This window comes from Hordeum vulgare, chromosome 4H (genome assembly GCF_904849725.1).
Source record: "Hordeum vulgare subsp. vulgare chromosome 4H, MorexV3_pseudomolecules_assembly, whole genome shotgun sequence".
NCBI classification, from domain to species: Eukaryota; Viridiplantae; Streptophyta; class Magnoliopsida; order Poales; family Poaceae; genus Hordeum; species Hordeum vulgare.
The window spans coordinates 593,043,306-593,115,394 of NC_058521.1; the positions used below are offsets into that span (position 1 = coordinate 593,043,306).

General features: G+C 45.3%; 3 protein-coding genes and 1 pseudogene across 3 annotated transcripts; 3 read left to right on the forward strand and 1 right to left on the reverse strand.

The window, feature by feature from the left end:
* The first annotated feature begins 15,974 nt into the window (after positions 1 to 15,974).
* Positions 15,975 to 42,595, forward strand: LOC123447386 (aspartic proteinase CDR1-like). The gene is made up of 6 exons (XM_045123984.1): positions 15,975 to 16,173; positions 21,650 to 21,739; positions 25,028 to 25,095; positions 25,190 to 25,344; positions 40,784 to 41,998; positions 42,356 to 42,595. The coding sequence occupies exons 1-5, from the start codon at positions 16,021 to 16,023 to the stop codon at positions 41,986 to 41,988; spliced, it is 1,671 nt and encodes a 556-aa protein (XP_044979919.1). The 5' UTR covers positions 15,975 to 16,020; the 3' UTR covers positions 41,989 to 41,998; positions 42,356 to 42,595.
* Positions 42,596 to 46,240: 3,645 nt separating this feature from the next.
* LOC123449856 lies at positions 46,241 to 48,408 on the forward strand. The gene is made up of 2 exons (XM_045127207.1): positions 46,241 to 47,863; positions 47,939 to 48,408. Exons 1-2 carry the CDS (start codon positions 47,225 to 47,227, stop codon positions 48,248 to 48,250), a joined length of 951 nt encoding a protein of 316 aa, XP_044983142.1. The 5' UTR covers positions 46,241 to 47,224; the 3' UTR covers positions 48,251 to 48,408.
* Positions 48,409 to 48,661: 253 nt separating this feature from the next.
* On the reverse strand, positions 48,662 to 51,027 carry LOC123449857 (54S ribosomal protein L19, mitochondrial-like). The gene is made up of 2 exons (XM_045127209.1): positions 50,879 to 51,027; positions 48,662 to 49,541 (listed from the first exon to the last, which is right to left on the reverse strand). Exon 2 carries the CDS (start codon positions 49,521 to 49,523, stop codon positions 49,059 to 49,061), a length of 465 nt encoding a protein of 154 aa, XP_044983144.1. The 5' UTR covers positions 49,524 to 49,541; positions 50,879 to 51,027; the 3' UTR covers positions 48,662 to 49,058.
* Positions 51,028 to 52,259: 1,232 nt separating this feature from the next.
* Positions 52,260 to 56,400, forward strand: LOC123450865 (annotated as a pseudogene).
* The last annotated feature ends 15,689 nt before the right edge of the window (positions 56,401 to 72,089 follow it).

Consider the following 72,089-nt stretch of genomic DNA (forward strand, 5'->3'; position numbering starts at 1 on the left):
CAACCCCGGAGTGACAATAACCGGAACCACTCCCGGTGATGACCATAGTTTGAGGAGTTCATGTGTTCACCAAGTGCTAATGCGTTGGTCTCGTTCTTTATTAAAAGGAAAACCTTAATATCCCGTACTTTCCTTTTGGACCCCGCTGCCACGGGAGGGATGGACAATAGATGTCATGCAAGTTATTTTCCCTAAGCACGTATGACGACACACGGAATGCATGCCTACATCACATTGACGAACGGGAGCTAGCCACTTATCTATTCGTGTTATAGATGTTGCATGATGAATATCATCCAAACAAATCACCGACCCATTGCCTACGAGTTTGTCCTATTGCTGCTGCTACCACTGTTGCTACTAATGTTGTTAGTTGTCTTGCTCTGCTGCTGCTACTACTGTTGCTACTGCTGTTACTTGTCTTGCTCTGCTGCTACTGTTGCTATTACTGTCGTTTTCTACTGTTGCTACTTGCTACTGTTGTGACTACTGTTGTTCCTTGCCACTGCTATTGCTCGTTACACTGCCATTGCTCGCTACTTTGCTGTTACTACTATGCTTGCAGATACTAATCTTTCAGGTGTGGTTGAATCTGACAAATTCAGCTGCTAATAATTGAGAGTATACTCTCACCTCCTGACTGGTAAACCAACAAATTGGGTCGAATACTCTACCCTCGAAAACTGCTGCGAACCCACGTGTTGGTGGGCCATCAACAACATTCTTCTAGTTCCGTTGCCGGGGAGTGCTAGCAACATTCTTCTGGTGCCGTTGCAAGGGAAGGATTGTTGTCATAAGCATTCGTCTAGCTAATGCCAGAGATTGCACGATCAATACCCCCCGATACTATCCATAGTTTCATCAAAATAAGCAACCAACTTAACAAAAACAGAATCTGTTAACAGCAGACCAGTCTGTAGCAATCTGTATACTTCGCATACTTATGGTACTTCCAAAATTCTGAACAATTACGACAGTCTGAATAATTTGTGTAGCAATCAGCAGCAAAAAGAATCAACTCAAATGCTCTTACAGAAGAAAAAAATGAAAATTCTTTTCGTGAGCAGAAAGTTTCTGTCTTTTCCAGCATGACCAAACGATCATCCCCCAAGACTAGTCATAACGGTTTTACTTGGTACAAACGCAAAAGAAACACAAAAACACAATCATAACAGAATTATGAAAGTGTGGAAAACACAAAACAGAAATAAAAAGGATAGATTCGTTGGGTTGCCTCCCAACAAGCGCTATTGTTTAACGCCCTTAGCTAGGCATTGATAAATCAATGATGCTCACACAAAAGACAAGAGTTGAAGCACAATGAGAGCATCATAAAGCATGTGAAAATCACATCTAAGTCTAACATACTTCCTATGCGTAGGAATTTTATAGGAAAATAGATTGTCAAGACAACCAATTGTTGCCATATGCAAGGAAGAAGAAAGAGACAATAGCAATCTCAACATAACGAGAAGTGATTTAGTGATATGAAAGTTTCTACCACCATATTTTCCTCTCTCATAATAATTACATGTGGGATCATATTCGAATTCAACAATGTAACTATCACATAGGATATTCTTTTCATGATCCACATGCATGCAAAGTTGACGCTCTTCAAAATTAGTGGGATTATCATCAACTAAAGTCATGACTTCTCCAAACCCACTTTCAATATTATTGCAAATATCATATTCATCATGAGGCTTAAACAAATTTTCAAGATCATAAGAAAAATCATCGCCTCACTCATGATCATTGCAACAAGTAGTGTACATAGCAAAACTATCATCCCCAAGCTTAGGATTTGCATATTTTTAGCATGATTGTCACTAATAGAATTTATAGTTAAACCATTGCAATCATGCTTTTCATCCAAGGAGCCCTCGTGAATCACTTCATAAATTTCTTCCTCACAATTTTCAGATTCACGCATCTCAAGCAAAACTCCATAAAGATAGTCAAGTGCACTCAACTCACTAGCAATTGGATCAACATAATTGGATCTCTTAAAGAGATTAGCAAGTGGATGAGGATCCATATCACTAGATTTTCAGCAAGCGAAGATGCAAGCATATTGAAGGCACATGGCACACAAGCGAACAGAAAGCAAGCGAGAGAAAGGGCGGACGAAAAAGGCAAACGAAAAAAAAGCAAATAGGTGAAGTGGGGGAGAGGAAAACGAGAGGCAACTGGCAAACAAAGTAAATGCAAGAGATGAGTTTGCGACACTTACTTAGATAGATCTTGACGTGATCTCTCCTTCCCTGGCAACGGCGCTAGAAATACTTCTGCTACTGCAACAAAAGACCTTCCAACGGCGCCATAAATAGGTGTGTTGACGGGAGACTATTCTTGTCTTGATACTCCTCAGCAACGGCGCCAGGAATCCTTCTGCGACGGCTACGCCTTTAGGGAATTCCTTGGCAAATATGCAAAGGATTCCCCGTGGCCTTGGAGCCTTGCGTTGGTGTTCCCTCGAAGTGGAAAGGGTGATGTAGCACAGTGGCAGTAAGTATTTCCCTCAGTTTTGAGAACCAAGGTATCGATCCAGAGGGAGGATCGCGTCAAGTCACAAGTACCTGCACAAACACAAAGAGCTTGCACCCAACGCTATAAAGGGGTTGTGAATCCCTTATAGATTGTTTGCAAAGTGAGAACTGAAAGCAAAAAGTAAACAAAGCAAAGTAAAAGTGAAAGTGAGACGATAGTTGTGAATAGACCCGGGGGGCGTAGTGTTCACTAGTGGCTTCTCTCATGAAAGCAAGTAGACGGTGGGTGAACGAATTACTGTCGAGCAATTGATAGAACCGCGCAAAGTCGTGACGTTATCTAAGGCAATGATTATATCTATAGGCATCACGTCCAAAACAAGTAGACCTATACTTTTTGCATCTACTACTATTACTCCACACTTCCACCGCTATCCAGCATGCATCTAGTGTATTAAGTTCATAAAAACAGAGTAAACCCTTAAGCAAGATGAGATGATGTAGATGGACAATCTCATATCTATGATAAAAGTCCATCTTGGTACCCTTGATGGCAACAACATGATGCATGCATTGCTGCCCCTTCTGTCACTGGGAAAGGTCACCACATGGTATGTATCCAAAACCAAGCACTTCTCCCATTGCAAGAATCATAGATCTAGTTGGCCAACACTACAACAAAAATGACATGTAGAGGCGCTAAATATAGATGCTAAAGGCGCATTATATCATCTCTAGCAGATTTTAGAGTCGCTCGTTAATGCGTCCTAGGAGCGTCTTCTCACGCACCGTCTCAAAGATCATTGAGACACTGAGGAAGCGTGTCTACATGAAAATGAGGCGTTTTACGAGCGTTCTTACAGAGCGTGTCTACATAGTTCTGAGGCGTTTGAAGAGCATCTTTATGCCAGTAGAGAAGCATTGATAAATTCATGCTAGATGCATCTGCATATATCCTCTTTTTATTGTATATTTTTAAAAATCAATTGGGCTTAATAGAAGTACCAGCTCATCGAATAATTTTAGATATATCAGAAAATATTTGAAAATTGTATGGCATCGCACGAAATTGTATTACTGAGAGTAGCAGTAGTTTACAAACTCAATTGTACACATCATCTATAAAAAAATTAAATATGTCACTAACTAGTTGAAACATGTCTATATGATTTGTAGTTTCTACATGTTGATAATGGGACAATGGCGCCTTGTTTTCTCTGCTTCTCTAGTTTATCCTTGTGGTGTTTGCCTCAAAATCTGCACATAGAAGTTCTTCTGCAAAGAAAGCCAAATGAGATACAAATAAATTCATTGGAACTTCTACCAGAATTTTTCCTTTGTTGAACATAGTCATCAGAAAAGAACTATTACGTACCACGATACCACACCAAGTAATTGTGCACTGCAGAATTTCATGTGACCATATGAAGCATAATTAAATACATACTGTAAAAAGAACATAAATCATTATGTCATGGATGGATTGGCTAAGGTGAGAATGATTTATGCGCATTTGTAAGAAAAATAGCAACAATTAACTAAGTAAGTATATACCATACAACCCCTAGAAAAGTATATACCATACAAAGTATATATATATATATATATATATATATATATATATATATATATATATATATATATATATATATATATATATATATATGTACAGAGATAACCACAGTTTAACATACAGGGGCAGAATTCTAATGACTGTTGACACTAATAATCACTAAGCCTTAATACTAGATCTACATAAGGGGACTGCTTACCATAAAAAGACTTTAAGTCTCATGATAGTTCATATAATAATCTTTAGTCTAACATAATATCTATGTAAGCAAGCATGACGCCATCTAGCAGCTCCAGACTGAATGCAACACATCTGACACAGATGTTTCGCATTTTCACATATGCTTATATCTTACCAAACATGATAATATATCGATCCACGGTGCTCTTTATCAGACAACATGAGAAAAGTATCTGCAGATGAAAACCTCCATGTATCTGTTGATCTCTCCCTTTATAGTAGAAGCCATGTTAATTCTAGGAAATATCAGAACGTGGGCGCAAAGCTCCTAATTCCAGTCATGGGAGGGAGGGGGTGAAAGTGATTTGATAGTTGATACACGAGCGTTACTAACTGTATGAAAAGAAAAATAGGTAACACTCACCATCTTATTCTATCAGGATTTTCTCAGAGACTTATATCAAGCAATTGCATACGTGAGTGCCAATAATATGGGAGCAGACAACGAAGAAAGCTATGTGTAAAATCGACTTTAAATTGAACTAGTAGTTTAAGTAGTTAAAAGACAAGAATTCAGAAAAGAAAAACAGACAAAGTAGCTAGTGTTGTCCTATCTTGATAATGGAGATTAACCTAATGTAGGAGTAAGTGCAATGTCAAGATTCTCCTCCACAATCATGTACGCATCAAGGGAGCGGATCCTTTTATTTTTACTTGGAATGAATTGTAGAACAACTGAAAAAAAAGTAGATCGACTTACATATAGATGAACTTGCCGCCTTTGCGCTCGTGCAAGATCTCTTATGGCCTCCAAATTACACGGCAGCTTGCTACTGGTTGATGGTGGCAAGCACGAGGTCATCCTACCTAATGGAAACAAGCTCCACATGGTGGAGGACGCTTGGAAGATTTTTGGTCGCGAGACGTCGGGTTCTCAGAGACACAGAAGACGGTCGTAGGACGTCGGGTTCGGCGGCCGAGCAAGTGCCGGTGGGAGTATTCACAGGGGCAGACATGTTTTCACCCAAGGATCACACAAAACTAATGGGAAACGTTTTTGGCCGTTGCGCCGGCCGAACCGTTCGGCCGGCCGCACGCGACCTACGCGCTGAGCGTTGACTGGGCATGCAACATTTTTCCGTTCAGAATGTTGCAACCAGCGTCATATTTGCTATAAGCGTTTTTATTTGCTACATTTGTTCAGTAAAAAAGTTGTATATACGTTTGGTTGCAACTTCTGTTCGTCAGATTTTTTGTTACAATCGATGTTTTTTTACTTTTGTTACAACCGTGTTAATTTTTGCTTCAACCGGCATCATTTTGTGCTTCAACCGTTCACTAAATAAGTTGCATACACGTTCACCTAGATATTTGTTACAACCGGCGTTTGACTTTTGCTACCACGCACCATCAGCTTTGTTTTTTTTGCTACGATCACGTAGATTTTTTTTGCTAAAATTTTGTTTTTTGTTGCAACCGTTGAAAAAATTGTTGCATCACGTCGAATTTTTGCTGCATCGGGGAAAAAATGTTGCATGGGGATCAAACAGTGCGGACGCGCGGGGGTTGATGGGGCCCGCGCGCGGCCGGCCGAAAGTTTCGTCCGACGCGCCGGCGCAAAGCACTGCCCAAAACTAATTAAGATGTCTCTGATAACAAGTATACAATGGGCGTGCAAATAAAGTAGCAACTTAGACAAACGTGATCTCAATCAAAGCCTGAACGACAAGGACAGCGAACACACTAACAAACAAGTGCCTAAAACATCAGTACCTTTCGCCCTACTCGTCGATCTTGTTCCTCTTCTACCATGTTTCCTATCGGGTCATATCTCGCTACGATCTGAGTAGGAGGAGGTGGCGATGTCCAGTTCCGTACCCACTTAACCCCTGTCATCTTCCCTTCCAGACGGAGTGCACCTTGTGCTAGAGCTGCAGGTCGAGGCGGTCGGGATGGGGCTGGGCTACCGCCTGGAGGCCGGCATCCCCGGGTCTGCTGCTGGCGGCCGTCGGGGGAGGGGGATGCATCTGCGACGGAGAGTTCGGGGTGGGGAGGAGTGGGATCTTGGCGCCGGCGTGGCATAGCGGTGCTAGGTTTAGAGGCGATAGTTTTTTTACGGTGGTTATTTTCTTTAGCCCACTCGCACGATCGATGGGATTAGGGTCGATGGTTGTTGAACAAGATATTCTGAAGCACCTGATTTTGTTATATGGGAATCAAGGGACGATGTCCTTTCTGTCTCAAAAAACGTCCCGATGTACAAATTGATTTTGAATAATGAGACGTAAATAAAAGTGTCAAAAGAAAAACGACCCTACATGCCTATTTGTTGTAGTGCAAACAAAACCCAAGACTCGGAGAGACTTACAAGGATATCAAATCATGCATATAAGAAATCAGCAAAACTCAAATATAATTCATAGATAATCTGATCACAAATCCACAATTCATCGGATCTCGACAAACACACCGCCAAAGAGGATTACATCGGATTCATGGAGAACTTTGTATTGAAGATCCAAGAGAGAAAAGAAGCCATCTAGCTACTAACTACGGACCCGTAGGTCTGAAGTGGACTACCCACGAGTCATTGGAGAGGCGATGATGTTGATGTAGAAGCCCTCCAACTCCAAAGTCCCCTCCGACAGGGCACCAGGAAGGGTCTCCAGATGAGATCTTGCGGAAACGGAAGCTTGCGGCGGCGGAAAAGTGTTTTCGTGGATGCCCTGATTTTTTTTTGGGATTTTAGGAAATTTATAGGCCAAAGAGCTAGGGCAGGGGAGCGCCAGGGAGGCCACAAGCCTGGTAGTCGCCGGCCCCCCTGGTGGCGGCTACAGGGCTTGTGGGCCCCCTGTGGCTCTCCTGCCTTGGCCCTCAAGTCCCCCGATCTTCTTTTGTTCTGGAAAAATTTATTTCGGGGATTTTATTTCGTTTGGACTCCGTTCCAAAATCATATCTGAAAAGAGTCAAAAACACAGAAAAAACAGGAGCTGGCACTTGGCACTGAGTTAATAAGTTAGTCCCAAAAAAGATATAAAAGGTATATAAAACATCCAAAGTTGACAAGATAATAGCATGAAACCATAAAAAATTATAGATACGTTTGAGACGTATCACGCCCGTCTCCTCCATCGTGAGCTCCCCGTCATCAGTTGAAGGGTGAGAGGGTGGACGAGCTGCTGGATCACAGCGGGCTAGATTTGTGGACTGGTCGCATCGCGGTGAGTGGGGGTTTGGCTGCCATTAATGGCGGATGTGGGAAGGATAAGGTTGCTTGTTGGTTGATCGAATCGCCCTTGCCCGCTCACGAAACGTGCCATCCTCCCCTTCACAAAAAGGGTGTCGGGGTTTTAATCTGCCCACGTGAGGGATCGAACTCGGCCTCCCCAGAGAGAGTGCATGGGCACACCGGCTGTGATATGGCACGGGATGTCCCAGAAGAGGGGCGCCACTCTATTTGACCTTCAAAAAGGTCGTGCCTTCCTTTGCCTAGCAGCACAGAGGCTAACGACGGAGCTGGTGAGGCCTCCCGCGACCATCGGGGCGCACGAGCGGCTGGGTGGATGCGAAACGCGGTGGGGAATCCATTTTTGGACCCGAGCCAGAGCGATGATGCACGGAGGAGGGGCATCCTGCGGCGGCGCTAGCAGGCATCACGGGAACGATGACCATCGTTGGAGCTATGTTCCGGGTTGCGCTCATCGCACAGGTACGGCCTAACGAGGGGGATGGGGACACGGCTTCTCACCTAGCTGTGACGGAGACGAGATGAGTAGGACGGTGGGTGCGGGTCGACGACGCGCTCGGGAACGACTAGGAAGAAGAGGCTTGATATGTCTCCTTCGGTCGCGCGATGTCGTCGACAACGTGGGGGACGACGAGGGCAACAAGGCCCTCGCACTAGGTGGCGAGGAGGCAGCGGTGGCGATGATCACGCCGGAGAGGAGTAAGCTCCTTCTCTATCCATGGCGGCGACGGCTGTGGTGCCTACCCTACGCGGCGGCAGCGGAGGAGGGGGGAGGGGAATGAGGGTGGAACCCTAGGTCTTACAGCGGTTAAATAGGCCGGAGGAGGCCTAGGACCTTGCCCCCGTTGCCATGGCACGGCCCGCGCTCTGCCTCCACTGTTCGAGGGAGGTGGAAAGGGGGTCGAGGACGACAAGCGGTTGTGAGGCTGCAAGTGGCTCGTGTAACGGTCCACGCTCGCGAGGGGCGCGGTATGCGCGTGCAGCTGGGCTGCAGCGACTGCAGGTTGGCTGGGTCAGCTGCGCTGCTGGGTATGGGTCGGCTTGTTTGCTACTCTGCTCGGCCATGATGTCTGCTAGAACTACATCGGTATTTCCCCAAAGAGGAAGGGATAATGCAGTATAGTGACGGTAGGTATTTCCGTCAGTGATGAGATCAAGGTTATCGAACCAGTAGGAGAACCTCCTCACATCACGTAAACATCACCTGCACACAAATAACAAATACTCGCAACCTGACGTGTTAAAAGGGGTTGTCAATCCCTCCCCGACAACGGCGCCAGAAATTGGCACGTTGGCGGGAGACTATCTTGACTTGATCTTCCCCGGCAACAACGCCAGAAATTCCTTTCAGGTACGGCGCCTCAAGATAGGCAAATAACGTGGGGTAAAAGTGGTAGATAGGATAAACAGATCGCGGAACAAATAAATTGCAGCAAGGTATTTTTGTATTTTTGATTTAATAGATCTGAAAATAAAAGCAAAGGAAAATAGATCGCAAAGGCAAATATGATGAAAAGAGACCCGGGGGCCGTAGGTTTCACTAGTGGCTTCTCTCGAGAAAAATAGCAAACGGTGGAAATACAATTATTGTTGGGCAATTGATAGAACTTCAAATAATCATGACGATATCCACGCAATGATCATTATTTAGGTATCACGTCCAAGATTAGTAGACCAACTCCTGGCTGCATCTACTACTATTACTCCACACACCGACCGCTATCCAGCATGCATCTAGTGTATTAAGTTCATGGAAAAATGGAGTAATGCAATAAGAACGATGACATGATGTAGACAAGATCTATTTATGTAGAAATAGACCCCATCTTGTTATCCTTAATAGCAACGATACATACGTGTCACTCGGATCAAGCACCGTAAGATCAAACCCATCACAAAGCACCTCTTACATTGCAAGATAAATAGATCAAGTTGGCCAAACAAAACCCAAATATCAGAGAAGAAATACGAGGCTATAATCAATCATGCATATAAGAGATCAAAGATGACTCAAATAAGTTTCATGGATAAAAACATATATCTGATCATAAACTCAAAGTTCATCGGATCCCAACAAACACACTGCAAAAAGACTTAAATCATATGGATCTCGAAGATACCATTGTATTGATAATCAAGAGAGAGAGAGGAAGCCATCTAGCTACTAACTACGGACCCGTAGGTCTACAAATAACTACTCCCGCATCATCGGAGAGGCACCAATGGACATGATGAACCCCTCCATGATGGTGTCTAGATTGGATCTGGTGTTTCTGGACTCTGCGACTGCTGGAATTGATTTTCGCCCCCCCCCCCTCCCTTTAGGGTTTCTGTAATACTGGGGTATTTATAGAGCAAAGAGGCGGTGCGGGAGGCTAACGAGGAGGGCACAACCCACCGGGGCGCGCCTGGGCCCCCAGGCGCGCCCTGGTGGGTTGTGCTCCCATCGGAGCTCCCCTCAGGTGTGTTCCCGGTCCACTGGATGTCTTCTGGCCCAAAACAAATCCACAAAAAGTTTCGTTGTGTTTGGACTCCGTTTGGTATTGATTTCCTGCGATGTAAAAAACATGCAGAAAACAACAACTCGCACTAGGCACTATGTCAATAGGTTAGTACCAAAAAATGATATAAAATGACTATAAAATAATTGTAGAACAACCTAGAATGATAATATAACAGCATGGAACAATCAAAAATTATATACGTTGGTGACGTATCAGCATCCCCAAGCTTAATTGTTGCTCGTCCTCGAGTAGGTAAATGATAAAAAACAGAATTTTTGATGTGGAATGCTGCCTAACATGTTCATCACATTTCTTTTCTTTATAGCATGGACATTTGGACTTTTATATGGTTCAAAGCAATAGTCTAGTTTTGAAATGAAGACTTTAGTACTCAAGCATACCAACAAGCAACCATGTCTTTCAAAATATCAACACTAAAGCAAGTTATGCCTAGCCCATTATGCTCAATCATTGATCCATTCATGAAACACACTCGAATATTAGCTACACCCAATGCTCAAATACGATCATAATGCCCCTTAGTTGGTGCTTTATGAGAGAAGGTGGAGACTCAAATTTAAAATAAAAATTGCATAAGTAAAAGAAAGGCCCTTCGCAGAGGGAAGTAGGGATTTGTAGAGGTGCCTGAGCTCAAAGCGAAAATTGAGAGATAAACACATTTTGGGACGCATACTTTTCCCACCAACAAAAACGACTTAGAGCTCCCAACACTTTCCATGCTACGAGTCCCACCAACAAAAAAATTTGTAGAGGCGCCTCCTCCCACTTCGAGTCCGATCCTAGTATGCTCACCTCCGTCCCCCCATCCTCCTCTCGACGTGTTGTCATTGTCGGTAATGGTTTCACTCTTCCGATCACCGGTTCCGGGCATGCACATCTTCCAATTTCCACTTCTTCTCGTCCTCTTTACCTTCGTAATGTCTTAGTGGCTCATAACATTGTTAAAAAACCTTTTGTTTGTTCGTCAATTCATCATTGATAATCGTGTCTCTGTCGTATTTGACACTCTTGGATTTTCTGTGACTGGTCTTCTAAGAAGGATCAAGATTCTCAAATGCAATAGCTTTGTAGCTCTCTACTCCATCCGTCCTTCATTCACCAGCCAGACATACACCTTCCTCGTCGTCGATCCCGCACTCTCGCACCGTCGGCTTGGACATCCGGGGCGGCCCGGCATGGAGTCATTAGCTCGTTCTTCGATCATTCCTAGGGAAAATAATAAAAGTACCTTGTGTCATGCTTGTCAGTTAGGTCGTCATGTTGGTCTTCCTTTTTCTGAAAAAAATCGTGTAACCACTACTCCGTTTCAAATAATTCACTATGATTTGTGGACATCTCCTGTCAAGAGTATTTCTGGCTTTAAGTATTATCTCATTTGTCTCGATGATTTTACTCAGTATGCATGGGTCTATCCTCTACGGTCTAAGTCAGAAGCTTTCTCACACTTGTCTTCCCTTCATGCTTTAGCACTCGCCCAATTTAGTACACACTTGCAGGCTATTCAGTGTGATAATGGTCGCGAGTTCGATAATTCCCTCCTCCATTTGTTTGCCCAGCATCATGGAATTGCACTCCACTTTTCATGTCCATATACTTCGCAACAGAATGGTAAAGTTGAATGCATTACTCGTACTCTTAATAAAATTACTCGCACACTTCGCATCCAGTCAAGCATGCCACCTCGTTTATGGGTTGAGGCTCTTCACACAGCCGATATGTTGCATAATCGGCTACCTTCCAAGGCAATCTCGGATCGCGTTCCCTTTCGTGCCCTACTTGGCGTAGATGTTGTGTATGCTGGTCTTAGGGTTTTTGGATGTCTATGCTACCCCAACACCACCGACGTTGCGTTGCACAAGCTTGCGCCATGCTCCGTGCCCTGTGTGTTCCTTGGGTATCCATCTCAGCATCATGGCTATCGTTGCCTTGATCGCTCCACCCAAAAGATCATCATCTCCCGATATGTCGTGTTCGATGAGTCCAGCTTTCCCTTTGCCTCCACTCCGTCTCCGCACCTCCTACTCCTTCCCTGCACACTTATGATTTCTTGTAGGATACTGAGCAGCCGATGTTGTTGATGCCGTTCACCATGCCAGACACGATACCATCGGCCACGGGCTCCATCGCCGCACCATCGACCCCGCCACGGTCGCGTCCACCAGCCTCGCCACGGTCGTTGTCGCCACCTGCCATGATGCCACTGTCGCCTAGCGAAGCAGCCCCTGCTGCACGCCCTGACAGGGGCCCTTCTCCTACTGCTCTGACTGCGTCTCCGGCCACACCTCCGCTAATGGCTGCTGAGGGCCCTGACGGGGGCCTTTCTCCTGCTGCCGCAACAACTACTTCGGCCACACCGCCGCTAGCAGCTGCTGTAGTGGTCCCGTCACCGACCTATCCGCGAAACCCGCTATCGCCACCATCTCATGCCATGACCACTCGTGCTAAACGGGGAATTGTGAAGCCCAACACGATTTTCGATCTTCATGTTGAAGATTTATCTCCAATACCGAAGACTTATCGTGGTGCTCTCAAGGATCCGAACTCACATCCGCCATGGTTGAGCAGTATGGTGCTCTTCTCTCCAACAACACTTGGGACCTCGTTGATCCACCTCGCATTGTTAACATTGTTACTGGCAAGTGGATCATCCGTCACAAGATGAAGTCTGATGGTTCTTTGGAACGATACAAAGCTGGTTGGGTACTCTGTGGATTTACTCAGCGCGAAGGTATTGATTTTGATGAAACCTTCAGCCTTGTCGTCAAGCCAACCTCTATTCGCACAGTGCTCTCTCTCGCGTTCTCTAGTGATTGGCCGATTCATTATCTTGACATCAAGAAAGCATTCATCAACTGCACTCTCACAAAGACTGTTTATGCTCGTCAGCCTTCTGGGTTTACTGATCCTAACTTCCCTGATAAGGTATGTCATCTCAACAAATCACTCTATGGTTTGAAGCAGGAGCCTCGAGCATGGTTTCAGCGGTTTGCCTCGTTCATTGCATCGGTTGGTTTCATTGGCTCCAAGTCCGACAGGTCGTTGTTCCTCTATCGGCGTGGCGCTGACATGGCCTATCTCCTGCTCTATGTGGATGACATCATCCTGATTGCATCCTCCTCGACATTGTTGCATAGTTTGATTGCCTCTCTTCGTACTGAATTCAGTATGACAGATATGGGCGATCTTCATTACTTTTTGTGCATCTCCGTCACACGCAACAAGGACAGATTGTTCCTCTCACAGGAGAAGTATAAATTTGGACCTTCTAGACAGAGCTGGTATGTTGCAGTGCAATCCATCTCTACTCCAGTTGATACTGCCTCCAAACTTTCAGCTATGTCCAGTGATCCTGTTAAAGATCCCACCGAATAATGTAGTATTGCAGGAGGTCTTCAGTACCTTATGTTCACTCGGCCAGACATCTCCTATGCTTTGCACCAGATTTGTCTTCATATGCATGATCCTTGAGCTAATCATTTGCTCCTTGTGAAGCGTGTTACATCCGCGACACCAGCAACTATGGCCTCACCTTGTTCCGACGCAGCTCTAACAAGTTAACGACCTATTGTGACGCTGATTGGGCAGGTTACCCAGACACTCGCCGGTCTATCTCTGGCTATTGTGTCTTCCTCGGTGCAAACTTGGTGTCATGGTATGCTAAGCGGAAACACACGGTCTCTCTCTCCATCGCCGAGGCTGAATACAGGGCGGTTGCAAATGTGGTGGCTGAAACATGTTGGTTACGGCACCTTCTTCAGGAACTTCATCGACCGGTGACTGGTGCCACTATGGTTTTCTGTGACAATGTGAGCTCTATTTACAGGACACTGAATCTTGTTCACCATGAGGGCACCAAGCATCTGGAAATTGATCTACACTTCGTACGAGACCGTGTCACCACAAGCGAGGTCCGGGTTCTACAAGTTCCGAGTTCTTCCCAATTTGCCGACATTTTCACCAAAGGATTGCCATCCCCTCTCTTCTTGAATTTTTGGGACAGTCTTTTTTTTTAGAAAAGGAGGATATACGCCCGACCTCTGCATCTGGATGATGCATACAACCATTTTATTAATTATTCATAGAGACCATACAAAGTAATACATCAATCAGCCTGAAGCCACCGTCTAGGCAACACCTGTTGCTACTCCTATCCCTTGATGAAGGTGTGCTGGATATCCGGGCCAAATATCAAACAAATATCACACCAAATCCTAAAATCTATAGCCCGATGCCCCAGCCCAGCCACCATTGGGACTGGATCCCATACCGGTCCGGCGCACTCTCAGAGGGTGCCTCCACCATCTTCCACCATTCCATCTCCAGAGCTAGAACATACGCATCTTCCTTGCTAGGTGTGCCGTCGACCCCACCACAGCGCCACACAGCGCCACCATCCTGCACGTATCCGTCTACATGTGTCTGTCGCTGAACCACCGCAGCGCCATGCCGCCGGGATCCACTGCAGGGATCGCGGTAAAACAAACACCGCTCCTCCTCTTGTCCCGTCCAACCAGCACGTACTCCAAAACGATGCCCTCAGGAGAGAAATGACATCGTAAATGCCATCATCGTCCGACCGGTAGATCCAGATCTAGAGTTTTCTCCGGAGCATCACGAGTGTGGTTCCACGACCTGCAACAACGATGCCTCAAGATGGTAACGACGTCCTAGACGCCGCCATCGTCCGCCATGACCGAGGTCGGCGCGGTTTTCATCGGAAGTCGCGTCTCCTGATCTCGTGGCTGGATGGAACCGAGGAAGGCTCGTCGTGTAGACGAGGCCGCTGTCGGCATGCCGGCAGGGGCCTCCAGCCGCCCCTCACCGATCCTCCTTGCGCCACCGCCCGATCAAGATCAAGCTGTGATGGATCTGGGCAGGACACGCCAGATCCGCAACCCTTGATGTAGCCCTAGCACACAGCCGCCGCCCTTGCTGGATGGAGACGCTGCACCGCCACCATCCAACCTCCGACCACGGCAGGCCATGAGGGCCACGAACGCTGCCGCGCAGTGTATAACATTCGTCCACTCCCGTTTACGACCGAGGGAGGGTGTTAGAATATATAACCGTATAGTATTTGTATAGATATACGGTTGTATATGTGTACTCCTTATATAGGTGTCCGTATATTGTACGGTACGAACTCTGCCTTGTAACCTCTATATAATGATCAATACAAGGCACCATAACGTGTGATTTCCCCAATCTTCCAGATATATTATAAAGGATGGCAAGGAATACACTTAGGCTGTTTTAACGCTAATAGGGGTAACGTGTATATCTTATTTTGGTCGCTTTGGCTATGTAGAAATGATTTGGTTTCTAATGATAAAATTGCTTTCCTTATACAGGTTATTTTTCGTTGTACGCACTCGTTTCGTATGTGGCCTACACTACAACGACCAGAGCACCGACTGTTGTTCAAGGCGATGTGTACGCGGTTGGAACAGGTGTGCGGATGTTTTTTTTTCAATATGGGTGGCAGCAAAACCTTTGAATCGATCCACCGCCACTTTTGACATAGTCATAGTATCGGTCTATAGGAGCCTACTGTTGCAGATTTGTCGTTTTTCTTCATTTTTTTTGTTCAACTTTTGGTGTTTGGTTGTTTGCGTTTCTTAGTTACGTAGAGGCTGGGTGATATTCGTAATGTTTTATATCTGTTTGATGCTATATTTTAAAAAAATAAAAACGTCCTTTATCAAGGAAGGACATGGTTTGGAAAAATACCGATTTGGTTTTAAAAAAAATCAGAAAACCAATTGGGAAATAAAGTCATGGGAAGGAAGACAAACAGAAAGAATGTGCAGCAAACCTATCAACTCCTCTTAATATAGAGATGCAGGAGAGTCACGATCTTTTTCCTGCGCAGCGAGGAGCAAGGCCGACGCCTGCTTCACGCTCTTTTTCCTGCACAGTGAGGAGCAAGGTTTGGAGTTTTTCCCTTTCCTGCGTACACCGTCGTCACTTTGGAGTTTGGCTTCCACTGCCCCTCTTCACAAGATGACGCAATGTAGGAGAGAATGGCTGCTCGCGTCGTGCATCATCTCCGTGCTGCTCTTCGCACCAATCGTCTGCGAAGCATTGTCCGTTGGCGCAAGTGACGTCTCGCCGCCTGCGCTGACGCCACACTTCATCAAGCAAGCAGACGAACGGGTGAGTATATCTTTCCACTTAGTACTTCACTGCACCCGGCAATAACATCTACTCAAGTTACTGTAAATTTGAGTCATTTTTTAGTCAATTATTTTGTACGGCAATGTACTATAATGAAATGGTTGACATTGCATGGTTCGTAACCGGCAGCGAAGTAGTTTCAACGGGACATGGAACTGAAGGACCCTCGTCATCCAGATCCTAGAATTTCCGTCTTTTAACTCAGGATGGGAACGGGTCGACCCGGCCCTGACCTTGGAGCCCTCGATCATGGCCTCAAGGCAATTTATGGGGCCACGGGTTGATCCATTTTTTAAATGTCCATGGTCTTGTTGGTCCGATGGGTATTTCGGGTCGGTCCAAACTCTAGTTGTTATCTACTATTGCACGTAGTTATACATGTTACAGCTACGAAAAAAATGTTTTTTCAGCTGTGTGTCTGAACGAGGAACTATAAAATTAACAAGCTGGATAAAAAACATCTAAACAAGATCACCGGTAGAAAATTCCTTCATGCTAGCAACATTCAGAAGCAAACTTTACACCTAATAGCAAAGATCAGGATTGTCTTTCTTCGTCATGTGCTCAAGACTACTGGCTATTACTCCCAGTGTAAACAACGTCATCTGTATTTATCCGGCAATGTGAGTTAAAAATTGTGTTTCTAGAAAAGTCAAAACATTGATGTCATGGCATAAATTTGGTGCATACATGATGGATGTAGGTATACTTGGTAATTCATAATGAAAACTGTTATCACGAGAAGTTCAGTTACGTCAACAGTAGCAGAACAACTAGATTATCACACGTCAATAACAAAAGAAGTACAGATATGCCAACTGCGGCCGTGCGACGAGCGGCAGATGCGCCAGGAACGGGACCAAGCGGGAGGCACGCCGCCGGCGGCAGGGATGAACGGGGCGACGATAAGGGAAGAACCATCCGCGGAGGTGGGTCGACCCTGCTGACCCATTGGGTCGGTCGGTGCCGGCTCCACTCACCCCAACGATGGTTCGAGGCCGACCCACACAGCACATTGGCCTCGATTTTTTGGGCCCAGTGACTCGGCGGGCCGACCCGGCCAATTCCGATTCGTGGCGGGTGTAAATAACTAACCTTCCCATTAAGACTCATTTGATTCAAAAGAGTTTCATGTTTTCTTAGAGGACTTTAATCATTAGGAATTTTCCTACAGCGGTCGTCTGATATGAGAATCCTTATATATGTTTTCATATGATTCATTTTTATTCTATTTAAAGAGAAAATTCATGGGCTCAAACCTTGTGATAGAATTCTTTTGTTTTTCTTACGTTATCACATCCTGTCTAAATTATTATAGTTTTGTCATCAATGCATGATAAGTTTTTCTTATTCATGCATTTTGAGAATCATATGAATAGATGTCTCTATTAATAAAAAATCAATAAAATTGATCAAGCTAGGAGACCCCGTAATATTAGGGCAACTCTAGCCGAACCCTCAAAAGGGTATAACTCCTCAAAAATTCCAAAGTTTTAAATACCCAGCTATAGCGACGCTATAGCTGTTTGAGCATATGTTGTTATGTGGCATAGCCCGCTAAACTTACGAAATAGTCCACTATAACGGGCTATAGCCTGGTTATAGCTGATTTGAAGGGCCGCCGCTATTTGCCTTAGTCTGCTATTTTAAACATTGAAAAAATTTCTTTTAAGTTAAACCGTACCTAGCAGCACCATCAACTAGTTTAACTCCTTAAAAAAAATTGCAGTGTGTCGGCGCCTCTAATATGAGGGTTCGCAACCATTTCTCAGCAAAAATATTTCCTCCCCCACTCCTCCGCTGCTCGTCCCCGCTTGCGCCCATTCACGTCGACATCGCCCGTTGCAACTCCTCAGCCCCTGTCGGCATCCCCGTTGGCATCCCAGCCCCCGCCTTCCTCATACCCACTTCGAATCGGTTGCCGCCTCACGCCATTGCCCGAATTGACGAGTCTAGATGCCACTTAATCCGCAATGAGAGACACTGTCGGACCCGTGTTGTGTCTGGAATGGGAGTGTGCAACCGCCCCGAGCACTCGCTGCCACCGCCTGCTCGAGATTTATGTCTCATCTGCCGTCGTAGTAATCGTAGAAGAAGTGCCACGGCATGCGGCAGCGGCCGTGGGGCACTTGGGGTGGAAATCCACAATTCGAACATGTGGGAGAGGTGTTGGATCGGCACTTTCTAGTCCCTCGAGCAAGTGGCTTGCGCCTACGATGTGACCGTGATCCACTTGTTCGGCGCTCGGGCAATGGTTAATTCCCCCTTGGCAGCCGGAGCATCTCAGACTTCCTCGAGCCTCGAGCGGTCTCCAAATGAGAGGAAAGGAGAATCCAGAGGCCTTCGAGCAGATCGAGGTCGAACGCATTGACGTGTCCTATATGGTTGACCTCAAAGGGAAGCATAAGGAGCTCGTCATCGATGAACATGCCTACAAGAATGATAGAAACAATGACGATGAGGTCGGACCCTCCTCCATTGCAGGTGTGATCGACATTCCCTCCGGCTCCTCTGACTCGGACGACTCTGAGGTGCATTGGGACGAACTCATGGAGGAATCGGAGTAGTTTCAATTATAGTATGTAGTTTAAATAGTTTTATGTTCTATGAACCATCTAATTATGATATGTACGATGTGTTATCTTTGTTTAGTTATGTAAGTGGATAGTTTCAATTTGTGTTTCAAAAGAAATTGCGTGCAGAAAAAATATAGGCAGTTAAGTTTAGGTCTGGCTAGGAACCACTTTCTCTAACTCGCAAAATCGAGGAGTTAAGATTTCAAAAGGCTTCTTAAGGAGCTAAATTTGGAGCGTTTGGCTATGCCCTTACACACAAATCCTATATGACGTTTTTTGTGTCGCTTTGTCGAGCAAACACACAGACTGAGACGAGTGACTAGTTGGCGCCGCCCATTTAGCATTCCACGTATCCTAGTTTTGGGAACCTTCTTGGTTCAAGACCGGTATTTTTCTCCTTTTTCTCTTCTTCCTTTACCGGTTTTGTTTTTCTAATATTTCTTTTCCTAGAAACAAATCCTGCATTTTTAAATGATCATGTTTTAAAAAAAATGTGCCGGATTTCCATAAAAAAATGTATTTTAAAATATTATTCACAATTTCAGAAATGATCATTTATTAAAAATGTTCATATTTTCAAAACTTGTTCATAATATAAAAAATTGTTCTTTAATTCATAAAATCATTCTCATTTAAAAAAAATTTAAAACAAATGTTTAGAATCTTCAAAAATATTAGAAATTTTGAAAATTCTTTTGTGTGTAAAAATGTTCAAAATAAACAACTGAGTAAATACTGGTTGCTGTAATGACCAAGGTCGCTACACTATACGTGCGCTACAGGGGTCGATACACCTTATCAGTCCGCTACAATGTAGGTGCAGTCATGGCTCCCAGTGCGGTGAGGTCCCTATTGAGCGCAACGAGAGTCACATAGGACCTCTCGCTCAATATCCTTGGGCAACTGCTCTGGATGACTTTTTATTAATTGGGCCACAAAGATGGCAACTAGGCGTCCAATTATTGGCCTGATTTTATCTCTTGCTTGCTTAAAGCTATGAATATAGACAAATAAATTGTGTTATGCACTAAACATACCCTAAAAAACAACCTTAGCTAGAAACATACACGTGTAAGTTCTAGTTATTTTTGCTTCAACACAAAATTAGACAACAAGTAGTATAACTTCTCGTCATGTTGAACAATAACTACTCAATATAGTTGACACATGTGAGTTGAACTATACATGATGTTTTAATCATATACTCCATTCTTATTGTATATGTACTTTCATACAAGATTAGGGCACTCCGTCAAATATGGATTGATGCGAGAATGCACGTCTGTATGATCTAGTTAGCGCATCTCCAGTGTGGAACCTCCAAGGCGGTACCCCATCGGTCTGCAGACCGGTCCAGTCATTCTTTTTCCCTCAGACCGGAAGCAAGTCAAGGGGGCTTTGCGGGAGTCCGCACCTCCACCGTGTAGGACTCCGATACCCACAGTTCTCTTCGCTTCAAACGTTGGTGCTCTCCACCCCAATTCTCACCCTTTTAGCTTCCACCGCCGCATCGACACGCTCGACAAGCTTCAAGAGCAGGCGGGGGTGGAGGATCCTCGGGAGGTGGAGGCTTGGAGGATCAACTTGGCGACGCGAACAGAAGGAAAAGGAAAAATGTGTCGGTGAAAATAAGGGCATGTAGGGCGGGGGTCGGGGGTGCATGGGCCGTGCGGGGCTAGGGATGCGAACGCATTGTGTGGATCAACTTGTTGTACACACTCTATTCACCGGTATGTCTCAACTGAGTGAGCATGCAGTCGTATGACGACACAGATGGACGGATGATCGATGGAGATCATTCACGGCATCGGGGAGGCAGAGACTACTACGAGAAGGGACAAGTGGATGGCTGGGAGCAGAATGGGCACACCCAGCTATGCACGGACACGTACACCCAGCCACACACCTAGTCTGGCATGTATAGCCCGCGGTTCGACTCGTACACCGAGCAGCCACAACAGGACGGTGACGAGACATTAATTTAAAGGATGGGTAGGTTGATCCAAAGAAGAGGGACAATGGAGAAAGTTTCAACACGAGGGAGAACGAATTGTTTTGCGACACCTTGTTGGCAACTAGCATTGATCTGATCTACTCAAGGCAGCAAAAGGGCGCAATATTTTAGGCCAACATCCATGCTTGGTTTCATGAGCACAAGAACTTGAACCTCTACCGCAACAAACTCATCTGAAATCAAGGGATCAAGTCGCTCAACCATCGATAGTACATCATCCAAGAAGTTGTGAAAAACCGATAAGGGATCAAGTTGTGGAAGGGGAAGAAGGAGAATCAATAAGGGGCGACAACCAGGATGACGGAGAGGTTCAAGAAAACCTTGCCAAAGAGGAAGGAGGCATGTGTCAAGCATTCCAAAATAAAGAATGCGAAAAGGAAGAGAGTTTTAGCATCTTGATAGCGGCTGTCGATAAGAAGGTTGAAGAGACAAAAGTTGAGCTCGTGGCCGCTTCATAGGAGACACAAATGTTAACCAAACGAGTTGGATCTCAACGCGGTGATTATCGTGAGTGTCGTCCCTATCAAGATGTTAAAGTGCTTGACCTGGCAGACCGAAAATATTGGTTTTTTGCACGAATTACCGGACTGGATCTTTTGTGATCGGGCGCATGTCAAAATTATGAACATCTATCTCTTTTTTGTTGTGACCGGCTGCTATGAACATTGCACTTTACTTTGATGCATATTATATGCATTTGAAATGAAAATTGACGCCGGTATTGATCAGACATTTAGGCGGTTGGATGGCCGGCTCTCGCATCATTGTTTGCGAACTTCTCCGGACCGGTCTACAGACAAATAGTGTATCCGTTTTAAGGATCAGTCTTGAAAATGAGCATCTGTAAATTCGACTACTCATGCAGGGAATACCGCATGTTCTTGGGGTCGTTCTGCCGGTCGTCTTCCTGGCTTGCGTCCTCGCATCAATGACCCTCGTTTTGCTTATCACCAAGGTATGTTGCATATTTAAAGTATACTCAAAATTGATTATTATTATTATTACTATTATATATATATATATATATATATATATATATATATATATATATATATATATATATATATATATATATATATATAGTCGCGCTATTCGTCACCCTGGGTGAGGAATTCTTATTCCTCACCCCTGTCCAATTCTTCAACCATGACGTGAAAACGTAAGAAAAAATTAGACTTGAGGTAATATTACACTCTTGAGGAAGGAAGTTTTTCTTTCACCGTATAAAAAGATGTGAGGTAATTTTACAACATGTGTGATGTAAAGTTATGTTCTGCATGTATGAAAAAATATGGTACGAAAATATAACACTAAAAGTTATTTCGGTAATTTTATATTAAAAGTGAGGTAATTTTACATCATGCATGCTAAAAATTTACGTTTTGCATATGAGAATAAATGTGACTCGCTAAAATGGCTAGGGTGAGGAATAAGTTATTCTTCATCCTGGGTGCCTAATAGAGTGTGTGTATATATATATATATATATATATATATATATATATATATATATATATATATATATATAGGAAAAATACATCCTACCATCTCTATTCATCATCCAGGATGCAGATTAAATTATGAAAAACTCTTAGAATCAACCGACTGATTTCTCGAAAGAAATCAGCCGGCTCGTTCTGCTACCACGTATTTTAGCGTGTCTCTTCGGTCTTCCTTCTGCTTTGGTCCACACCTTTGCCTTTCTTGAACGCGTCTTTACCATATCGTCTCATCTCTCCTTCCTTTCTCTCCCAGCGCAGCCTTCATCTCGTCTCATTTCTCCTCGCCTCTCTGCACGTGTTTATTCTGTTGCAGCAAGTTGGTGTCTTCACTATATCCTTTGGATCACTGTCGCAACAACCCATGGCCATCGCTGTCGGACACACATAACCGCCGCGCAGCGAGCCGGGTGCTGCAATTGAGCTTCGCTGGGCCGTCGGAGCTGCCGCTACTATCCGCCACCGTCGTTTGGCACAAATGACCACTGCGTAGCGAGCCGAGGTGCTGAAATGAAGCTACGCCAGGCAGCCGGAGCTGCCACTGCGTCCCATAGCCACCGCCTCATGACCACCGCGCAACGAGCCGAGGTGTTGCCATGGAGATACGTCGGGCCGTCGGAGCTGCCACTACGACTCATGGCCGCCGCCGCCTGGCACGCATGACCACCACACAACGAGACAGGGTCCTGCGATGGTGCTTCGTTGGGTCGCCGAAGCTGCAATGGAGCATCATCGAGGCTGCGATGGAGTATCATCGGGCTACCGAAACATCATCGGTGTTGCAATGGAGCATCGCCGGGCTGCCGGAGCTGCCACTACGGCCCATGGCCACCGCCGCTCGGCATGCATGACCACCACCTAGCGAGCCGGGGTGCTGCAATGGTGCTTCGCCGGGCCGCCAAAGCATCGTCGGACCTGCAATGGAGCATCATCGGTGCGATGGAGTATCGTCGGGCCGCCAGAACTGGTGCTGCAATGGAGCATCGCCGGCTGCCGGAACCTTGCGTGTGTTGCAAGGCTGCATCCCGAGAGTGTTTTTATGGAGCATTGTCGGGACGCCGGTGCATCGTCGGTGCTACAGTGGAGCACCGCTGGTACTTCAAAGGATCGTGGCAGCAGCATCGTTGCTGCAACCCGGCGCTGCAGTCATGGCTAGTGTGTGGTGATCTCGTCGGTATTTTGCTGTACATGAACAACGATGCTCCATGGTGCAAGCAGAAGTTGATGCTGCATGTCGCCCAACATTGGATTCCACATTGCACACTTGAACTCGTACAAGAGCTGATGGTTGTCTAGAATCAGCTTGCGGGGAGAGAGATGGCGTCTTGGGATCAAAAGCGATGGCGTGGTTCAGAAATCGTACTAGCAGCCGCCTTAAATTATTCCTCATCTGAGGTAATTTTACGACCATTCATAAATAAATTAAATTTGAAATGCAAATACATACGTTTATATTGATTCACTACGAAAATTTTGATATAAGAAAACAAAAATATACTCCCTCCGTCCGGAATTATTTGTCGCAAAAATGATAGAAATGGATGTATCTAGAACTAAAATACATCTAGATACATCCATTCCTCGGACAAGTATTTTCGGACGGAGGGAGTAGGTCATAAGACCAGAAAAATCACATTTTATGTATAATTTACACTATGTTTTTATGTTTGTAACTTTACGTGACATAAAATATTTTTTACGGTGACTATGTATTTTTTTGCGGTCTCTTTTTACGTATGAGATAAGATTAAAATTTCAGAAACGTAAAATTACGGTGTATTGATTTGAAAATAGAGGGGGTGAAGAATAACTATTCCTCATTCAGGGTGACGAATAGCGCGACCCTATATATATATTTGTCACCCTGGGTGAGGAATTCTTATTCCTCACCCCTGTCCAATTCTACAACTATGACTTAAAAACGTAAGGAAATATTAGACTTGAGGTAATATTACACTCTTGAGGAAGGAAGTTTCTCTTTCATCGTATGAAAAGATGTGAGGTAATTTTACAACATGCTTGATGTAAAGTTACGTTCTGCATGTGTGGAAAAATATGATGCAACAATATAACATTAAAAGTTATTTCGGTAATTTTATATTAGAAGTGAGGTAATTTTACATCATGCATGCTAAAAAGTTATGCTCTGCATCTGAGAATAAATGTGGCTCGCTGAAATGGCTAGGGTGAGGAATAAGTTATTCTTCACCCTGGGTGATATATATATATAGACACTCTATTATGCACGCAGGGTGAAGAATAGCCTATTCTTCACCCTGCCCATTCGACTGAGACAAAAGAAATATCAGAACGCAGAATGTAACTTTCTAGCATGCATGTTGTAAAATTACCCTGATTACTCTTGTAAAGTTACCCCACTTTTTATTGTAAAATTATGACAACATCTTTTAGTAAGATATTGATACGCCACATTTTCATTGCATCCAGAATGTAAGTTTACGGCATACATGTTGTAAAATTACTTCACTTTCTTTTGTACCGTGCTAGACCAACTCCTTCTCATAGTGTAATATTACCTCAGGTGTGTTTTTTTCTTATGTTTTCAAGTAGAATTCGACCGGGGTGAGGAATAACATTTCCTCATCCAGGGTGACGAATAGCGCGATCCTATATATATATATATATATATATATATATATATATATATATATATATATATATATATATATATATATATATATATATATATATGCAAAGTTTACTCAAAATTTTGGCCTATTTCAGTTCGCCTCCGAGTCAGAAAATGGATTCAATGACCTTCAGTTCTCTGGTTCATTGGATGATCAAGCACGGTAACTGGTGTTTTAAGAACAATTTTAGCACTAGCATTAACCTTGTGTGATCCCCGTGACAAGAGTAGTTTATTTTGTAATTTCATTGTTGCAGGTTGGTACACTCTCTAAGCATCACGTTGTCGTTTGTAGAGATCGTCAGATCCATTGGCATGTTGACATACAACACTGGGTACCTCAAAGTATTACTCCTCTTCATCCTTGCACCAACTATGGCGTCTTCCACCGGCTGCCCCTCCCCAACCTTCGGTAATTCTGTCTCTCTCTTTTCTGCAAAATCGTATATAACTCTAATCAACTAGGCTTGCCAAATAATATCACACGCCTGCCTATCATATATAACTCGTTCAACTTCATAAATAGATTTCCAATGGGATGAGTTAGAAAATGTAGGTTTAATAGAAGCCACTGTTTCATTTCTGCGGTGTTTGGCCTTGACAAGTTGCCACAAATCCATTCTGAGTCTCCAATTTCCACTACCACTTCACAAGCAGAATGATCTTTTGTTTTCTCATAATCTTTCACTGTAGACCTCAAGGTGTGTGTCGGCCTAGATGTATAGCCAGTAGACCTCAAGGTGTATAGAGAGTAGACCTCAAGGTGTGTGTCGGCCTAGAATGCAAGATGCACCTGAAGGATAAAACAAAACCACTAATACCAGTAGCCTTAGACTCAGGTTGATTTGCAAAATTGGCCTGATGATCGAGTCGTTTCACTGTAGCATACAACAGAAACGCGATGCACAATAGCTTATGAGACTCTGGTTGGGTGCGGCCGACCAACCTGAGGATCAAAATCTCCTCGAAAACCATTTTACACATTGAATTTTTTGCACTGAATCGTTAATGTAGTAGCCCCCGAGACTTGGGTTGGGCAACATGGCCGACCCTAGGATCATATCTCCCCGGAAACTAGTTCATCCATTGAGTGTGCGTTGTCAACGCCCACGTGCAATTCGACAGGGAAGATGATGAACTGTAGGTCAAAAAAAAAATCCGAGCAAAAACACCACATAGAACACCTCGAACCTTAGGATGTCCTACCTCCTGAAATAAAAACATATAGTAGTTTAACAGTGTCAAAAACTAAGAAACCAAATAACTCGTGTAAAAACTTTACGTCTACATTGAATCAAGTCTTTTGGTGCCAATCTCAAATTGGTCTTAAAATTAATGTGTGCTTTCATCATGCTTTAACATTGATATATCCGATCTCCGGACTTCAAGCGGGTGAGCCTCCGTCTTCAACCTTCTATATATCCTGAAGGCGGGGTATTTCTCAGGCCAGTTTAGCGAACTAAACTTAGGCGGCTTTATAGAAAAACCAGGCTATCCGGCTATTGACCACAAACTCACGTCGGAAATAAGAGTAGTAGAAAAAGACTTTGCAACAACTAAGAAGAAAACACATTTATTGTAAAACGACTCATATGGATTTAAGAGCCCGAGTTGACATGGGGAAAAGAAGTGTTTTTAACAAACAAAGTTTTTAACAAAGCTATGCTTTGAAATTTTTTTTACCACAAATATAATGCTTGGTCGAACAAAACAAAAGAAATAAGAATTTTGAAATTTTAAACATGAAAGTGACTTGGCTGGTTAATATACTCGGTGTTGATGACGCGATCCGGGCTTGTGAGGGGATGAGGATGCCCAACAAACTTTGACAGATCTAACATCATGTGTAGTCCTCAACTACACCGAGGTCTGAGCCCCCTAGCCCGAGGTGACAGAGCGAGGAGCTTGTCTTGACAAAGTGGTGACGCGGCACGATGATGTGGTGAGGCGAAGCCCCCGGTCCAGCTAACGTGACATAGCTGGTTAGCTGGTGACGCCGATTGATGTGGCAACCCCGGTCCAGCTAACGTGATGTGTGACACCGAAGTCCTCGGAGTAGGTTGTTCAATAGATGGCGAAGCCCCACCGTCAGCCGACGTGTCGAGGTAGGTTGGTGAGGTGACGATGAAACCTGCAGGCTAGCCAATGTATTAAATCACGTTGTTGTGGCACACATCGGCTTGAAGAAGCAATAGCGATGATGCCAACGCAGGTCAAAATTTATGACACGATCGATGTCAGCTTGATGAAGTAATGTGCGGCGATGACAGTGTGCCCGCCCCATGTAATCCGTGGGGTGAAGGATCCTTTGAAAAAGGCAGTGCACGTGTTTTAGAACAACACACAATATCCTAAAATATTCCTTCAAAAAGGATGTCCGATAACCCGTTCATGGAAATGATGAACTTGAGACCGATTCATTTTTGTGCAGATAATAGATCCAAAAATTGATGTACTAATCGGACATTTTCCGGAATTTGGACGATTGAATCGAGATGAAATTTTGAGGGGTGATCGATATAGTTCCGCAGCCGATGAACAATGGGATTTTGCAACTGATGTCTCAGCTGGATGCTCGACACCTCACCCTAAACTCATTCAGATTCTCATCGAGATTCAAAAGAACTTAGGTATATATATCAGAGATTGCTGGAGATTCCTCCATCAGAATGCGATGAAGTTTTGTGGGGTTGTTGTTGATTGAATTCCTCACTATTCCACCAACGCAATCGTCAAAGCGGCGCTCGAGGAGACGGGGACGATGAACACGAATTCCTTGGCAATCCAATAATGAGCTCTTAACAAACGCACCAATGTCGGAGTCAAAACCGGCAAACCTCGGGTAGGGGCGAGCTGTGAGATCAGATCGATGGGTAAGAGGAGGCAAGAAACACAAGGTGTTTACTCAGGTTCGGACCCTCTCGATGGAGGTAAAATCCTGCGTCCTGCTCATGTTGTATCATTGGTGTAGCAAAGTACACAGTTGCTCTACCTTGAGATCGTATGTTGTGACCTAAAACCTAGGGGTGATGATGAATATGTATGGGTTTGTCATCATGATCTATCGACATGCCTCACCTCGTCTTATATAATGCATCAGAGGCCTGAAATAGCAAGAGTCCTAGTCAAGTGCGTTGGTAGAGAGGAGTTTGTGTCTTCATCACGAAGTCTTGTGAAATCTTCCTCGTATATGTCATGGGCTACCCGAAGTGGCTCAATAGTGAACCGACATGGGTTCCTTGGCTTGATCCACCTAATCGGAAGACGACGTGATGAGTACCCCTAATCAAGGATACCGAGAATAGTCATCATCATTTTTGATGAATTATGTTTCCACAAATTCCCCATCCACCATTTTCAAACTAGTATGGCTAATAGGGACCCCATGTACTTCATAGAGATCCAACCAACCTCACATTTGATCATTACAGCATTTTGACCCATAGTTCTCACCGAGCCCCGCGTCCCCCCGTCCCATTCCCCCCCCCCCCCCCCCCCCGGCGCACAAGCGACTCGGGGGGCTAGCCATGACCGCGCCTAAACTCCACTGCCTACTGCCTCCCTGCCCCGCCACCGCTGGCAAGCGCCGCCACACAAAGCCTGCCTGGCGTTGGCGGTGGCGGACCTCTCTCTCTCTCGTGTAGCTCGGGCGACATGGGGCGCTCGTTTGCAGGCGTGGGTGGGGATGGCAAGAAGAGCAGGCATAGGCGTGTGGCGACGAGCGCGCGCGTGGCTCGCGGAGGCACGATGCAGGGGGCACGGCGGAGGCGCGAGACTCGACGCGGCGATCTGGTGAGGAGGAGCAAGGCTAGGCACGAGGCAAGGCGTGGCGAGCGGGAACCGGCGGAGGCGACGGGGGTGCGTGGCTGGGCTAGGCGCGAGGGAGCGTGTGGCTGCATGGGAGCATGGCGAGCGGTTGTGTCTTGGCGCAGTAGCCAGATCTGCGGCCAGATCCAGGGGGTTGCATGCGAATGGAGGTCACGCACCGCTCCCGCGAGGATCTGTGGCGTGCCCATCGCGATAGATGGGCGTGGAGTGATGGCACCCATGGATCTAGCGCGTAGGAGGCCTACTGGGCGGGCGGGCCAAGGCAGCGTGGATCTGGCGCGTGGTAACCGCGGCCAGTTCGTGAGCACGGCTGGTGGCGGCAGTTCGACAGGGCGACGGCGGTCGTTGTGGTGGTCATGGCGCAGTGGCTTGGCTGCTTGGCAGGTCATCCGTGGCTGGCGGCCTGAGAGGGGCACTACCGACTGCTGGTGGTGTCCGGATGCCGCTTGCTGGAGCAGGGAGGCTCTGGCCGCGGTTGGATGCGGGGTGCAGGTCGCAATCTAGTCTCTAGAAGGCCCGTCATCGAGGAGGCTAGCTGGTGGCCCTGCATAGCGGTGGCGCGCTTGCTGTGTGGGGGTGCGAAGTCCAGTGGAGTCACGGGTCGACCTCGGCCTGCTGCGTGGGAGTGGCTGCCCCGGGTGAGAGCTTGGTCGGTGCTGACCGACCGGCGGTGGTGGCGCCCGTGGGCGTCGTTTATCCTCCTTGGAGGCATCGTCGGGAATTTCACAGCCTTTGCTCTCTGATCAATTTCTTCGCGTGAAAGCCCAGATCCTGGTGTAGGGTGAGACGGCGGCGGCATCTTCAACGTTGTTCCCCTCTTTAGGGCGGCGTCTTGAAGACTTTGATCCCTCTAGTGCTTCCTACAACTGGACGCGCAGGGGCTTCTGTAGCAATGATGACGGTAGTGAGCAATGTCAAAGGCGTGGTCTTGGTCGTGGTAGTCGGCTCTTGTTCTTCGGCGTGTCCGTGGGTGTGCCTCGATTGTTTGTTGTTGCGAAGTTGAAGTCATGGTGGGGGCCTGGTGGTATAATGACGCGTGACGGGTGGTTCGTTCGATGATCCTCCGTGACGCCAACCTTGCCTAGTTTCCTTTGTAGTTCACCGTTGGAGTCAGAGTTGTGCTCTCTACTTTGGTTTGTATGGAGTGTTGTGATGCAGCTTTTAGGGTTGCTATTTTTCTTTTTCTTTGATCTTTGAATCTTCTAGTCTTCGGACCTTCACCACCTTGTTGTTTTCCGTTGCTTCTTGCTATTATCATGAATGCCAGTAAAAAAACATTTCAGCATATGTATGACTGATGGAATCATCTCCACCAATACAAAGGACCTCACTTTTCATGTAATTTATTTTAGCCCCAAACATGATCTCAAACAAATATAATTGTAATTTCAAGTTAAAGGACTTCTCTATATCATGTGAAATAAAAATAACAATGCCGTCAGCATATTGCAAAAATAGCAAATCCAGTAGAGATCAAATCAGCAGCTAAACCAGTTAGGAGACCATTTTCTTGAGCCTTCGCACTAGTGGGGACGGGGCCTTTAGCCCCGGCCCGTAAGGGGCTTTAGTCCTGGTTCACCAACCGGGACTAAAGGGGCGGGACTAAAGGCCTAACCTTTAGTCCCGGCCCTGTTACAAGCCGGGACTAAAGGTGCTCCACGTGGGCGCCTCGTAGCGCCCCAGGGGCAGGACCTTTAGTCCCGGTTCGTTACACGGGCCGGGACTAAAGAGTTTCAGATTTTGCTTATTTTGGGGGGTTTTTTTTGAATGAAATTATTTTTGGGTTTTAGGGTTTTAGGGTTTAGGTGTTCGGGAGATTAACGTGATGCCTCGTTTGGTGTTCGGGAATTAGTTTTCATATAATTTAAATAGAAATAATTATGCATATATATATAAGATTAACTTATCTTACAAGCGAGCATATATATAAAATTATATGGAGATCTGAATTATCGGGACTAGAGCCCGTCTATTCGATTACATGGACGAACATCAGTAATGGCTAAATTAAATCATCTTTTGTCATCTATAGCTTCCGTCCTCAGAAATCCCGCAAGCTCCTCTGCAACAGCAATCGCGCGTTGCTCTGGTAGGACCTTCGTCCTCATGGCCGTGTGCTATATAAGAAGAGGAGATGAATATGAATATCAATCATGATAACAAAGAATGACGGGTAAAAATAGAGGTGTGAATGTTCATTGCTTACGTCGAATCTGTGATCCTTGTGCTCAGAGGTAAACGTGTGAATGGTCTCGCAAACATAGTATCCGCATAGATGTGTTCCCCGTGGCTGCTGATCGCACTTTACGAGAATAGAATATATATAATAAAAATAATAATCTAGCACCATAAATGTATTGAAAATAGAAGTATATCATACTACTACTTACCTGAGCCGCTATAAAGGTCAGCTTCTCAGGAAAGTTACCGGGAGTCACGCACTTGAACCGCTTCCAAACCCTGCCCGACAAGGATAATGATTTGCTAAGTTTTCCATTAATTGATATATCAGAAAATCATCGAAAGAGACCGATAGAGCGCAAGAATGATTGAAATTACCCTTGGAGCATGTCCTGCAGGCTTTGGAACTGTTCCAAGGGTCTCGATAATGGGTCGAAGGCATCAACTCTTCCCTTATCAATTTGAATGTCCAACAGAATCCAATGGAAGATGCACATGTATATATATATATGTGTGTCAGTAACTTATCAATTACACTTATAAGTGAATGGACACAACAGAGTAAAGACCCTCACCTAAAGTTGTATGGAAACAATATGTGGTCACATAAACTTTGATCTGTTAGAAACCTTAGAAGGTTTTCCTCCGTCTTCTTGGGTTTATCAGTTAGCGTCGCTATATGTATTTTATCTGGGTCAATAAACCCAATATTTAGGATGTTCTTACTTTTACAATCCAGAATCTTCATTCTGCATAATAGAGTACAAGTTATATATAGACAATGAATTGAAATAACTAAACAAGTTATATGTAGACAACGAAATGAAAAACTTACAGACAATAGCAACTCATAAGCGATTTGTCGAGGGCGTCACCATTGTACATCTGGAAGAGTTCATCAAAGTCGATATGGATTTCTTCTGGGCGGCCGTAGTACTCCCGTGGGACACTCAGCACGATCATCGTTCTCCCATTCTTTGATTCACTTAAGTACCATTGATGCAAGTAACGCATATTTGTTGGGAGATCATCTTTGCTGACCAAAGGCTCTCCCATGACAAACTATGGCTTAGGGGCTACCACAGCCTTGGGTATCCTGTTGTCTTGGGAAGCCAACAAATCTTCAACCGAGACACCACATTCAGCCGCCCACTACTTTGCTATTTCAAAAGCTTGCCCCTGCACCGGAGGGGGAACATTCTCGGTTAACACCTTGAGGGGTGGGGTCGACTGTTTGGCCTGTTGTCCAAGCTGAGGAACGTCTGATTTTTTCTTGCTTGTAGTTGAACTTGATTTGCTCCCACTTGCACTTGCACGTGATCTGCTCTTTTTCACTTCCTTCTGCAATGTGCGTGTATAGTCATCAGGCTTATGGTGTAAGTCATACTGTGATGGAAGGGTCATGAAGTCTTTTTCCCATGCTATTTGCTTCTCGGTGTATTCCGGGCGGGGCTCGGGTTCCTTCTTTTTCATCTGCGCATCATGATGTTCCTTTGCTATCCTGGCGTTTTCCTCGGGGGGGACGTGCTCATCCTCCTCGCTGACACGGTGACGTACCACCTCCGCGGTGTCCGGAAGCCTCGGCACCCTCACTGGCCCACGCGACCGCCACCAAACAAGGATCGGGTCAACGACGGGATGGCTCCTCACCAACCTACGGCCGCCCGGAAGGTAGCACCTCCCAATACCAGCCGGGCGGAGCCCAGTCCCGGACAGGGCCCCTCTGATCAAGCAGGTGTCCTCCGCCGAGTCGATGACGAGGATGCGGGATAGGCATCGAAAATGAACTAAAAAAATAAACTAGTTCTATTAATTTTCTTGCTAAAAATAAACTATTAACACTTAAGCATATACAATAGCAAAATTAAACTATTAACACTTAAGCATATACAATAGCAAAATTAAACTATTAACACTTAAGCATATACAATAGCAAAATTAAGCAATAATCTAAGAAACACTATTAACACTTAAGCATATACACTATACAATATTTCTTCTTCTTGTAACCCTAAACTAATTTTTCCTCTTCTTCTATTTCTCCTCTTCTTCTACTTCTTCTTCTACTTCTACTTCTCCTCTTCTTCTACTACTTCTCCTCTTCTCTTCTTCTACTTCTCCTCTCCTCCTCTTCTAATTTTTTCTCTTCTTCTACTTCTCCTCTTCTTCTATTTTTCCTTTTCTTCTCCTCTCCTCCTCTTCTTATTCTCCTTTTTCTTCTTTTCTTCTCCTCCTCTTCTTATTTTCCTCTTTCCTAATTCTAAATATTACTAACCCTAATAATCTAGCACAAACCTAATAACAATAGGAATTAAATGACAAAAAAATATTTTTCTTCTTTTCTTCCCTTTTTCTTCCTTTCTTCTCCTTTTTCTTCTTTTCTTCTCCTTTTTCTTCTTTTCTTCTACTGGCCGGAGTGTTGGGGAGGAGGGGGCGGGGGGCTTACCGACCGGAGGTGTCGACGGCGCGCGGCGAGGAGGACGGCGGCGGCGAGGAGGACGACGGCGACGGCGAGGAGGACGGCAGGCGGCGGCAAGCAGGACGACGGGCAGCCTGACGGCGTCGTCGAGTTCGTCATTGTGCCGGGCCGGGCAGGAGAACGAGAGGAAGAAGAAGAGAAATGGACGATTTGGTTTGGAATTTTTCTAACTCCCGCTTATATAGCTGGATTTTTAGTCCGGTGCGTGGCTCGAACCGGGACTAAAGACCCCCTTTAGTCCCGGGTGGAGCCACGACCCGGGACTAAAGGCCCTTTTTTGGGCAGACCAGAAGGCAGGAAGCAGGGGGTCTTTAGTCCCGGTGCGCGGCTGCAGCCGGGACTAAAGGGGGTCTTTAGTCCCGGGGCATGGCTCCACCCGGGACTAAAGCCCCTCCTCGGCTGCACGATAAGTTTAGTCCCACCTCGCCCAGCGAGGGGGACTAACACTTGTTTATAAGCCCCGTCGCAGCTACTCCATCGAGCTCCTCTCTAAAGCACGCTTACGAGTCTCAACTCACTGAAAATTGAAACTATATTCGAAATTATGAAGAAAATTCAATCTGAATTCAAAGTGAGTTCACTTTGAATTTAGATTGAATTTTCTCTATGAATTCTCATATAGTTTCCATTTTTTTCTATTTTCAAAATTAATTATTTTGACTATCCAAACTATTATCTATTTTGTTATTTTCAATTAAAAACTATGTTTATTAAAAATTCTTTTTCCATATTTGAGAATTTGACAAAACTATGATAATGAAAAGTGTTTGAAATTGAATAAATAATTCAAAACTATTTTCTATTTTCAAAATTAATTATTTTGACTATCCAAACTATTATCTGTTTTGTTATTTTAAATTAAAAACTATGTTTATTAAAAATTCTTTTTGCATATTTGAGAATTTGACAAAACTATGATAATGAAAAGTGTTTGAAATTGAATAAATAATTCAAAACTATTTTCTATTTTCAAAAGTAATTATTTTGACTATCCAAACTATTAACTATTTTGTTATTTTCAATTAAAAACTATGTTTATTAAAATTCTTTTTGCATATTTGAGAATTTGACAAAACTATGATAATGAAAAGTGTTTTAAATTGAATAAATAATTCAAAACTATTTTCTATTTTCAAAAGTAATTATTTTGACTATCCAAACTATTAACTATTTTGTTATTTTCAATTAAAAACTATGTTTATTAAAATTCTTTTTGCATATTTGAGAATTTGACAAATCTATGATACTGAAAAGTGTTTGAAATTGAATAAATAATGCAAAACTATTTTCTATTTTAAAAAGTAATTATTTTTACTATCCAAACTATTAACTATTTTGCTATTTTCAATTAAAAACTATGTTTATTAAAATTCTTTTTCATATTTGAGAATTTGACAAAACTATGATAATGAAAAGTGTTTGAAATTGAATAAATAATGCAAAACTATTTTCAATTTTCAAAAGTAATTATTTTGACTATCCAAACTATTAACTTTTTTTTTAGCTAGTTGACCCTGAAATTGAAAAGCACTACAAATGAACTCTCAAAATGTTGAAAGTTGGCATGCTATCATCATTTCACCCACATAGCATGTGTTAAAAAGTTGAGAGGGCTACGACAAAAACTGGACGCACTTCGTGTACAAAACGGACAATCTCTCTCGAAGTATGAGCGTTTCGAACGAGAACTCATCTCTTACAAAGGGATTTCATTTTTTTGAACTTATTTGAACTCTATACTTTTTCTGTGTTCAAAATGCACCATTCAAAGGCACATCACAAAATTTCAACAATTTCTGACTTCATTTGGTATTCTTCGTGCATTTACTTATTTTTTTGGAGCTAGTTGACCCTGAAATTGAAAAGCACTACAAATGAACTCTGAAAATGTTGAAAGTTGGCATGCTATCATCATTTCACCCACATAGCATGTGTTAAAAAGTTGAGAGGGCTACGACAAAAACTGGATGCACTTCGTGTATAAAACGGACAATCTCTCTCGAAGTATGAGCGTTTCGAACGAGAACTCATCTCTTACAAAGGGATTTCATTTTTTTGAACTTATTTGAACTCCATACTTTTTGTGTGTTGAAAATGCACCATTCAAAGGCACATCACAAAATTTCAACAATTTCTGACTTCATTTGGTATTCTTCGTGCATTTACTTATTTTGTTTGAGCTAGTTGACCCTGAAATTGAAAAGCACTACAAATGAACTCTGAAAATGTTGAAGTTGGCATGCTATCATCATTTCACCCACATAGCATGTGTTTAAAAGTCGAGAGGGCTACGACAAAAATTGGATGCACTTCGTGTACAAAACGGACAATCTCTCTCGAAATATCAGCGTTTTGAACGAGACTCATCTCTTACAAAGGGATTTCATTTTTTTGAACTTATTTGAACTCCATACTTTTTGTGCGTTCAAAATGCACCATTCAAAGGCACATCACAAAATTTCAACAATTTCTGACTTCATTTGGTATTCTTCGTGCATTTACTTTTTTTTTGAGCTAGTTGACCCTGAAATTGAAAAACACTACAAATGAACTCTGAAAATGTTGAAAGTTGGCATGCTATCATCATTTCACCCACATAGCATGTGCGAGAAAGTTGAGAGGGTTACGTTAAAAACTGGATGCACTTCGTGTACAAAATGGACAATCTCTTTGGAAGTAGAAGTGACCCCCACAATAAGAGACGACATTCTTCTTCTCTCATATATGGTGGACACTAGCTCACCTGATTTTTCAACCGTCGATGATGGTCGCTACTCCTACTTCCCCTAGTGCATAACCAATATCTAGCACAAGGAGAAGAAGGAGAAACGACCCCCCACAGCAACAATCGACATTCTTCTTCTCTCATGTATGGTGGACACTCCCTCACCTGATTTTTCGACCGTCGATGATGGTCGCTACTCCTTCTTCCCCTAGTGCATAACAAATATCTAGCACAAAGAGAAGAAGGAGAAGCAACCCCCACAACAACAGTCGGCATTCTTCTTCTCTCATGTATGGTGGACACTCCCTCACCTGATTTTTTGACCGTCGATGATGGTCGTTATTCCTTCTTTCCCTAATGCATAACAAATATCTAGCACAAGGAGAAGAAGGAAAAGCGACCCCCACAACAAAAGTGGTTCCGCGGCACGCCACGTGGTTCCGCTGCACGCCACGTGGGACTAATAGTCTTTCATTTTTAAATGACTGTTTTAATCAAAAACAGATCTGTTACAAAAGGGATTTCATTTTTTGAATTTATTTGAACTGAAGACTTTTTGTATATATATGTGGTCGAAATGCATGATACCATGAAGTTAGAAAGGGATAAACCATTCAAAAGTAGCAAATGAAGTTAGAAAGGGCTAAACCATTCAAATTTGGAAACTATAATGGCACAAACAGAAACTAGACATATATAAATTGGTCCAAGCAGTACATGATACTAGTCCAAACAGTACATAATAATAGCTACCATAGATATATATACAAGTGTTCGACGTTGAGAACACTACTCGTCTGAATCGTCTGAATCAGAATGTCCACCTTCCTCGAGGTGACGCTGGCCATAGTTGACGACTCGAATCTTGCGGTACAACTCGTATGAAACGTATGCATCCTTTGCTGCATACTCAATGTTGATACGATCAAGTGGGGCCTTCCCCCAAAGTTTGTGGTGAGACTTTGGGAAACTGGTCTTCATATCACCATATTCGTCGTCGATCAAGGCAACTGCCATATGAGCCATCGAAGTCCTGACATGTCGAAGCCTGAATACCGTTTGGAGATCAATGAGGCAACCAGTTGGTATCTCAATACCGAAGTTGTACCTCATCTTCAGCTTGTCGTTCCTTATGTCAACGGTAGCAAAAGTGATGCCGCTGCGAAGGAAGTCCATGAGTTCTGGACAATGCTTGTCACTACTGCAACAGAAACAAATTAAAATGGAACAAATGTTACATACTGCTGCAATAAGGAAACATGTTTCACTACAACTAAAGAGAAAATTGTCTTTAGGATTCAAATAGAACATATGCAATGGAACCTAGAGAGATCACTATAGCTATCCAATGGAACCTAGAGAGATCACTAGCTATATGCAATTTTCATGACTATGACATATCATATTGCTATCCAATGGAACCTAGAGAGATCACTAGCTATATGCAATTTTCATAACCTTGGATCAAAGAACACCGCATAAAATTGTATCACTACAACTATGATTTCAATGGAACATATTGAACCAATCAGATTTTTCAGATTGTGGAACACTATTCCAATCAGATTGTGTTCCCTTCAACTGATCAAAATTGTTTCACTACAACTATTTGAAGCGAACCAACTATGATTCCAATGGAACATATTAAACACTAGTTGATTCTAATACGATTTTTCATATTATGGAACACTATTCCAATCAGATTGTGTTCCCCTTCAACTAATCAAAATTGTTTCACTACAACTATTTGAAGGGAACCAACTATGATTTCAATGGAACATATTAAACACTAGTTGATTCTAATACGATTTTTCAGATTATGGAACACTATTCCAATTAGATTGTGTTCCCCATGAACTAATCAAAATTGTTTCACTACAACTATTTGAAGGGAACCAACTATGATTGAAACAAATAAACTTACAATGTCATTATCTTGGATCAAAGAAAGCCTCAAAACTTACCTCGCCCATTGGAAGATCAAGACATGGTGTGCGAAGCATAGTTGGATGACGGCAACACCACGTTGATCGGCCGTGTACTCCAGATCAAGCCCCAAGAACTTCTCATGATCCATTGCGGCGTCAAGCCATCGTTCCTTCAACTGTTCAAGAAAAAACGGCACCTCCCTGCTCTCGTTCGTGTACACGACATCGAGCATGGTCGTGCCATGTGCGAGCACCTTTTCAAAGCGAGTTGGCATGGTGGAAGAAGAGAAGGGAAGAAGAGAGGAGAAGAACAGAGAGGGAGAGCGAGAGAGAAGAAGAAACAGAGAAATGGCGACTCTGCTTCGGTTCGTGCTTTTCATCGCCCGAAACGACGCGGGATGCAAACCGTTTGGGCCTTTAGTCCCGGGTTGAGCCACCAACCGGGACTAAAGAGGTATACCAACGGTTGCCACCACTACGGCAGGCCACGTGTTAGGCCTTTAGTCCCGGGTTGAGCCACCAACCGGGACTAAAGGGGGATACGAACGGTTGCCACCATCACTGCCCATCGCGTAGCCCTTTAGTCCCGGTTTGGGACACGAACCGGGACTAAAGCCTCGAGGGAGGCATTGAGAATTGGGGCGACGTGGCCGGGCCTTTAGTCCCGGCCCAGAGGCAGGCCGGGACTAAAGGGTCCCGGCCAAAGGCCCGTTTTCCACTAGTGTCGTCATCCAATTGGCAACAATGTTAAACAAGAAACGGTATAGGGGGTGTCCTTGTCTGACGGCCTTTGCAGTTTGAAAGTAAGTTTCGTTATTAAGCTTAGTCCCATTTCATCACAAAAAAAAATAAAAAATTAAGCTTAGTCCCATTAAACACTTTGACCATTTTTCATCGAACCTCCTCAAAGTATCACATTCAAGTAGAAATATCAATCCACTTTATCGTACGCCCTCTCAAAATCAAGATTGGATACAATTCCAACTTGTTTCTTTAAATGTTTTCCTTCTTTACAAAAGCATTTCGATTAATGCTAATAAGTTTGTCCGCAGAAGGTTCAAGTCTCAAGGTCATCACCTTAGTGATAAGTTTATAAATGCACCTAAGAACATCTATACCTGGAACTTACAAATCCGGTCCCTCAAACGTCCGCACACGTGTTCGGATGCGTCCGCGGACACTAACCGATCAAGCCTCAAATTTGCCTTCTCACAACCAAACACCTCAAATATGATATCTCAAATCCATACAAACTCATGCAAGTACTACGTCGATGTATTACACACACCATCCGGCTACTCCATCACTACTAACATACCACCGGACTATCAAAATTTGACATGTTTGGCTATGGTGGACATCATCCATGCCTGCCTTTCCCCTTCCCGGAGTCCTTGCCGCCTTCCCGCTAACTTACCGGTCGAAGACGCAGTAGGGATCGAGCCGTATCTGCCCATCGACAGAGTTGTCCTCACCGCCGTTGACCTCCTTCTCCACCTTCGGTGACAGTCCCTCCATTTCACGGACCGCCCGATTCTGCTCTCAGACGAGGGCGCGCGTGTTTCTCCGATGTCGTTTCATCAAAATGCGGGCGTGGATTGCTTCCTCCTCTGCACCCGCCCACGCCACCGCATCAGCCGCTTTCGCTGACGTCACTTCCCGCGCGATATGGGCCTCGACAGCCCTTATCCTCTCCTTCCCACAACGGGCAGCCCATTCCCGGTGGGATTCACGATCTGTCGGACCAGTAATGGGGAAGGAGAGATTTTATCAGCCGCCGGGACCGCGATGATCCAGCCTCGGAGGAACGGAGCGCCCGTTGAGCCGAGGCCATGGAGTCGCACCGGATAGATCCTGCTGTCGGTCGGGCCCTATCTTCGTGGGAGCGGTGGAGTACAATGCGGTCTGCCATTGCCTCCTCTAGCCCCGCAGGGGATGACACCCGAGTCGACAGATCTGGACTGGTCGGAGTCAGATCTGCTGCCCTTCATGCCGGAGAAGGTAGGAGATCGCCGAAGGTGAGCTTGGGTGGTGGATGGGAGTGGGGGAGGGGATGGAGCGAGTGAAGTGGTTAGGGTTTGGTCCGACGAGCGAATGGGGAGAATATATGTGGGCTTGATGCGGGCCAGCGCGGGCCGGGCCGACATGGTGGACGTGCCCGGGCGGGTCCGGGTGTCCCATATTTGGGCCAGATATGAGGGGTGTCGGTCGGCCCGTGCGTTTGAAGCGCCCAGCAGGACGGTAATTTCGTGATCGGTCAGTGACTGAGCGGCCTGTCGAGACGTATCAGATACTCTAAGAAGGCAGATAGGTCTGAACTGTTGAACCTAATTATCATAGATAAAATGCTACATAATAGTGTATGATCCCATAGTTCAAACATTGCACATCTAAAGTGTCAGCATATGTGTTTGCTTGATATATACACCATTTTGTTTTGTTGATATCTGTTGTTCAAGATAGTTTCTAATCGTCGCTTATGTTGTTTGCACAATACACATACGCTTTCATTTTGCACACAGGTACATACGCTATAGAATATACTATAAATCCAAAAGACTAGTCGCGCAAAATCTAGATTCAACAAACAGCAAGTTAATCGTCTAATCGACTGTTTCTGAGATATTTTCTTATTGTATTTTGCATTTAACTATGAGTAGCTTACGATTGTGTGTCGGGCCTGTTTTAACAGATCATGTTGTCAACTCAGACGGGGCACTTGAGTTCCCATTGTTTCACAGGGACCATTCATGCGTCCAACAACACCTCGGCAATACGAGGTCATCTGGAAACATCGTTGAGATGGACCTGCCGCTGCCGATTGACTTGATACAGAATGGTGATATAAACAACTTCCTCTTTCTTATGCCCATCAAGCTGGGCACTCCACCGGTCTGGAATCTCGTGGCAGTCGACACTGGAGCAACACTTTCTTTTGTTCAGTGCGAACCATGCACTCTCCGGTGCCACAAGCAAACGGATGCCGGGGAAATATTTGATCCTAGCAAGTCGGAGAGTTTCAGCCGTGTTGGGTGCTCGGAAAACAAGTGCCGCACAGTCCAACGGGCGCTACATCTCCAATCCAAAGCATGCATGGAGAAAGAGGACAGTTGCCTCTACAGTATGACATTCGGAGGAACATCTTCGTATTCCGTCGGCAAGCTAGTGAGGGACAGGCTCGCAATCGGGAAGTATGCCAAGGGATACAGCTTCCCCGATTTCCTCTTCGGATGCAGCTTGGACACAGAGTATCATCAATATGAGGCTGGCCTAGTCGGATTCGCTGACGAGCCGTTTTCATTTTTCGAACAAGTAGCACCGCTGGTCAACTACAAGGCCTTTAGCTACTGCTTTCCAAGCGACAGAAGGAAGACGGGGTACTTGTCCATTGGGGATTACACCCGTGTCAACTCCACTTATACTCCCTTATTCCTGGCTCGGCAACAATCAAGGTATGCACTGAAGCTGGATGAGGTGTTGGTCAATGGGATGGCGTTGGTCACAACCCCCTCAGAAATGATTGTAGACTCCGGGTCCAGATGGACAATACTGCTGTCGGATACCTTCACCCAACTTGATGCAGCAATCACCGAGGCTATGCGACCTCTGGGGTATAATCGCAACTATTACAGGGGATCAGATTACATCTGCTTCGAGGACGCCCACTTTCAACAATTCAGCGATTGGGCCGCTCTGCCAGTAGTGGAGCTGAAGTTCGACATGGGTGTCAAAATGGCTCTGCAACCCCAAAGCTCGTTCCACTTTAATAACGACTATGGACTATGCACTTACTTCATGAGGGATGCAAGTCTGGGAAGCGGTGTGCAGCTACTAGGAAACACGATGACACGGTCTGTTGGCATCACATTTGATATCCAGGGGGGTCAATTTGGGTTCCGCAAAGGAGACTGCTGATTTGGCCCGTGTAAGTATTTTTCTTGCATCCTTAGCTGCTACTCCCTCCTTTTCTATATATAAATCTTTTTAGAGATTTTACTCCATACTACTTCCTCCGTCCTAAAATAATTGTTTCAAGCTTAATATAATTTTATACTACAAAGTTAAGACATTTATTTTGAAACGGAGGGAGTACATATGAATCAAAATGGATGAATCTACATTTAAAATACGTTTATATACATCTACATCAATATGTAGTCCGTAGTGAAATCTATGAAAAAACTTATACTTATAAATGGATGGAGTAGTTCAGAATTCCATTGTTGTGTTCCCAGACAGAGGATTGGGCCTGATACATGTATGCTTGATTCCTTGTTTGCAGCCACATCCTTGACGGGGCAGGTTGTGTTCCACAGGGAAGGTAGCGTTGGCAGAGCCTGAGCTACGTGGGGTCTGCTGCCACTTGTTGTGTTCCTGCTGCATACCAGATTCACAATAACTGTATCAACTGATTAAGGTCTAATTGAGAATATGTGCTGTTATGTGATTTATCAAAAATGTACTGCTTCACCATTACTAGTGAAGAAAAATCTTCATAATAAAGGCATACCTTGTTTTCTCCAAGCTACATTGCATCATCACGTTTGCAGGCACGCGAGCGGTCGCGGCACCGATTGCACGGCGTCAAGTCTCGTCGCGCTGTAAGCCAAACAAGCACAAGTTTGCCCGTTACTATTAGGGTTCTTCATGTGCTAAATATCCAAGGTTGGGCTAATCCACTGATGGACATTATCCAGTCAGCAATATACCAAGATTAGATGGTGATGAATAATAAAGTAGCGACAAATGTTATCAAGATGATGACTTCAGACTTAATGATATACTCTATTGAGTTTTTACGAATAATTAATAAAGTAACTGCATGTATCGTTCGAAGGCCCGGGTCTTCCTCCTTTTCTTATAAAAAAGATGGTGATGAGAACAAACATAAGCAGCTTTTAACAAAATAATGTACAAACTAAAAGTACCAGGATTATTGTCTATAAATTCATTAGACTGGTTATAAAAGTCAAGCAATGAAGTATGAAAGACAGAACACATTTTTAGGACAGTAAAACTGGCCCTAAACCAAGCCCTCACAACGATTTGAGTTTTAGGTCGTCCGATTTCATGATCTAGATGTTTTTGACCGTGAGATCTCTATGTAAAGCCATTTGTCTCGCGTCTGGAAAATACTGGCCCAACTGTCCTATGGGCTGTTAGTCCACAGGCCGAAACGGAACCCTCTGGTTAATTGGACCGGGCAACTCATTTATCTAATAGAGCACAAACAGCCCATTACGAGTCCTCGCTGCATTTCCTTCTCTACCATTCACATCGAACGGATCGGGGCTGCGGGCGATGCGGCCAATGCGCCGTCGTCCCGTCTTTTGCTGGGTGATCCAGCGTGAGGAACCAGCGGACGCGCGATGAGGGTGACCGATCCTCGCGCGGGATGCGGCGTGGAGTCCCCGGCGCCCTCCCTGCTCTCGGCCGCACCAGCGCCTCTGTACGGGATGTGTCGTGGAGACTGTGGAGTCTCTGGCGCAGTCCATGCTCGCTGCTCTGTCGCTTCGCCCATCGTGCACCTGCCCCACGCTTCACTCCCTCCAACAGAGCGTCGCACTGAAACGCTCTGCCGCCTCCTCACCTAGACCCCTCCATTGGCGATCCGCGTCTTGGCCACGAGTGCCCCGCCCTGCCGTCTTCCTGATCTGTCCACACTACTGAGCCCTTCCACGCTTCATGCTCGCGGTGCCACAAACACGCTACCCTGGAATGTATATTGTTAACGGTATACCAAATTCTGAATTTCTCTAATATATGATATTCAGGTTTCTTCATGTTGTGCTGTATAATTGTTCACATGTTCAATACCAATGTGTGCTATTTTCTACGGTGTACATCTTTTGCTCTTGGTTCTAATCTATCCAAGGCAATGGACTTTTTTCGACCAATGTTGTACTGACATATAGTTGCGAGGCTTACTTCACAGAATGCCATAGAGAAAACCGATATGCAAACAAATGTATTGGAAGATGGTCTTAGATATGGTGTAAGCAGATTCCAGAAATAATGACTTTTCTGAACCATAAAAATTTACGAACACGAATCAATCTTGCTCCCATTTTCCTTTCCCTGCAGCAAGCGATGGCGGATATTAGGGTTTGCCGGTGGCAACAAAGAGGAGGAGGCGACTTCAATGATGGCATATGGTGTTCGCGATGACAGTGTGTGTGTGTGTGAGAGAGAGGGGAATGAGGCCACGACGAAGGATCCAGCATAATAAGTTCCTTCTCCGCCCCTCCCTTGGCTGCTAGCACAACCGGACCCTTTTCCGCTTGTAGGTTCCCATTGCTTCTATTGGTCACTTGGTTTCTCTGGTCCGGTTGATTGATTTGGTTAGCTTCGGCTTTCTCTGTTCATGCCATTAATACTGAGTGAACTAAAATCTAATCAATGGTGATATGTTTATTTGATTTTGCAGGGCCTGGTGATGATGGCCTTCGTCAGTGTTCGTGAACCTCTAGATGTTGATGGTCAAGAAGGCAATGGCCAGGCGACCAACAACGCGAACACGTGAACCAGAGGCTCCTATTGCGGACACTACAAGAATGTTATAAGACAATCCAAAACAGCCAAGTACGCATTATTAGCTAATCATGTTTTCTACTCTCTCCGTTTCTAAATATAAGACGTTTTAGAGATTTCAATATGAACTGCATACGGATGTATATAGAGTTATAGATACATTTAAGTGCAGATTCATTCATTTTGCTCCGTATGTAGTTTGTATTGTAATATCTAAAAAGTTTTATATTTAGACACTAATGGAGTATTATCTATTGTATTTCTAGTTGTCTGAGTGCTCTGTGGCTGCTTGCTCAATGTATACTGTAGGAAGGTGATAATGCAAGTACATCCTTAAAACTAATTAGACATAAACCAATGTTTATGCAATACAGATTGTTTGCTCTGGTAAGGCCCTCGTACTATGTACAACTACAAAATTAAGCCTGACTTTGTTTCTGTTTTTCCCAGTGCTTTCATTTATCAACTGTTTATCATTCAAAAGAAGGCAAAAACCATTGGCCTAGAAGGAATCAGACTTGATAGAGTATACATGGTTCATGAATCATGATAAGAGGCAACTATTGATCAGACACTGCTCATGTTACTGTTAGTTTTGCTCATGTCAGCTATATTTTGTTCGGATAAAGTCTGGAGCAAACGCTAAGAAAACAAAAACTGACAACTCACTAGCCCGAGTTAAAAGAAGATGCGCGTCTTGTTCGTTGCCTGGTTGACTTGGATGAAAGAGATAAAAAAAAAAAGAGGACTCAACCTTGAAAGTAGACGCCTTGCCATCGCAAGGTAGTCAGATGCCACACTCACATCACTGAAACCGTTCTCCAACGCGAAAGTGAGTCCGTCGAACGGCCTCAGTTTCAGCTAGCCCTGGTTAAGTGGTCACGTCAGAGGAGTTTTTTCGCTGTTCTGATCTTAGTTTAAAACTATAGCATAAAATAAATTTTGTATGAAACTATTTTACGATCTAATTCTTTTAGAAACGCCACAACTCGTGACGTTGTTGCTGCACGTAAAAAGTCAATCTATCATGACGTTTTTGTTTCATATTTATACATCTAACTAGCTCGCGTTGCATTCCACATAAAAACGCGAGTGGCTCTGGCGTTGCTATCCAGACGAGAACGGCATGGACATGGCGTTTCCGTGGTGGGTCCCGCTTGCATTTTTTGTGTGCATGCAGTTGGAGCTCACATCGCAACAAGGAATTCTTCTGACCATGCTGTAAACTGTGCGAATGCATGCAGTGATTTGATCTGACGATGTGATGGTTGATGTGTGGTGGGCCAGATTGCATCAACTTTTGGCACGTTCACACACTTCTATTGTTTCATCCTGGATTGCGCATGTGTTGGTAACACGCTGTTTAATCTTGCAAGTAATGCACCGGCAAGAATCCAGGGCAGTGAAAAAACTCATGTCGGAGCTAGCTGAGTCAAAAGTGAGGGGTCGATACATTCATTGATTGTGACGATGAGTCCACAAGGGTTCCCCTCAACCTCAAACGTAGGGCTCATTTAGGCCTCTCCTCACCTTCTACTCGGGACCAAATTCATGGTTTTGATCATTTTTTTTAACTTTAACCTGGTCCAATCCTGCTCGTGAAAATAAAATTGAATCTGATTTTTTTCCTATCGTCATCCATTGTGACGTTACACAGTCACAACCTGCCGTCACTCTTTGTGACGATAAGGGTCGGGTCAACGCAGACAACGTCTTCGGGTCAACAGGGTCAGTGATAGGGTGTGAATGTCTGTCGTCACAGTGGATGACAGTAGAAAAAGAATCAGATCCAGAAAAAAAATCAAGAATGGATTCAGATCGTCCTAAACTATGCCAAAAGGGTGCAAATAGTGGCAGCCATGCCTGGTGACAGGAAACCTGGAGGTGATGAGCGAAACGATTTTTTGATTGCTCCGACTGGAAGCTGGCAGCCAAAAAGAGAAGTGAGATTTGAGGTTTTCCTAGAGTTGAGCAACTGCCGAAATGGCACGTGGTGGTGGAATAACATGCTAATTGTAATTTTCTATGTGATTTTTTTTTTTGAAAAGGAGGAATGCTCCCCGACCTCTGCACACCACTCACACGGCCACATGTGTACCTACCATCTGAAACCACTGTAGAGCTCCCGAGACCACACTCCCGAGTCCCGACGTAGACGATAGCTCGAATGATTGTCCGGTCATGGCGCTCGGCCAACTTTGTACCGCCCAACCAGTACTACTCAGAGCCACAGACCCGGCGAGGCGTGACGACGGCTTCGTGAGTCTCACCCACTCTCCAGAAGCGCAAAACAACACGGGCCGGAAAGGGAGAGGCCATACCGTAGACCGTAGACGACGGGACGTGCGGCCGTCGAGGCAGAGGCCACCCGCACCGGCCATTCCCGCGCCCACACACCCCACGCTCGGCTCGGCCGTGCTTCACATGCCGGTGCCGGCCAAGCCCAAGCCGCCGTTCCTCTCCTCTCCTCTCCACCACCTATAAATCCGAGGCGCTGCTACACGCTACAACAACCTCCAACAACAACCAGCGTCAGCGGCAGACCCTCGTGCTGTAGCCTGGTCCTGAACACAGCTGCTCGTGCCGGTGCCGGTGCCAGCGGCAGCCAGAACGTGAAGCGATGCTGGTGAGGAGCGCGTCCACGCCGGTGCTCGGCGCGCTGCACGCCACCTCCGGGGCCGGCGGCGGCGGCGGCGGCGGCGGCCACTCCCCGGCCGTCCACTTCGCCGAGTCCTCGCCCACGGTCGCGTACCACCCGTCGCCCATCTCCTGCAGCCTGTCCTCCGACCACGAGCGCTCTCGCGGGGGCGGCCTGCGCCGCGCGTGCTCGGACGGCAACCTGGCCGCGCTGGGCGGCCGCGCGGACGACCTCCACCACCACCACCTGCCGCCGCGGTCCAGGCCGGCGCTCGAGACGATCCGGTCCTTCACGGCGCGCGACGGGGACAGGGACGAGGAGGAGGAGGATGAGGACGATGACCGAGAGACGAGCTTCGGGGCGCTCGGCCTCGGCAGCAGCATGCACGCGCAGGAGCACCCGCTGTTCCTGGCCAGGGGCCTCGGGATCGACCGGCTGGGGTCGGGCCTGCTGAACGCCGACTGCGGCGGTGCCGGCGGCATCGACGGCGGCGGCTACCTGGTGGCCTCCGGCGGCGGGGGAGGGGACGGCTCCGGCATCGAGATCCACTACAAGAGGCTCATCGACGAGGACCCCTGCAACGGCCTCTTCCTCAGGAACTACGCGCAGTTCCTCTACCAGGTAAGGCACCCACCCTCGCTGCTCCACTCTCGCCATTGCAGCTCAGATCTGGAGATGATGATCGGAATGTCGCAGGTGAAGGGGGATCGCCGGAGGGCGGAGGAGTACTACTCCCGCGCGATCCTGGCGGACCCCAACGACGGCGAGCTGCTGTCGGAGTACGCCAAGCTGGTGTGGGAGGTGCACGGCGACGAGGAGCGCGCCTCCAGCTACTTCGACCGGGCGGCCAGGGCCGACCCGCACAACACCCACGTCCTCGCCGCGCAGGCCGCCTTCCTGTGGGACACCGACGACGGCGCCGGCCCCGGCCCCGAAGACGGCGACGATGCCATGAGCTACGCCGGGTTCCCGGCCGCTCACCCGTCCATGGCTTCCGCCACGAGCTGAGCTGAACCTCGCCGCGGTCTCTCTGAAGCTGAAGCCGACGCTGATCGGAGCTAGTGTAGCTGCTTCAGCACCAGTAGATTCTCTCCCAATAATTCCTAGTCGTCCAGACTCCAGCCTGCCTGTATTGCTTGCTATAGTGAACAAGTATATTCCGATCCCCTCCGGTGTTGCATTTCTTCAGTCAGATCTTTTTTACTTTAGTAATCCAGATTCAGTTAAGGAAATTCAGCTCATGGTCCAGAGGAGAAACAGGAAAAAAAAACCTTCCTAAGAAAGGATTGTTTAGGGCCAAAGTGTAATGTGACCCAAGATATCTTCAATTAAACTAAAACCGGTGCAACAAATAACAATGAAACTACTGAGTGGAAATCTACAACACATGCACGTCCTACCAGTATGTGGAGAAGAGCATTATTGAAAGCTACAACACATTCATGCCCACGATACCTAAAATGAAGTTCAGTTACAACGCCCACTTAGCATGCCAGCATCTTGACATGGAAGGCGCTCAAGTTGCCATTTCAACAAGTTCAGTGCAAAATACTTCAAATTTGAACTAAAACCATGACATTTATTTTGGAACAGGGGGAGTAGTAGAGGGAGGCAGAAACTTACTACCCGACCACCACCAAATGGTTACACTGAAGAAAACTGTCACATGATACAAACTGATCACCAAGACGGGCGCCGCCAGATTTCGACAGATAAATCCCATCCCTACCTTTCTTTCAAATCAGACGAAACTAGACTGGCTGTAGATGAACACAAGATAAAAAAATATGCCTGAGAGCTAGTCCAGCCAGACCGGTCAGAGATCCTTCACGATTTCAATGCCCATGGACTTGGCCGTGCCGATGATGGACTTGCACAGGGCCTCGAGGGACATGTGCTTGCAGAACGGGTCGGACTGCTTCAGCTTTGCGATCTCATAGACATGGCGGAGCGAGAGGGACGTCACCATGTTGTGGCCCGGACGGCTGCTCGCGCTCTCGATGCCCGCCGCTTTCTTGAGGAACCATGAGACCGATGGCGACTTGACCACAAACTCGAAGGTGCTGTCCTTGTAGGCGGTCAGCGTGACTTGCATCGGAGTCTCTGCCTTGTACTTCTGCGTCCTGGCGTTGAAATCCTTGCAGAATGCCATCAGATTGAGCCTGTAGAAACCCAGAGCTGGTCCGACAGGTGGTGCCGGGCGGGCTGCTCCAGCAGGAACCAGGAGGCGGATTGTTGCTAGAATAGGTTTCCGTGTTGCCACATCTTTAAGTGTTGCCATGTTGCTCCTTTAGCAGATCTGCGGTAAAAACTGGCATCAATCAATATGGCATGTTTACAAAGAAACTACTCATAACAAATTATCAGTAGCTAGTGGGACATAATAAGTAACCAAAATGAAGATCCACTCAAAAGAGTAATTTAAGTGAAGAACAAACAAGGATTTCTGAAACAAAATGTTTTTGTCAAAACAAAAAGGTTTCTGAAGTAAACTCCAACTGTTCTTAGTCCGCCTTCTTAGAAACTTACTTGAAAAAGGTGTACGATTTCCCACAAAGAAACTATGTGACCAACAATGGATGAACAACCATGCAATTGCTTGCAAGAATGCCCCCAAAGAGACTGTTTTGGCTATGTGACCAACAATGGATGAACAACCATGCAATTGCTTGCAAGAATGTCCCCAAAGAGACTGTTTTGGTAAAGAGGGTCCTTCAGCAAAAGCATGGTATGCAAGGCATAAAATGCAGACTCCTTAGTTACTTGCCTCCAAACATTATTCTGAACTAAAACACCACTTACCAAACATACCATAAGTCTAAGATAGGCTAATAACCATAATTGTATGTCTAAGTGACAAATTCAGACCTCATCAGTTACTTGCCTCCAATCACTACTCTGAACTGAAAACGCCATGTAACAGACATACCATAAGGCTAAGATAAGCTAAATACACAATACTTCTATTCCCTTCAGCATAGCCATAGGAACATAGCACAACATCTCCCACTTGGGAAATTCAAACTACGCCACAACCGTTAATGTACGAACTTTAACAAAGCAGGTACAGAACAAAGTTCTTCCTAGAAATGTAATGCTTCAACCATGTTTCAGCCAAACCTCGTGGTGCAATGGTATCTAAATAATCAAGATTTTTACATTCACATTAAACAACAACTATCTGCAGGGCATTTTCCAGTAAATTGAGATAAAAGAGAAGGCTCTGGCTCTTTAAACCCAAAATGACCAAAGAGACTGTTATTGACGGTGTTTGGTCAACAAAGGCATGCATCTAAGTGACAAATTCGGAGTTCATATGTTCCACGCCTTCAATCATCACTCTTGAACTGAAACGACACGTTCTGAACATAAATAAGGCAAAATTATGCCTAGTACGTACAAAATAGTTGCATCTAAGTGACAAATTCGAGTCTGCCGCCAAGAAGGAGCACTCTCTGCGGCAGGAGTTCCAGTACGGGGTTCCTTTAGATCTAAACACGCAAATCTACGCAGACCCCATGGACATGAAGGGGATACCAAAACGGCGGCGTTCTTGGCAGCCGCGGGCGCTCGGCTAGAGTTTTTCACGGGACGAGAACCTGAGGTCAGATCCCGTTGTGACGGAGCAAAACTGACCTGCGTGTACGTCGTCCGGTCGCGCGCCGCCGTAGCTGCCGCCGGCCAGCCGCCTTCCGCACGGGGAGCAGAGCACGGACGGAGGTTGGAGAATGGCTGCGGCTGGGCTAAAACCCTAAATCGGCCTTCCGTCGTCACATTATGCAGACCCAACAAGGGGAAGGAGGACCGGGATGGGCTGGGGAATGTACACAGGGGAAGCGAGCCCAGCAGAGCAGGGTGGGCCGGCCTTGCCTAGTCGAACGAAGAGATGTGGATATTACTTTCTCTATCTTTTATCTTTTTACAGTTTTGATTGACTGAGACTTCGTTATGTTTCAATGGATGCTATAATCCTTCGGTCTTTCATGAAAGGTTTATAAAAAAAATATGTATGTTTTATCACTTGATTGAGATTTGGTTAAGTCTCAGGCATGTGAGACCTAGCCACACCCATCTTTGAAGATTTCAACACTCCTTATTAGACAGTAATCAAAGTAGCATCGCTTATAAGCATGTGGTCTCAACAAAAAGTACCAGCTCATACAAATCTAGCAATTCAAACCAATTCACGCTCTACTGAATTTCCTTCTCAATGGCAGTGCTCATACCAAACTTGAGAAAAACTCTCGAGCTATGTGATAACAATCCTCAAATATTGCAGATGCTGCCTTAAAGAAGTTGCCAACTTTCTTGAAATAACCTTCTATATATTAGAATTTATGATCAATCTTGTGCATCAGAAGGACTGAGCCAGATTCAACCCAAAGCAAAGAGCCGTTATGTCGTTTCCTGCTATTAAGAACTTGCCTAAGCTGTCAAGTAGAACCGCATGCACCGTACCTTGGAGTATATCCGGATCATGAGCAGTGTCTACGCCGAGCATAAAAAAATTCTGCTACCCCATTTAAAAAAAACTGCTCCGAAATACAGGTTTTTTCAGGGACGCAGCTATTCTCAACTAGAGCTGAAATGAACCCGTATGAATAGTTAAATCCTAAAAGTAAAAAAAAAATTGCACAAAAATCTGAATATTTTTGCATGAATCATTGAAAAAAATAAGCATCTTCAACAGACGCGCCAAATCAAATGTACGTTCCCTGGGTGCGGAAAAAAGTGTCGAGCAAAAAAAAGGGCGCGCGTGCGCGGGAAAAAGCCGGGGTGGGGGGGATGGGCAGTAATTTTGCCGCGTGCGGACGCGCGCTATAAATTCAGCGCCCCTTCACTGTTTTGCCTCGTTACGCGCCTTCTTTCTGCTCTTCCTCGCCACGCGCCCTCTCCGTCGCTCTTCTTTCTCGCCTCGCCGCCGCCAGGGAAGCTCGGGCTACCGCGGCGTCCGCGCGCGCCCCTCCAGCACCTTCTATGTCGAGATCCGCTTCGGCGAGATGCGCCTCGTGGGGAGATGAACTTCCCCGAGGTGATGATGTTAGAGTGGGCGCAACGGCTAGCGCCTCCCCCACGGCTTGTCACCGAAGAGGACCGTCGCCAGAACCATAGGCAGGAGCACTGCCTCAGCATCGCTGAGATGGACGAGAAGGCAATGGCGGTGCGGAGCCAATAGTTCCCGCGGGACTTCTTCGACGAGCGTGAATTGTTCACGCAAAGGAGGAGAGGAGCACGAAGCGAGCCGCCTATCACGAGGACATGCGTATGCAGAAGCAGGCCGCGCTCTTTAACATCGAGCTTAAAGAAACATCGACCTAGGACCCCAACGATGAACGGTGGGCTGACGCATCACGACGGAGGAGTCGGAGGAGGACACCAGCGAGTCGGATGAAGACGTCGAGGAGTAGTTTTTATCTTTTTTATCTATGGACTATGTTTTTATCTTTTTTATCTATGGACTATGTTTTTATCTATGAACTAACGATGATGAGTAGTTTCTATATATGAACTATGGTTGAAATATGAGCGGCGCGCTGTATTTTTAGTGCGCCCGCTAAAGCGCTACAACGACGCGCTAAAATTTGCAGCTTCCAATGCATCACCTGCCTACTTGGACAAAAAACATTACACACGCTGTATTTTCTTGTATGGGCAGTGCCTCTGCGTATGTTGAAGATGCTCTTAGGCCCTCTTAAAGTATCACTGTTCTACCCATGCAAGTCCACATGCACAACACGCGTGTGTATAAAGTAAAGATAAACTAAAATCTTAATACTAAAAAGTGCAGTTGTACTATTTGGCTTAAACAAGTGCACCCTCACGTGGAAGTGTGCATAAGTCCTTACACTTTATTTTGTTTTGTTTTTTAAAAATATTATAACTTTTGAACCGAGTCTCAGAACGACGATCCATTTTTCACGGTTGTGTTTCACACGACGGGCACGGTTCAAAAGTTATAGTATTTCAAAAAAAATAAAACAGAATAAAGTGAAAATGACCTGTTGTAAGTACAGCTGCATTTTTTAGTATTTGAGTTAAAATATTAATATTTTATGAAAATTTGTAGTAGAAACGAATGGGTGAGCAAATGATGAGATTGAGCTAATTTTACAACACACTCTCAATCCTATTCCGGGGGTTGCCTTCCTCCCCCGGCTACTTCCATCAAAACCATGCCCGTCCCTCCAAAAATAGGCCAGGTCCTTCGCAGCCACTACACCTCCCTCCACGAGCGCATGCACGCAGGGGGGCTCGTCGGGGAAGGGCGCGTCGGAGCCGAGCTAAGCTAGTCAGCGGCAACAAGCGCCGTCCAAGTACGGCGGTCGACTACCGCCGAGGCCGAGGCCGACGCTAGGAAGATGGCCAGATTCTCGCTGTGCTCCGGGAACGTCGACCGGCTAGTGTGGACGCCGGTCCCTGGCATCGCCGTGGACACGCTGTTCCTCCTCGTCATCCAGGCGCTCGCCGTCATCCTCGTCTCCAACCTCTTCCACTCCTTGCTCCGGCGCTACAACCAGCCCAATGCCATCTCCCAGATCCTCGTAAGATGAATCCTCACATTATATTTCTGTGGGTGCATATGCGTGGTCGAGGAAATCGGCCGTGGGCGGTGCAGGGTTAATTAACTGGCGTCGGCATGTATGTATCGCGCGTTGCAGGCCGGCATGGTGGTGGGCGGCATGGGGCTCCGCAACGCCATCGTGCACGTGGACGTGGACAACGTGGAGGACATGTACAACGGGTACGTGGCGACGGCGCGCATCCTCTACATGTTCCTCGTCGGCCTTGAGACGGACATCGCCGCGCTGCGGAGCACGGCCAAGCGCTGCGTCGCCTTCATGTACGCCACCGTGGCCGCGAGCCTCCTCCTCGCCGCCATCGTGTCCAGTGGGATGTACGGCAGCATGATGCACTCCCCGGTGAGGACGCCCGAGATGCTGGCCGCCACGCTCATGGTGGCGCTGACCAACACGTCGTCCGTCTCCGTCGCGCGGATCGCCAGCGACCTCAAGCTCACGGTGACCGAGAACGGGCGGCTCCTGGTCACCGCGGCCATCGGCACTAACATCATCTGCGTCATCGGCGACGGCGTCCTACGGTCCACGAGGATGGCCAGGGAGAAGAGTCAGGACTTCTCCCAAGGCTTCGTCGCGCTCATCGGGGCGGTGCTGGCGGTGTGGCTGGTGCGCCCTGCCGTGACGCGCGTGAACCAGCGCAACGTCGGGCAGCACCACGTGAGGACACGCGACCTGGGGTTCATGCTCGTTGCCATCTGGTTGGTCGGAAACTTCCCGCAGAAGCTCGGCTTCGACGGGCTACCCACGAGCTTCGCTCTGGGGCTGGCGTTCCCGAGGGAAGGCCCCGCGGCACGGTCCGTCGCCGACGCCCTCGTGCCGCCCGTCAACGGGTTGCTGGTCCCCTTCTACTTCGCCACCATTGGGATGCGGATGAACTTCAACACCATGTCTGGCGCCATCATCCTGCCCGGCGTGGTCATGATGCTGCTCGGCCTCGTCGGCAAGGCCATCGGCGCCGCCGTGGCCTCGGCGTACCTCAACATCCCGCTCTGTGACGCCCTCCGCTTCAGCGTGCTGCTCAACGTCAAGGGTCACGTCGACACCATGAACATGCAGTTCGCCAAATCTGAAGGGGTAGTCCCATCATGAGTATTGTATTTATACTCACCGATCGAAGGAGAAATCCCCGGGCATGCATGCATGGTGGGTTGATGATGGATGGTTTTAACTGGTGCATGCAGGTGTGGGCGGAGCAAGCACTGTACGCGATGATCATCGGCAACCTGGCAAGCACCCTCGTCGCTGGTCCGGCGGCGGCGGTTATGTTGCGCAAGGAGAAAGAGGCGTACGCGATGAGGCACCAGGCCCTGGAATCGTTGCGCGAGGAGGAGGAGCTGCGCATGATCACCTGCGCCCACAGCGCGCACTCCATGCCCGCCCTGCTCAGCCTGGTCGAGCTCATGGTGATGGAGGCGGACACGCAGCCGGCCGTCCACGTCCTCCACCTGTTCGAGGGCAGCCAGAAGCGTGCCGCCGCCGCGGCTGCCGCCGCGTCTCCGACGGCGCTGTACAACCCGCATATCATCGACGAGTATGACGCCGGACGCGAAGCCATCAACGACATGAACACGGTGGTGGACCTGTACTGGCGCTCCACGGGCGTGGCCTTCCAGCAGATCGACGTGGTGGGCAGCAGCGCGTCCCGGGACGTGGACGCCGTGTGCCGGCACGCCGGGGACGCGCACGCCGCCCTGCTCCTCCTCCCCTGCTACAGGGAGCAGCGGTACGACGGCAAGATGGCCTGCCGGCTGGAGGAGCGGCGCGAGCTGAACGTGGGCGTGCTGGCCAAGGCGCCGTGCACCGTGGGCCTCCTGATGGACCGGCCCTACAGGAGCAACGGCGCCAGCTTCCAGGTGCCCAGCAGCGTGGACACGAGCACGAGCACGCTGCTGCACCCGTGCAGCGACAGGGCGGTGAGGCACGTCATCGCGGCGGTGTTCCTGGGCGGGGCCGACGACCGCGAGGCCGTGTCCGTGGCCTCCCGGCTGGCCGAGAACCCCAACATCGGGCTCACGGTGTTCCGGTTCGTGAAGCTGAGCACGTACGACACGGTGACGTCGTCGACCTCGAGGGCGTCGGCGGTGGCGGCGGGCGAAGGGCTGAGCCGGCCGTTCAACGACGCGGAGGTGGACGAGAGGTTCATGTGGAGGTTCTACGAGAACTACGCGGCGAGGGAGATGGCCATGTACGTGGAGAAGGTGGTGGAGAGCCCCGCCGACGTGGTGGAGACGCTGGACGCCATGGCCGGGATGTTCTCGCTGGTGATCGTGGGGCGGGGCGGGCGGCAGCCCAAGGAGCTGCTGGCCGGGCTGGACCGGTGGGCGGAGGCCGGCCGGGAGCTGGGCGCAGTGGCGGAGATCCTGGCGTCCAACACGTCCATGGAGATGGGCTCCGTGCTCATCATGCAGCAGCACAGGGTGTTCATGCAGGTGCCCCGATGACCTAACAACCTACGTAACCTAGTATACTGTAATTCGTCACAGAGAATGAACATGCAGCTTGTGTATACTTAGACGAGTCGATTAGGATGCAGAAGCTAACGACCGTTGTATTGCTGCGTGGGCATATCTATGTATAAGATCCCAGCCTAGTATTACGTTGTACGTAGCTACAAACATCAATGTACTTGTCAAATAGTTGGGTGAAAATATCAGCACCGATTGTTTTGTGTCTTCACTCTTTACCCATCTATACATCTAGACGGCTGTCGTGTACTCGTGTGCTCTTGTTGAATTGACCACCTATATAGTCAGTACGGTGAGTTCAGAGGTAAGCAGTGGCATCGGAGGAGGAGGACCCGAATGCATAAAAAAAGCTTTGCTACACCTACGTAATTTGCTTAAATAAACTTACATATCAAGCAATGTGAAAGTTTAGGATTGAAGTTGGGGGAAAGCAGGGGGCCCCATTGGGGGGGGGGGGGGGGGGTTATGATTAACATGTGTAGTTGTACGTAGGTGTAGGATTTTCAGCATAAAAATGGGGAGTAGGGACAGAGAGGGAGAGAATGGGATCGGGAAGGCGATTTGCTCCGACTGACGTGTTTCTAACGCTTAATTTTTTATAAATCCAGAAAACCCTGAAAGTTATCCTAGAACTTTCACTCTGCAGTCGCAACTCTTTGTATCAAAGAAAAACCCATCTGAAGCCTTTCTGGTACCCTACCAAAGGGGGAAATCATCATCGGTGGCCACCTTCATCATCCCGCGGTGTCCACAAGGAGGAGGGATCGAGTAGTTCACCCTCGGGGTTGAGAGTTTGTAACAGTAGTTATGTTTTTGATGTCTCTCTCTCTTGTTCTTGAGATGTCATGATCTTAATGTATCATGTGCTTTCTTAATATAGTTGGATCATATGGTGTTCATCCCTTGCTATCTTGGTGTGATGATTTGAATCTTTTCCTTTAAGATTTTGTTATGTCGGATTGAATATTGGTTTTGAGATCATTTGATGTATGTCTTGGTACTCAATTTGCGGATTCCCGTGGTGACAATGGGGTAATCTATGCATAGGGGTTGATACGTGTTCTTGTCCTACTTTCTCCTATAGAGATCTTGGGGTACTCTTTGTAGTTCTTTGTGTTGGATTGAATATGATGAATCTGAAATTAATTGATGCATGCCGAATAATTAACCCACACATACTTGAGGTGACATTGGAGTATCTAGGTGACATTAGGGTTGATTGTTATGTATCGTAGGTGTTATTATATTACAAACTCTAGGGCTGTCTGTGACACTTATAGGAATAACTCAATGGATTGATCGAAAAGAATAACTTTGTGGTGGTTCTCCTATCTACAACAATTTCATCTTGTGTTCTCTGCTAGATATGAATTTTGGAGTCATTCTTTGTTGCATGTTGAGGGATGCTCATATGATTCTATTATGTTAGCATTGTTGAGAGATTGCACTAGTGAGAATATGAACCCAAGGCCTTGTTTCTATGCATTAATATACCGTTTTGCTCGTTATTACCTTGCTGTTTTTATTTATTCAGATTATAAAAATCTATTTGTACTATTCATACTACATTTTTATCACCATCTCTTCACCGAACTAGTGCACCTATACAATTTACCATTGTATTGGGCTGCTGGGGACACAAGAGATTTCTTTTATTTGATTGCATGATTGTTTGAGAGGGACCATCTTCATCCAACACCTTCCACGGATTAATAAACCTTAGATCATCCACTTAAAAAAAATTGTTGTTGTCCTCCAAGCTTTGCATTCGGAGGCCCAACAATGTCTACAAGAATAAAGTTGCATAGTAGACATCAGACATCATAATACATCATTTTTTTAAGAAAAAATGGTATGTTACTCGTATATAGTAAGTACACCAACAAACTACCGGTCAATTTGTTTGATCTAATCATCTAACACACATAATAACAAATTTAAATTGTTGGTGAATTAGTGGTTTGATCTGCTGATTAGAATGGAACATTATAACTTCGAAACCTAATTTCACTCTCTGTTTAAGGTTTCGCTGATTGAAGTACATACAAAGAGAAGAAAACAACTAAAATAGATTCATTTTTAAAATAGGCGTACTTTCAGCCTCGTGTGACCTTTGACCTACATGCTAAAGCTAATATTAAACAAATGAAATTGTATCTTGTTGGTATTATCAAGTATATATCGCTGTGCATACATATCAATGCTACTTTTTGGGCTAAATACTTCTATGGTGTCACTTAAGCAATTATTGTTTTCCTCGGCCCCTCATGTCCGAATCTTGGCTCCGCCCAGTATGCAAACTGTATCAAGCCATTTTCTTCCGAGTTAGCAGTTCAACTCACTAGGGGTATATCTAGCCGACCCCTTATAAAAATTTGAAGGAGAAAATTTTGGTTATTCTCTTTTAAACCGCATCTAACCGATCCATTATATGCATTAAAAGGGGAATTGCTTTATAGTAAATGGCAACAACAGTCCATAACTAATCGAATGGTATCAGGTAGGTCCTAAAACTTTGAAACTGGATAGTTGGGTCCCAAAACAATTTAAGTTGTGCACCAGAAGTACTAAATGTGCCCCCACCTGCTTACATGGCCATTTTAGTCGACTAAGGTAGCGTGCATGAAGATTTCTTGCTGCTGCAGCTTGGGAACCATATAACCTCTCCATTGACCCTCTCTATCCGAGCATTGCAATTCATTTTGTACCAGTTTTGAAATTACAATTCAAAAGATTTGAAAAACTGGCAGAATAAGTGATCACATCATTTGGGAGCATGACCTTAGCTTGTCATATCACATTGTCAACATAACAACATAGCAACAGAGCACTATCAAAGGTTGCATGTCTTGGACAAATTTCAATTTTCAAGATAAGGAGAGTACGAAGGCTAAGAGAGATCACCTAAAGACAGACCTTTTCACTTTTGATGTTAAGCTAAAAAATGTAGTAGATCACACATATTTTGGTTGTTCTACTTGGAGATTATTATGCAAGGTGTAGTGTTTCAGGAGGACATGCAAATAACCTTCGATCTTGGTCAGGATGATGATCATGAAAATAATATCGAAATTTGGGTGCATGTAGTTCACTTGATTCAAGTTCTACCTCCATGTGAGCTTTTCAACAAATTTGTTAGGTAATTTGTATTGTTTATTGAAAAATATTTGTCACTCATCCCGACTTAACTTGTTTATTTTTAATTGTCAGCTTATTTCTCTTCTCTAAAAGATACACAACATATAATAGACCGTACCTACTACAGTTATGGCTCTCGGCTTGCTTGGTTGGAGAAAAATCATCTGGTCTCATTTATTCATGTTGTTGAGCATTTTAAGACCAATTACATAATTGGTGACAGTTATACTGGATACATGCCACTAGGGCACGAGTTGAACCATGTTAGCATCACTTCAGACATCTTTGTAAGCTTTTTTGACTATTGCGTCACTAGTCCATCTTTTGCATACATTCTTCTTAAGCAAAAGTAGTTTGTGAACTATGTTATTATTAGTTGTGTTCTCCAACAGATACTCCCACCAAAGACTATGCCTATCATGATGTTTACCGAAGGTTATTTGCATATGGTTAGCTTACGACGAATTCTACCGATGAGTTTTCCAGGTAGATACACGATGTCTCGAAGGGAGGAAACCCTAAAAATCAAATGATGGAGCAACGCAATAAAAGCACGCATACAACCACTTGGCGGGGACAATAAGGATTTGCACAGGGCACTAGTTGGAGATGGGTTGACCTATATTCTTCATAGGGGAGATGGAGGAGTTTACCATTTTTATGATATTTTACATAGCATGGAGTAGTAGGTTCTAGCTTGTACTCGTCATGTGCTAGAATGATGATGAGTTATTTAACTAGTATGATAACAATTAGTTAGTGTTGGTAGCTTGTGATATGCTAGATGATGAGTTATGATAATATGATGATGACTTATGATAATGATGAGTTGTTATATCATTGCATGTAAAAAAACGTGGATTAGATTTTAGTTGATGGATCCAATTAATCAAGTTGATAGGCACACATCATATCATCCTATTAATCCAACTTGATTAATTGGATCCATCCAATTTAATCTAATCGGTGTTTCATTGACTACCTCTTCGTTGCTTGCATATAAAAACTTGTATAACGATGTAGAAATAAAAAATACAAATACATAGTAGTGGCACTGGATAGAAGCGCTACTGCTATCATAACTAGTAGTAGAGCTTCCTATAAACGCGCTACTGCTAAATATCGGTTGTAGCATCTTAGCAGTAGCGCTGGTAGCCACACTACTCATAGACCAAAAAGCAGCGCTACTGGTAATGTATTCCCTAGTAGTGAGTATCATCGTTATTACTGCTAATGTCTGTCGTTGGTTCTTGTTTTACTTAATTTGTCGAAGGATGGGAAAGTGTTTGAAACTCCTTCTTGAACGGTCACATTGCATGGTGTGAAATGAAAAAAGTTGACTGAAGATGAGAAAACAAATCTGAGATGACCAGTCAACATCTCGTACGTAGGAGGAGAGCTAAGAAACATATGTGTTAGTGGCATAGAAATAAATTAGAGAGGATCGAAAGGCTACATAGTTTAGTACATTTAACAATGTACGTACTTATAGCAAAAATTCTCACAAGAACTTAGGAGGAAAAAGTGTGCATACCACTTGTCAAGAAGATGAAACAAAGGAAATATCAATGCAAGTGACATGATTTCTTCCTAGTATTAAATTTTCCCCATTTTAGGAGGAATAAAGTCACCATCAAGGGTTCTGCAAGATGGGCTTTAGGGTATTCTTATAGTTGATGAGCATGTTCGTTCTACGTAGCTCTTCTTGAGATCTGTGAGGACTGATGGATGTGAGGGCGTTGTCCGAGCAATGACAATAGTGTTGGAAATATGTCCTAGAGGCAATAATAAAATAGTTGTTATTATATTTCCTGTTTCAAGATAATCGTTTATTATCCATGCTAGAATTGTATTGAATGGAAACACAAATACATGTGTGGATACATAGACAAAACATTGTCCCTAGTAAGCCTCTAGTTGACTAGCTCGTTCATCAAAGATGGTTAAGGTTTCCTAGACATAGAAAAGTGTTGTCACTTGATAACGGGATCACATCATTAGGAGAATGATGTGATGGACAAGACCCAAACTATGAATGTAGCATGTGATCGTGTTATTTTATTGCTACCGTTTTCTACATGTCATGTATACATTCATATGACCATGAGATCATGTAACTCACTGATACCGGAGGAATGTCTTGTGTGCATCAAACGTCGCAACGTAAATGAGTGACTATAAAGGTGCTCTAGATGTATCTCCGAAGGTGTCCGTTGAGTTAGCAGGGATCAAAACTGGGATTTGTCACTCCATATGACGGAGAAGTTTCTCGGGGCCCACTCGGTAATACAACATCACAAACAGGCCTTGCAAGCAATGTGACTAAAGAGTTAGCCACGAAATTTTGTATTATGGAATGAGTAAAGAGACTTGCCGGTAACGATATTGAAATAGGCATAGATATACCGATGATCGAATCTCGGACAAGTAACATACCGAAGGACAAAGGGAATATTATACGGGATTAACTGAATCTTTGACATAGAGGTTCAAGCGATAAAGATCTTCGTAGAATATGTAGGAGCCAATATGGGCATCCAGATCCCTCTATTGGTTATTGACCGGAGAGTGTCTCACGTCATGTCTACATAGTTCTCAAACCCGCAGGGTCTGCACACTTAAGGTTCAGTGACGTTTCGGTATTATTGAGTTATGTATGTTGGTGACCAAAAGTTGTTTGGAGTCTGGGACCCGGATGAGATCCTGGACATCATGAAGAGCTCCAGAATGGTCCGGAGGTAAAGATTGATATATAGGAAAGATGCATTTGGCTTCCGGAAAGTTTTCGGGCATTACCGGTAAAAGCACCGGGAGTGGTGAATGGGTTCCGGGGTTTTACCGGGAGAGGCCACCCACCCCGGGAGAGAACCTAATAGCCTAAAGGTGGGGCACCATCCCTTAGTGGGCTGGTGCAGCCAGGCCAAGAAGGCCAATTTCGGCCAAGTGCAAAATAAAAGGAAAAAGAAAAAATGGAGAAGGAGCTGGCCAAGTAGGATGGGAGTCCTCCACCAAACCGAATTGGAGGAGGACTCTGCTCCCTTTTCTCGGCCGAAGCCTCCTCATTGGAGTAGGAGGCAAGGCAGCCCTCCCTCCTATTCCTCCTATGTACAGTGGAGGTTTTGAGGGCAAACTACACCAGAAAAAGCCACGTGATGCCCTCTCCTCCATAGATCGTCTCCCTCGTCTAGATTAGTCCGACATAGCTTGGCGAAGCCCTGCTGGATTAGTTCACCACCACCACCACCACCACGCCGTCGTGCTGCCGGAGAACTCATCTACCTCTCCGCTCCTCTTGCTGGATCAAGAAGGCAGAGATCATCATCAAGTTGTACGTGTGCTGAACGCGGAGGTGCCGTCCGTTCGGCGCTAGATCGGGACAGAGTTCGTGGGACGGCTTGCGATTTGAATCACGAAGACGTTCAACTACATCAACCGCGTTTCATAATGCTTCCTTCTTAGTGATCTACAAGGGTATGTGGATCAGATCTCCCCTCTCGTAGATGATCATCACCATTGATAGGTCTTGCGTGTGCGTAGGAATTTTTTTGTTTCCCATGCAACGTTCCCCATCAAATAGATGGTGGGAAGGGAGTTGATTGAGCTAACAATAGCATGCTAACACCACTGTCCTCTGCCCCATGCAGAGCATGCACACGACCTATGGCGTGGACAAATGGCGGAGCTTGAGCCAAAAATGTGGGGGGCATGGGCTTGAGGGGGGCAAACCTCATTATTTTCAACTGATTTGTAGTGAACAATAGGCTTGATATAAATGGATATAGGTGATGACTCACAAGTATAGGGGATCAATCGTAGTCCTTTCGATAAGTAAGAGTGTCGAACCCAACGAGGAGCAGAAGGCTCTGATAAACGGATTTCAGCAAGGTAATAACTGCAAGCACTGAAAGTAGCGGTAACAAGTGATGGTGTAGCGAGGTGAAACGTAACAAGTGAAAAGTAACAAGTAACAAGTAGTAGCAACGGTGCATCAAGTGGCCCAATCCCTTTTGTAGCAAGGGATAAGCCTGAACAAAGTCTTATAGGAGGAAAAACGCTCCTGAGGACACACGGTAATTTCTGTCATGCTAGTTTCATCATGTTCATATGATTCGCGTTCGTTACTTGGATAGTTTGATATGTGGGTGGACCGGCGCTTGGGTACTGCCCTTACTTGGACAAGCATCCCACTTATGATTAACCTCTCTCGCAAACATCCGCAACTACAAAAGAAGAATTAAGACAACGTCTAACCATAGTATTAAACTAGTGGATCCAAATCAGCCCCTTACGAAGCAACGCATAGACTGGGGTTTAAGCTTCTGTCACTCCAACAACCCATCATCTACTTACTACTCCCCAATGCCTTCCTCTAGGCCCAAGTATGGTGAAGTGTTATGTAGTCGACGTTCACATAACACCACTAGAGGAAAAGACAACATATAGCATATCAAAATACCGAACGAATATCAAATTCACATGACTATTATTAACATGACTTATCCCATGTCCCCAGGAACAAAAGTAACTACTCACAAAACATAATCATAATCATGATCAGAGGTGTAATGAATAGCATCAAGGATCTGAACATAAACTCTTCCACCAAGTAATCCTACTAGCATCAACTACAAAGAGTAATCAACACTAATAGCAACCTTACAAGTACCAATCGGAGTCGTGAGACGGAGATTGATTACAAGAGATGAACTAGGGATTGGAGAGGAGATGGTGCTGATGAAGATGTTGATGAAGATGCCTCCCCTCCGACGAGAGGAGTGTTGGTGATGACGATCACGACGATTTCCCCCTCCGGGAGGGAAGTTTCACCGGCAGGATCGTCCTGCCGGAGCTCTAGATTGGATCTGCTCAAGTTCCGCCTCGTGGCGGCGGCGAAACCACGAAAAAGCTCCCGAATGATTTTTTCTGGAATGAAACCCTTCATATAGCAAAAGGGGGGAGCTAGTGGGCCATCACGAAGCCCACAAGCCCCCACTCCGCCGCCAGGGGGGTTGGCGGTGGCAGGGCTTGTGGCGCCCTGGCAACCCCCCTCCGGTACTTCTTTCGCCCAGTATTTTTTATATAATCCCAAAAAAATCCACGTAACTTTTCAGGGCATTTGGAGATGTGAAGAATAGTGGACTAAGATTTTCTCCTTTTCCAGTCCAGAATTCCAGCTGCCTGAATTCTCCCTCTTCAAATAAACCTTGGAAAATAAGAGAGAAAAGGCATAAATATGGTACCATAAAGTAATATAACAGCCCATAAAGCAATAAATATCAACATGAAAGCATGATGCAAAATGGACGTATCAACTCCCCCAAGCTTAGACCTCGCTTGTCCTCAAGCGAAAACCAAGTTCCATAAACATGTCCACATGTTTAGGGACGAAGGTGTCGATAAAACATAATACGGACATGAGGGCATCATGATCACACATAGGACAATAATACATCATAAAGATTCTTATGGGAAAGTAACAATTCCTTCACAAAGCAAAGCATGAAGCAAAAACCTTACCGAGAAGTAATCAACAACAGTCCAAAGTCATTGAAGCAATTGCAATTTATCACAACATCAGAAAGAGTCAAATAAGAGCTTGTAAGGCAAACCCACATACTCAATCATCTCTTTGTTTTCCACAATTGTTACAACTCACGTGGTACTCATGGTGTCAAAGTTTCAGCTGGACACAGAGGAAGATAGGGGCTTATAGTTTTTGCCTCCCAACGATTTACCTCAAGGGTAAAGTCAATAATAATAAAGCATAAGTACTCAACTCCAAGTTGATATATGAATATAGATCTTTCCCAAGCATGTGACGGTAGCCAAGACAAAGGCAAAAATAGGGAATTGGTGAAGATCACCATGACTCTTACAAGGGTAAAAAGTAAAGGTACAAGATAGGCCCTTCGCAGAGGGAAGTAGAGGTTGTCATGTGCTTTTGAGGTTTGAATGCGTGTCCTCTTAGTGCGGAGGAACATCACTTTATATTGCCTCATGTGATAAAGAACTTTATTATGCAGTCTGTCGCTTTTATGCCTTCCTCATCACAGGTTCGTACAAAGCTTATTTTCCACACACTAATAGATCATACATATTAGAGATCAATTTCTATTGCTTGCACCGATGACAACTTACTTGAAGGATCTTATTCAATCCATAGGTAGGTATGGTGGACTCTCATGGCAAAACTGGGTTGAAGGTTTATGGATGCACAAGTAGTATCTCTACTTGGTGCGGGAGTTTTGGCTAATATGAGGTGGAAGCAATCGTCACATGCTAAGGGATCTCTAATCATATAACATTGTTTGGAACCAAGCAAACACAATTCATTATGTTGTCTTCCTTGTCCAACATCTACTCCTAAGCATGTAATAGTTTGGTGAGTGCTCACAATTGTAAAAATTGTCTAAGATGATATATTTATATGTGAACCTCTCTTTCCTTATTACTTCTTATTAATTGCAACAATGACTGAGGTCTATGTTGATTTATTCTCAACAAGTTTCAATCATCATACGTGTCATAAGTGAAGTTATCACTTTCCATAAGATCGTCTCATGATATTTCATGCTATCATTCTTTTCATACTATTGATCATGGCACAAAGCAAAGCCCTTGACTAAGATACTCTTTATTATATAGTTCGTAAGATCGAATACATCGGGGGAGAGACAAAAGGAAAAGACTCAAACTAAAAACTAAAGACTTATTCCTCTAAGAGAAGAAATAAAAACTGAAAAGGAAAGAACTAAAACAAAGGTAAAAGCAAAACATATAAAGGTGATACGATACCAGGGCAACTCCCCCAAGCTTGGCAGAAGCCAAGGGGATTGCCCATACCAATGCTTAGTTGTCTTCCTTTGGTGGTGATGGTGGTGGAGTTGTTGGAGTAGTCTGATCCTCCGTCTTCCATGACTTCTACTCTTTTCAGATCAGCATCTACTTCTTCATGAACTTGGTGAAGATCATTCTCCCCGACAGATTCCTGAGACATCTTTGCTCTAAATCTGCGGCAGACAACAAGCTCGAAACGAAAACATAGGAAAATTGCACGATGTGGAGATCAAAACCTTCGGGCGAGTATATATTGATTTTTTCTAGACCAGAAGGAGTGCTCCGCAAGAAAATGGAGTCAGGGAGGCACACGAGGTGCCCACAAGCTTGCCCTCCGCCACCAGGGGGTAGGGGGCGGTGGCAGGGCTTGTGGCCGCCTCGTGCGCTCTCCGGACTGCTTTTTATTTTTCTAAATTTCCAAAAATTCCAAAACGGAGGAAATTTCCTATTGGGAAAGCATCGGAGTCCAATTTCTTACCGAAACATATACCTCTTCGTTTTCAGGGTCTAAAACAGGCTGATAAACATCCCCTATGTACTCCTCTGGAGTTATGACATTGATGATATTGGTCTCAACATTTATTGGAGTACCAGAGATGTAATTCTTGATTCTTTGCCCATTTACCACTCTAGGAAAATTTCCTTCCGTGTTATTGATTTTGATGGCATCGGAACGATATACTTCCTCGATAACATAAGGACCTTCCCATTTAGAGAGAAGCTTGCCTGCAAAGAATCTCAAACGAGAATTGTATAACAAGACATAATCACCTACATTGAACTCTCGTTTCTGTATTCATTTGTCGTGCCATCTCTTAACCTTTTCCTTGAACAACTTGGCATTCTCATATGCCTGGGCCCTCCATTCATCTAACGAGCTGATATCAAACAACCGCTTCTCACCGGCAAGTTTGAAATCAAAGTTGAGCTCCTTGATTGCCCAATAAGCTTTGTGTTCCACCTCAAGAGGTAAATGACAGGCCTTACCGTAAACCATTTTATACGGCGACATGCCCATGGGATTCTTATAAGCAGTCCTATAAGACAATAGTGCATCGTCAAGTTTGCTAGACCAATTCTTTCGAGATCTATTGACGGTCTTTTGTAGGATCAATTTGATCTCCCTATTACTCAACTCCACTTGACCACTAGACTGAGGATGATAAGGAGATGCAACTCTATGGTTGACATCATACTTAGCGAGCATCTTGCGGAAAACACCATGAATGAAGTGTGAACCGCCATCAGTCATCAAATATCTAGGGACTCCAAATCTTGGGAAAATGAGTTCTTTAAGCATCTAAATAGAGATGTGGTGATCAACATTTTTAGTGGGGATAGCTTCTACCCACTTAGTAACGTAATCCACAGCAACTAAGATGTGAGTGTACCCATTGGAACTCGGGAAGGGTCCCATATAATCAAAGGCCCAGACATCAAATGGTTCAATGACAAGTGAATGGTTCATAGGCATTTCCTGACGCTTACTGATGTTCCCTTGAAGAGAGTGGGTGATTGCAATCTCTGGCGATGGCTAGACGAATGCTAATGACAACAAACCTTCCCCTGCAACGGCACCATAAGAATGTTGCTAGCACTCCCCGGCAACGGAACTAGAAGAATGTTGTTGATGGCCCACCAGCGCGTGGGTTCGCATCAGTTTTCGAGGGTAGAGTATTCGACCCAATTTGTTGGTTTACCAGGCAGGAGGTGAGAGAATACTCTCGAGTATTAGCAGCTGAATTTGTCAGATTCAACCACACCTGAAAGATTAGTATCTGCAAGCAAAGCAGTAACAGCAAAGTAGCGAGTAACAGCAGTGTAACGAGCAGTAGCAGCGGCAAGGAAAAGCAGTAGTGACAGCAGTAGCAAGTAGCAACAGTAGCAAGCGACAGTAGTAGCAACAATAGCAGCAGAGCAAGACAAGTAACAGCAGTAGCAACAGTAGTAGCAGCAGCAGAGAAAGACAAGTAACAGCAGTAGCAGCAGAGCAAGACAAGTAACAGCAATAGTAGCAACAGTAGTAACGGCAGCAGTAGGACAAACTCGTAGGCAATGGGTCGGTGATTTGTTTGGATGATATTCATCATACAACAACTATAACACGAACAGATATGTGGCTAGCTCCCGTTCATCAATGTGGTGTAGGCATGCATTCCGTGTGTCGTCATACGTGCTTAGGGAAAAGAACTTGCATGACATCTATTGTCCATCCCTACCGTGGCAGCGGGGTCCAAAAGGAAACTACGGGATATTAAGGTTCTCCTTTTAATAAAGAACCGAACCAATGCATGAACACTTGGTGAACAAATGAACTCCTCAAACTATGGTCATCACCGGGAGTGGTTCCGGTTATTCTCACTCCGGGGTTGCCGGATCATAACACATAGTAGGTAACTACAACTTGCAAGATCGGATCTAAAACACACATATATTGGTGACAACATAATAATTTCAGATCTGAAATCATGACACTCGGGCCCTAGTGACAAGCATTAAGCATGGAAAAGTAGTAGCAACATCAATCTCAAAACATAGTGGATACTAGGGATCAATCCCCATCAAAACTAACTCGATTACATTATAGATCTCATCCTACTCATCACCGCCCATCGAGCCTACAAATAGATTACTCACGAACGACGAAGAGCTTCATGGAATTGGAGAGGGAAGAAGGTTGATGATGACGATGGCGACGATTTCCCCTCTCCGGAGCCCAAGACGGACTCTAGATCTGCCCTCCAGATGAAGAACAGGTGGTGGCGGCGCCTCCGTATCGAAAACGCGACGAAAACTTCTCTTTTTATTTTTTCTGGGACGAAAAGGGACTTATAGACTTGAGGTTGGGGGCGGCAGAGCCGTGTGGGCCCCACAAGCCTGCCCACCGCCACCAGGGGGTGGTGGCGGAGCCAGGGCTTGTGGCCCACTAGCCCACCCCCTCAGGTGGAACTTGGCGCAGATATTTTTTATATTTTCCAAAACGGCTTCCCGTAAATTTTCAGGGCGTTTGGAGAACTTTGATTTCTGCACAAAAATGACACCAAGGCAATTCTGCTGAAAACAGCGTCAGTCCAAGTTAGTTCTATTCAAATCATGCAAATTAGAGTCCAAAACAAGGGCAAAAGAGTTTGGAAAAGTAGATACGATGGAGACGTATCAACTCCCCCAAGCTTAAAACCTTGCTTGTCCTCAAGCAACTCAGTTGACAAACTGAGAGAGAAAGAAAAACTTTGACAAACTCTGTTTGATCTTGTCGTTGCAACTATGTCTAAGTCATAACCAGAGTTTCAGCAAGATCAGAAGTTAACCACATAAGCAAATGACACAAAGGTCTCATGGTAAACTAATATCAATGGCATAATTAGCTAACGAGCAAATAATAATGAGTTTCAAATACCAACACTTCAATCAAAACAAGCATGAAGCAATATGAATAGGTGGTATCTCGCTAGCTCTTTCTGAGACCGCAAAACATAAATGCAGAGCACTTTCAAAGATCAAGGGCTGACTAAACATTGTAATTCATAGCAACGAAGATCTAGTCGTAGTCATACTCAATATCAATCAAAAGCAAAGCATACAAATGACAGAGGTGCTCTCTAATTGGTCCTTATATAAGAGGAGGATGACTCGACAGGAAAATAAATAGACAGGCCCTTCGCAGAGGGAAGCATTGATTTGCAGAGGTGCCAAAGCTCAAGCTTTGAAAACAGAGATAATAATTTTGGGTGGCATGCTTTCATTGTCAATGCAATGACCAAGAGTTCTCAATATCTTACATGCTACTCATGCTATAGGCGGTTCCCAAACAGAAAAGTAAAGTTTTAACTCCCCCACCACCAATCAATCACACTCCACGGCTAGCCAAATCCTCGGGTACCGTCCATACTAACATCAATCCGGGGGGAGTCTTGTTTTACACTTATATTTTCAATTTAAGCGTGGAACTGGGCATTCCAATTACCGGCCCCTTTCTCGTGAATGACTGTGAATAAACACATGTCGAGGATAACACTCCTAGCATGGAAGATACCAATAGCCCTCTGTCACCACATGAGCGGTTCGGGCATGCAAAACAGATTATTTCTTGAAGGTTTAGAGAATGGCACATGCAAATTTACTTGGAACGGCAAGTAGATACCGCAAATAGGTAGGTATGGTGGACTCTCATGGAAAAACTTTTGGGTTTATGGAAGTGGATGCACAAGCAGTATTCCGCTTAGTACAAGTGAAGGCTAGCAAAAGACTGGGAAGCGACCAACTAGAGAGCGACAACAGTCATCAAGATGCAATGAGTTTGACTAACATTGAATGCAAGCATGAACAGGATATAAATCACCATGAACACGAACATCGTAGAGGCTATGTTGATTTTGTTTCAACTACATGCATGAACATGCGCCAAGTCAAGCCACTTGAAACATTCAAACGAGGATACCATCCTATCATACTACCTCATAGTCATCTCAAAATCTATGTTGACATTCAAGACAAACCATTATAAGCTCTCAGCTAAATAAGCATGGCATCAGAAACTACGATCTCTAAGTTGTCATTGCAAACATGGTTCTCTCACAACAAAGCTAAATCTGGGTCGATAAGCTAGTCATATTTACAAAAACAAAATAGATAGAGTTCATACCAGCTTTTCAGTCTCAGTCACTTCATCATATATCATCATTGTTGCCTTTCATTTGCACGACCGAACGATGTGAACAATAATAAGCGCATTGGACTAAGCTGAATCTGCAGGCAAATACAAAGGAGAAGACAAAATAATATGGATCTTCGAAAGCTAAACAGGTAAGCATGTAAGAACCACTAAACATTGTAACCAATATCTTCTACCTTGACACAAAGAAAAAGAAAACTATTTACACGGGAAAGCTCCCAACAAGCAAAAGAAGAAAGAAAAATCTTTTTGGGTTTTCTCAAAAGGACACAAAACAAGAAAACAAGAAAATGGAAATAAACTAGCATGGATAATACAGTGGCAAAGTGTAAACACTGGCTAACAAAGTGAAAGCATAAGCATGAATGTAAAGTCGGTGAGAACACGTACTCCCCCAAGCTTAGGCTTTTGGCCTAGCTTGGTCTACTCCCAAGGTGGGAAATAACCAGCTCCAGGATACTCCGGAGCAGACGGTGGATGCCACTGCTGTGTGAGCTCCTCTGGCTCCCACTGATAAACTGGCGTCTGGTACTCGACTGGCGGCTCGGGCACGGGCGCCTATGGTTGGGCCAAGCCCCAATATGCGTAGATGTCCGCGGGCATAATAGTGTACCTGCCTGCATGAAGATCAAACAAAGAAGGAGCAGGCAAAGTAATAGTCTCTCGAGTACCCTGACTAAACACCAGGTTATAAATCATCTGTCTACTAGCATCTCTATCCAGAAAATCATCGTGAACCATGCTGTCATAATCCAGATATCTCTCAGGGAGAAGCATCTCTCCTTCCTCTCCCAGTCTAATGGGTATCTCCAAGTGTTTGGCAAGATGGGTAACATAGATACCTCCATAGACAACACCTTTAGAACGGTTCAGGTTCAACCGTTGAGCTACTATAGCGCCCAGGCTATAAGTCTTATCGTTATAAAGGCCTTCACGCAAAACTGCAAGGTCTGGAGAACTAAGTGATCCAGCCTCCCCACGGCCAATCAAACATTTTCCCACAAATAGTGAGAAGTACCAAAGCATAGGAAAATGTATGCTAGCAATTCTAGCGCGAGACACTCCTCTCTCCTCTCCAACAGCAATAGAACCAATGAAATCCTCCAAGTCCCGTGGACGAGGGTCACGGATATCCCCAACATAAGGTAATTTGCATA

Coding starts and splice junctions, on each gene's coding strand:
- LOC123447386 (XM_045123984.1), top strand. CDS start 16,021: ATGACGCAATGTAGGAGAGAATGGCTGCTCGCGTCGTGCATCATCTCC. Junction 16,174..21,649: donor TCAAGCAAGCAGACGAACGG/GTGAGTATATCT, acceptor CTACTCATGCAG/GGAATACCGCATGTTCTTGG. Junction 25,096..25,189: donor TCATTGGATGATCAAGCACG/GTAACTGGTGTT, acceptor TCATTGTTGCAG/GTTGGTACACTCTCTAAGCA.
- LOC123449856 (XM_045127207.1), top strand. CDS start 47,225: ATGCTGGTGAGGAGCGCGTCCACGCCGGTGCTCGGCGCGCTGCACGCC. Junction 47,864..47,938: donor ACGCGCAGTTCCTCTACCAG/GTAAGGCACCCA, acceptor GGAATGTCGCAG/GTGAAGGGGGATCGCCGGAG.
- LOC123449857 (XM_045127209.1), bottom strand. CDS start 49,523: ATGGCAACACTTAAAGATGTGGCAACACGGAAACCTATTCTAGCAACA.